This window comes from Sorex fumeus, unplaced genomic scaffold (genome assembly GCF_029834395.1).
Source record: "Sorex fumeus unplaced genomic scaffold, SorFum_2.1 ptg000070l, whole genome shotgun sequence".
NCBI lineage: Eukaryota > Metazoa > Chordata > Mammalia > Eulipotyphla > Soricidae > Sorex > Sorex fumeus.
The window spans coordinates 6,969,180-7,041,268 of NW_026606127.1; the positions used below are offsets into that span (position 1 = coordinate 6,969,180).

The 72,089-nt window shown below is 39.3% G+C and overlaps 3 pseudogenes; 2 read left to right on the plus strand and 1 right to left on the minus strand.

The window, feature by feature from the left end:
- Window positions 1–6,057: 6,057 nt before the first annotated feature.
- LOC130037151 (uncharacterized) lies at window positions 6,058–6,154 on the plus strand (annotated as a pseudogene).
- Window positions 6,155–34,877: 28,723 nt separating this feature from the next.
- LOC130037005 (uncharacterized) lies at window positions 34,878–34,988 on the minus strand (annotated as a pseudogene).
- Window positions 34,989–41,572: 6,584 nt separating this feature from the next.
- On the plus strand, window positions 41,573–41,669 carry LOC130037062 (uncharacterized; annotated as a pseudogene).
- The last annotated feature ends 30,420 nt before the right edge of the window (window positions 41,670–72,089 follow it).

Genomic DNA, 72,089 nt, shown 5'->3' on the forward strand with positions numbered 1-72,089 from the left:
CTGTAGGAGTTGATTGTGTTTACACGTGTTTTCATTCTTTTCTTACAGGAGCCCCTTTAGTTCTTCTTTTAGATTTGGTTTTGAGTGTATGAAGTTGCTGAGTTTGTGTTTATCTAAAAAGTGGTGTATCGTTCCATCGAATTTGAGTGAGAGTTTTGCTGGATAGAGTATTCTCGGTGAGGCGTTCATTTCTTTGAATTTTTTCACTATATACAACCATTGCCTTCGGCTTTGAGGGTTTCCACTGATAGGTCTGCTGTGAATCTAAGGGGTGCTCCTTTTTATGTAATTTCCTTCTTTGACCTTGCTGCTTGTAATATTGTGTCTCTGTCCACAGCATCCATCGTTCTGACTATGATATGCTTGGAGTGTTTTTTCTGGGGTCTCCTTTAGCTGGTACCCTTCTGGCTCCTTGGATCTGGATGTCTGCTTTCCTTAACTCTGGGAGCTTTTCAGCAATGGTTTCTTTTACTCTAGCTTTTTCATTGGGGTTGAGGTCTTTTCCTATTGCTTGTTCTTCCCAGTGGGATTTTGTTGCTCATCTTCAAGCTCGCTGATCCTCTCTTCAGCTGCACTTATCCTATTGCTAAGGGCACTTACTAACTTTTTAATTTCATCCACTGAATCCTTTATTTGTGACTCTTCTTTTTGTAGCTTTTTAAAATTCTGTTCTCTTTTCTTCCTGTATTTTCTTGGCTCTCTTTTCTATTGTTTTTTCATTTCTTCTTTTAGTCTTTGGATATCTATTCCATTGATTCTTTGAGTAGGTCCTTGAACACCCTCTGCATTTTATCCTGGAATTCTTTATCAAAGAGAGTGCCATTGTGGAAAACCTCGGTTGAGGATTCGGGATTCTTTTCTTCATATTCTCCTCGTGGTGGAGATTTGCGCTTTGGAGGAGGTACTTTTTAGTTTTGAGCTTGTACAGCACATTTCATACAGGTCTTTTGTTATAAATGGAGTAGGAGAGTGGGATGTTATTGTATTCTAGTAGAGGTGGTCAGAAATTTTTAGTCGGTATTAAGCGACTAAGTGAGAGATGAAAGTCCTGAGTGCCCAGATTGGGAAATATAACTGCGGCTGGCCACCCAGGAGAAGGCCACTCCCAATTCTGGGAGGAACTGCTCCCTATATGGTGGCCACGCATCTGGCTCATCCCAGGGTCACTCCCACCCAGGATCCTGGAATGTAGGAGGAGCAATGGAAAATCCATGGAGCTGCCTCAGGTGTTCCCTGCTGGAGGGTGTCCAGTTCTGCAGGAAAAGGCGGGGGCTGGGGCTGAGGAGTGGAGGAGTGGTGAACCTGGCTTGTGCTCCCTCTACCCACCTGGAGGGGAGGGGCTGATTAGCTGATGGATAGTCCAAAGGAGCTGCTGCAGTTGTTGCCCGCAGGTGTACCCCTGTGGAGGGTGTTGAGTTCAGCGGGAAAAGGCACGGAGCTCTTGTTTTATTTTTACTTTATGTTCCAATCTTAATGGTATCACCAGCTACTCAGTCAACCTAGCTAAACCCTAAAGTCTCTTCCACTTTCTCCTGCACAAGTCTCTGCTTTCTGACAAAAGGGAGGATGACAGAATGCTGACATAAATCTAATACCCAGGGCCGCAGGAGATAGTGTAGTGCTTATGGAACTTGTCTCACATGCACCCAATTTGACTCCCAGCACCACCTGCTTGCCAGAGTATCAAAGGCTGTTTAGCCTCAGAGAACCCCAAGCACCATGGCCACGTTTTCTGAGAATTGTCTGTGGGGCCCCCACACCTCCTGAGCATTGCTTTAGAGTCTCTCCCAGCAACCAAAAAATATGTAGTGCCCCAGAAACATGTACTTGTCTTAAATAGGGAGCCTCACTTGAGGTGAGGTTCACAAGGAAATATTGCATGAAAACATAAATCAAAGAGCAGGGGAGACAGTGTAAATCATGTGAGTACAGATCATATATTTGGTGAAATGTGTTAAGATTCAGATGCCCTAGTCTTCGCACCAGGGATATTCCTTCAAAAATGCCCCAATATACTGGAAAGGTTCTAGAACATTAGATGACTGAAACTCAATTATGAGCAACTTTGTAACTTTGTATCTCTTGGTAATTCTAATCGTTAAAGTAAATTTTAAATACACCCATCAAAGTTACCTTTTTGCCACTAAATGGGAAAGATACTTTCTAATACTTATTCTCAGCAAAAGCTCAACAGAGTGTGACACTTGCCAGGAAATGTCCTCCCTTGCATTTTTCTCATGATACTTATTAGTACTTCACTCTTCTGTTTCTTCCCTTTACTCATGCCAAATCTTCCCATCTCCCTTGCAAGCTTCTGAAACATTATCCATTCAACATTGATGCACTTTGCCACTGCTCCTCTTGACGTCTTGTCCATGAACTGATTCTAAAACATAACATAGCTGCAATAACAGTATTTATGCAAAAGACAGTCATTGATATATCTTTGGGTTTAGCTTTCTACAAGCTATTGGCACACAGGTGAGTAAAATTTTTTTCCTACAGAGAACACAAAAATAGATATGCTGGGTTTTAAAGTTCCATCAGTATTCTGAGGTACAAATGAAGGATATATATTTTTATTGTTTTATCCAATATCTGTGAGATAAACCATTGCAAATCTATTCATAATTTTCTTCCAGTCATACAACGATCCAACATCCATCACTCCTCTAGTGTACATTTCCTAAAACCAATATTCCTGGTTCCCTAAAACCATCCCCCAACACCCTACCCCCACCCCCAGTGTGTCTCTATGGCAGGCTCTTTAATTCTTTCTCTCTGTCTCCTTTTTATTTTGTGCATTAAGGGTCTCATACAGGTACTAAGAGGTCATCATGTTTGTTCAAGGAATTTAGCATTTTTATCAGGAAGGTAAGCCTGTAGTAGCTTTGAGGTATGGAAATGTCTGCTGAGGCTTCCATAAGTACAGGGCAGTGAGGGTGGGATGCCCATCCTGCCCAGAGAAAGCCTGGAGATTTCAGTCACAAAACCCGCATATCCGAATTTTCAGCTGTAATATTTCAGTGAGAGCCATCCTGAGACGATGGAAACCAGAGGAGAGCATGGTGGCGATTTTGGATTGTGGGAGCAAGTGGCTGCACTGGGTTCTGGTTGGGTGGGCACCAAACTAACCTGCCTCCCTCCGATTTACCCTAGTGTGTTCAGCCTTTTGCAGGTCCAAGGTTAACTGTGGCTATTGATGTGTTCCAGATATGTCTATGGGTCTCTGAAACAAGACCAATGCATTAGCTTGTATAGCTGAGCCAGGGGTGGTTTGTGAACATGGCTCCCACATATCTTTTGGGAGTTTAATTTCTCGGGAAACGTAGTCCTGAGTTGTTGGGAGCCAGCCAGAGGCACAGTGGCGATTTGAGGTTATCAGGAAGCATGAAGACACCATCAGACTGTTGATGTACTCACCTGAGGGTACAGATTGACTTCCTGCAGGCACTGCACCACCAGACTAACAAATATTCATTGAATGAATGAACGAATAATCAACATTTTCAAAATGTGTCTCTTTTTGCATTTCAGAAGGGTATCTTCTAACAGGAAAATAATCTTCATGGTATAATCAAGACCTACGATTTATTCTTAATATATTTAATAAAAGCTACATATTTTGGAAATTTATACAAAGAAATTCTTTTAAATTATCTGTCTTCATAATTTACTTGTAAATTACTAAGATATCACTGTTTATTCCACCGTTCTTAGCATAGAAATTTACAGACAGAATGTGCTAAGTAAAAATTCATTTTGGAACTTCTGTTCAATGTAGTACTGGAAGTACTTGGAAGAGAAAATAGATAAGAAAAAGATATTAAGGGTTTTTCATGTATGAAAATTAGAAATAATCTCTCACTCTTCACAGAAGATATCATACTATATTCAGAGAATACTAAAATCTCTACGAAAAACTCCCAGAGACAATAGACATTTATAGTAAAATTGCAGGCTATAAACTCAATACCCAAAAGTCTATGGCTTCTTTATATGCAAGTAATGAGAGAGAAGAAAGTGACATGAAAAAGCAATCCCATTCACAACCGTGCCTCAGAAAATCAAGAACCTTGGAATCAGCTTAACTAAAGAGGTAAAGGACCTATACATCAGGAAATTAAAAAGGACACGAGGAAATGGAAACATATATACTGCATATGGAATGGGAGATTTAACATTGTCAAAATGGCAATTCTCCACGAAGCATTGTAAAAATTCAACTTGATCCCTATAAAGATACCCATGACATTCTTCAAAGAAATTGATCAAGCACTCCTGAAATTCACATGGAACAACAAACGCACACGAATAGCTAAAGCAATTCTTGGGGAAAAGACAATGGAGGCATCACCTTCCCCAACCTCAAACTCTACTACAAACGATAATAATGAGAACAGCATGGGACTCAAACAAAGGCTCAGCTGTAGACCAATGGAAAAGGATTGAATATACTGACACACACCCTCAAATATATAATCATCTAATCTTTATAAGGGAGAAAGAAATGTGAAGTGGTTCAAGAGAGTCCTCCTTAACAAACGGTGCAGAAAAAACTGGACAGCTACATGCAAAAAAAAAAAAATGGCTCAGACCTCTACCTAACACCATGCACAAAAGTCAGATAAAAATGGGTCAAAGGCCTCAACATCAGACCAGAATCCCTCAGGTTCATTGATGACAAGGTCGGCAAATCCCTCCACGACATTGAAGCTAAAGGTATCTTCAAATATAACACGCCACTTGCCAAGCAACTGGAAACAGAGATAAACAAAGGGGACTATCTTAAATTAAGCAGCTTCTGTACCTCAAAAGAAACAGTGACCAGAAACAAAGACTCCGCCATGCGGGCAAGATACTCGCAGAAGCCTACCAGGTTCTCTGAGAGTGAGAACAGGACAATCAGAGTTGCTGTCTTCTAAATAGGATCCAGTCTCTGGATGTTGGCCATTGATGGCATTACATGGATCCAGGGGCAGTTCGTGGTTGTAGCACTGAATTATTAGAAGATAGGGGATCTGGAAGGAGGGGGCACAGTCTTGATCTGAGCAGCCATAGAGATCTCATCCCCCGGTTCTGCACATCTGGGTTCCTCTTCCAGTTCCTTCATGCATGAGGCTCCTTCAAGCTTGGGAAGGGTGGTCTTAAGCCTACCTATGGCTGGTTGCAGAGGTCTTCAGCTGCCGGGGCTCTAATCAGGTCCGTGAGGGAAATTCACCCCGGCACCTCCAAGGGGCCTCGGTGAGGAAAGCCATGTGCGAGGTCAAGACACTGTCGTTTTAGACATATTTGGAATTAATTTTAGATCGAAAAGTACACATCATTCAAAATACTTATGTGCTTAGTAATAAATTACTACGCACTTGGTCAATCACCTCAGAGACCCCACTCTGCTCAGAGAACTAGATTTTTTAATTACAGGTCTGTTTTTCCCATGTGTCATGACTGACAATCACTATCAGTAGATATGAAACTCACTACACACAAAGATGCACACAGGTTACTTTGAGTCATCTATGTTGTTAATGTGAGTTGGCCATTAAACTTCACTGAGACCCTTTGTTCTGTCCTTTATAGGAGCCTCATGAGTCTCACCTTCCATTCAAGTTGAACTTGTAATAAGGTGGAATGAAATCATCAATATGATCCTCACCTCATCCTTCAGGAGAAAAATCCTACATACATTCAAGGTGGTCAAAGTGCAGACAACACCATCCACCTTTTCCTGGAGATGTACACAGGACTGAGGTGAGAACAGCAAAAGGCTCTATTTTAATGTTCTTAATGAAGGATTCAGGGAACAACATTAAACAAACTCATATACCATCTTCCAAAAGAATTATTTTGTAAAACTAATGCCTAGGGGGTAGGGTAAACGATAATATAGTAAAAACCATATTTTTATTTCTGGGACATTAAAGTTCTAAATCTATTTATTCATGCTGCTTTGAAATACATTCCTTGATTAGCAATCATTGTCTGCCATAGGAGTGAGGAAGGACAACAGTCAAAGTAATAAGAAGAGAAAAATATGGAAAAATTAACTCCTAATAGGTTTGATAACACATATATTAAAATTGAAATGATACAATGATGAGCATGGTCCTTGTACAGAGATAACATGCAAACTTGTAAAGCATTCCATATTTTTGTTGCAAGAAGAATTAACAGGTATACTTTAAGTTAAGGCAATCCCCACAAGTACAAAAATTATACATAAAGAGAGCACAAATCCCCAAAACAACAATCTCTCTCAATGTCAATGGACTAAATGTGCCAATTCAGAGGCACAGAATAGGAAGATGAATTAGAAAACTGAACCCAACATTCTGCTGCCCGCAAGAAACATGTCTGAACAATCAAAGCACCCATGGGCTAAAAGTAAAAGGCTGGGAAACAAGTTTTCAAGAAAATATCACCTCCGCAAACCTGGAGTGGCCATACTAGTATCAGACCACAAGAACTTCAGATTAAAGGTTATCAGAGACAGTGACGGTCATTTCTTAATGATCATGGGATATGTACATCAGAAAGAACTCACCCTCCTCAATGTATATGATCCTAATGACAGACCAGCAAAATACTTTAAAACAACTTCTAATAGACTTATAGAAAAACATTGATAGCAACACAATACTAGTAGGAGATTTCAACACTTCTTTGTCACTTCTCGATAGATCAAACAGACTGAAGCTCAGCAAGGAAATATTTTCTTTAAGGGAAGTAATGAACAACCGATGGCTTAGGGAAGAATCAAAGAGGAAATAAAAAGTTTCCATAAACAAATGAGAATGAGGACACGAGCTACCAGAACTTGTGGGACACAGCAAAAGCAGTGTTAAGAGGAAAGATTATAGTTCTGCCAGAATTCATCAGGAAGAAAGAAAGGGCCTACAAGAATAAATTAGAGCTCAAGATTTTGGAAAATAACCAACAAAAGTAGTCCAAACTAGGATGGAGGAAGGAAATAATAAAACTTGTACCAGACATCAATGAGCTAGAATCCCAAAATACAATCCAGAAGACCAATAAGAACAAAAACTGGTTCTTTGAGAAAATAAATAAGATCATTAAACCATGAGAAGCCTCTCAAAGGAACAAAGAGAAAGAATTCTAATAAATTGAATCAGAAATGCAAAGGGGGTATCCTAATAGAAAGTACAGAAATCCATAGGATCATCAGAGATTATTTTGAGAATCTTTGCAGCAGGAAATGAGAGAATCTTGAAAAAATTTATAAATTATTGGATTCCAATTACCTCCCAAGGCTGAACCAAGAAGATTTGGAATACTTGACCTATCACTAACAAGGAAATTGAAATAATGGTCAAAATTATACCCCCAAACAGAATCCAGGTCCCAGATGGATTCAATAGTGAACTATTTCAAACCTTTAAAGAGGAACTGCTTCCAACATTTTTAAGATTTTCCAGGAAATTGAAGAAACAGAAATACTCCCAAATAGTTTCTGTGAGGCAAAGATCACCCTAATACTCAAATCGACAGAGACACCACAAAAAAAGAAAATTGCAGACCTTTTTCCTTTGTGAATACAGATACAAAAATTTTCAAGAAAATACCAGCAAAGAGAATCTAGAAACTCAACAAAAGATCACACACTATGACCAAGTAGGTTTAGCTTGGGGATGCAAGGATGGCTTAACATTCTCTAGTCAATCAACAGAATACACCATCTCAATAAAATAAAGATAAAAGTCATATGATCATATCAATAGATGTAGATAAAGCATTTGATGAGATCCAGCACCCATTCATGATGAAAAACTCTCAAGAAAATGGGAGTTGAAAGTACTTTCCTCAATATAGTCAAAGCAAATTACCACAAACCCACAGCAAGTATTATTCTCAAGGGGGAAAAACCAAAGGCTTGGAGCAGAAATCAATGAAATAGAATTCCAGAATACAATCAGGCACAAAACAAGTTACCCACTCTCAAAACTCCTATTCTTCATAGTACTTGAAGTACTTGCCATATGATTTTGGTAAAAAAAAAAAGATATCAAGGGCAACCATATGAAAAAGGAAGAACTCAAGCTTTTACTATTTGGAGATAATATGATACTATACATAGAAAATCCCAAAGAATCCCAAAAAAGCTCCTGGGAACAATAGATTTGTTTAGTAAAGTAGCATATTGCAAAATCAATATCTGGTACGCCATGGCTTTCCCATATATTAATAATGAAAGAGAAAAAAGAGATAGAGAAAAACAATCCCATTCACAATAATACCTCAGAAAATCGAGTATATTGGAATCAACTAAAAAGGTTAAGGTAAAGGTAAAGGTAAAGGCCCTCCCGTTGATCGTCGATTTGCTCGAGCGGGCCCAGTAACGTCTCCATTGGAGACTTTGTTGTTACTGTGTCTGGCATATTGAATACTCTCGGTAGCTTGCCGGGCTCTCCGAGAGGGGCGGAGGAATCGAACTCGGGTCGGCCATGTTGACCGCTTGTAAGGCGAACGCCCTACCCGCTGTGCTATCAACTCTTATGTCCTCTCTCCATTTTGAAAGAAATTTCAAATAATTTCAGCAGATCTCTTCAATAGATAAGAATTAAGCATGTATGTGTATGTGCACGCATACATAATACAATACGTCTAAAAATTAAAAACAATTTCTTAATACCATTCAATCAGTATTGACATTTTCTTTCTGTTTTGGAAGGTACATTCAGCAATACTCAGGGTTTACTTAAGGAACTATACCAAAAAAAAAAAAAAACCTATAAAACACTACTTCACAAAATAAGAGAGTATATGAGGAAATGGAATCACATCGCATGCTCATGGATTGAGAGGTTTAACACTGTCAGAATGGCAATACACCCCAAAGCTCTATAAAGATTTAATGCACTTTCTATAAGGATACCCATAACATTTTTCAAATAAATAGATTAAACACTCTTGAAACTCATACAAAACCATAAACTCCCATGAAGAGATAAAGCAATCTTTGGTAAAAAGAAGGGAACACCTTCCCCAACTTCAATCCCTACTACAAAGTTGTAGTCATCCAAATACCATGATATTCAGATAAAGACAGGCCTCAGATCAATGGAATATAGTCAAATATCTTGACGCTGGCCCTCAGATTATTATTACCTAATCTTTCATAAATGCTCAAGAAATATGAAGTTGAGCTAGGAAGTCTCTTCAGCAACTGGTGCTGGGAAAACTGGACAGCAACATGCAAAAAAATGAACTCAGACCTCTTTATAGTGCCAGGCACAAAGTCAGATCAAATGTATTAAAGGCCTCACTATCATACCTGAATTCTTAAGATATATGAAGAAAAATGTGGGAAGATCCCTTCATGACATTAAAGCTAAGGGAAACAAAAAAGCAAGCAAGCAAGAAAGAAAGAAAGAAAAAAATTAAAAATTAAAAAATAATGCTGTTTGCAATGCTAAGGATCAATCCCAGATCATCATTTTCTTGCGTTTTTGGGTCACACGTGGCGATGCACAGTGGTTACTCCTGGCTCTGCACTCAGGAATTACTCCTCACGGTGCTTGGAGGGACCATACAGGATGCTGGGAATCTAACCTGGGTATGCTGTGTGCAAGGCAAATGCCCTACCTGCTGTACTATAGCTCCAGCTCCCCCCTCACTATGATTCATCATCTTGAGGGCCTCAGATTTTTACCTTCCATTTGGAAACTTCATCTTTACATTGACACAGTAAATTGAAACCACAAAACCATTGAATGGCATGTTATAATGGTAGCAGCCATGAGCAAACATTGATAACCCATAAGTTGGCATGAATGAATTCTGTCTCAGAGGCTTCACTTCTGAGGATACCTGTCACTACCTCCTTTCTGTTACGTATCCCAGGATCAGAATCTACATCAGGCCATCAGTAGAAATTGTCCACCCGAAATCTAGCCTTCCACTGGGATTAGAATCCTTGATCCATGTAACTTTTAATTTTTCATTCATGATTTGTTGACCTTGTTTCAGGTGGATGCATCCAGAGCATAAACTCAGCTTTCCCGTTGTTTCCACAGGAAATCCAAATACCTAAGAATGTTATCATTTCTGATGCCACTGTTACAGATTTTTTTGGAATCCCACGGTAAGATACTATCATTAATGTTATAATATTACTGTTCTCCATAGTTCAGATCTCCCCAAAGAACTCTCTACCCACCTCACTCCAAGTGCAGACTCCAGTTTATCATGATCCTGAACATACTTATAATAGTTTCACTCAGGTTCTCCCCTAAAGTGCACAAGTTAAGTTCTTACCACTCCAAGTTCTTATTCCTAAACTACCAGAGTGGGCTTGGTCCTCAAGATTTGATCTCATAAGAAGAAATACCGTGCTTCCTTTCTCTATGTCTCTCTTTGCTTGCTTTGTTAAATGACTGTTCTCGCTTGAACAATTATTCCATTCCACCCTACACCTGTTTCACAAGTTTCTGAGTGTTTTTCAGTAAAATCTATTTAGCTTCACTAAACTAAAAATTTTAAAACACCAGAGCATTGTTAAAACCAATATTTGTATCTTTTAAACCACAAATTTTGAAAATGAAAGGTGGTAAAGCAATGGAATACTACTCAGTTGTATGAAGTGAAATTTTCTTATTATTTGTATATAAAATGGATAACATGAGGAAATTATTTTTAGTGACATAAACCAGGCAGAGAAAGATAGGCATCCTACAAGTTCATGCATATGTAGCATATGGAGAAAACAAATTAAAAGAATAAAATGAGACAGACAAACATCTAAAACATTATTTATATTCTATAATTCATAATTCAATTAACAATGGTTTCTCATACACATAATTCCAACATGACACTCCTCATTCTCTCAAAGAATAAACCCTTCCTCTCCCCCAATCTCCCATAATCCCTCACTCTCAATCCCCTGACTCAATTGTGTGGATCAGTTCTCCCCTTAAATTGCTCTTGAACCTTTGTTTCTACCTTGCTGTGTGTCTTTACATCCCACATATGAGAAAAATCTCTCTGTATCTGTTCATTTATTTAAGGCTAACTTTACATGCATGATATCCTCTAGTTTCATCCAATGTTGAAAATTGCATAATTTTAATCTTTTCAAAGCAATAAAAACAAACTTTAGAACTATGAGACTATTTAGTTACCAGATCGAAAAGTATAATCAAAGTGGAAAAACTGAACAATGGTGAATGACAGAGTAGGCCTTTCAGTAGTGAGTGTAATATGATACATGCACGTTGATTCTGCATAATCCTAAAATTTATGAAATTCTATAATGTAATTCTATAAGGTAATTTTAAATAATCAAAAAAGTATTTAAATAATTTACATTTATCTAAGATTTTGACGTATCTTTTGTGTCAAACTATCAGAAATAAAAAGAATGTGAGATAGAGATATGGTGTATCACTATACTTTTAAACAAGAGAAGCGCTAAAAATTTCTGTGTCTTGATGAACTCTCATATAAATTGACTCCAAAATCAAATTAATATACTCAAGGAAAAATAAAAGTCAACCAATGTAATCTTTTGCCTTCACTCAGGTTCCCATCTGCTGATCTCTCGCAGACAAAAAAAAATTTTTAGTTTATTTTTTTAAAAATTTTTATTAGTGAAACACCATGATGTAAAGTTGTACATTTACAAATTTTTGTGCTTGGGTTTCGATTATACAATGATCAAGTGCCCATTCCTCCGCCAGTGCCCATTTTTCACCACCATGGATTCCAGTATCCCTCCCACACCAATACCCCCCATCCCACCCTGCCTCTGTGGCAGGGCATTCCCTTTTGTTCTCTCTCTCCTTTCGGGTGTGTGGTCTGCAAAAGAGGCATTGAGTGTCAATCATGTTCAGTACATAGTCAGAATTTTTATTTTCAAAGGATTTCTTGGCAGAGGTTTGGCATTCTTTGCTAGAAACCAACTCCTTTTCTTCTGCTTTTTTTTTTCTAGAAATATATACTTATACTAAGACTGATTAGTCATGGCACCAAATTGACAAATGTCCCTGTTTTTACTTCAGTTCTGTTTCCTCATTATCACAAATTATTAGCAGTGGATAGAAAATAACTAGCCCAAAATTCGTGGGGGAAAGGGAAATGTTTATGCTTACCAAAGTTTGGAAAATCCCTGTCACTAGTATTGTGACATTCATCTAAATTTGTAAACACAATGATTAAGAAGAGGTTACCCATGACTGCCACTTCAAGGAAGAACGGGCCTTCAGCAAATATCCATGGTTTCAGAAGGATGGCTCTGGCTTGGATGGGGGGCAAACATGAGAGCTGTGAGCTACCGGCAGTTAACACATGCTCTTAGGCTATGTGGTGATACTGCTGAGAAATGTGGAAAGCCCTGATTAGGTAGGGTCATGGTGGAGAATGGAATGATGACAAGAAAACAGAGCAACAGGGCAAGATGATAGATTCCTTTGTATAAAATTTTCATCTCTAATGTATTAATCTCTGAAAAAGAGAACCAACTTTTTATCATTTTCCTGGCAATATATTATCCTTACATAGTGCTTCAGGAAAAAAACGCTTCCCTTGTTAGTTATTATAGCCTGAATGTCTGTGAGGTCTTTGAACTCTTTCTATATATACAGTGGTGATGACTGAAACCAATCTCACAATTTAAGTATCTAAACTGCAATGTTCTCACCATTTAACTCACTAAACTCTGATGGCTCCAAATCTTCTAAGATTAGCTTTCATCTCTTCCATGATATCCAGGCTTCTCTTCCCAACTGTCAAATCTCCCTTTCTTTCTCCCTCTCTCTACCAACTATGGTCTCCCTGCCAAAATTTGCTAAGACAAGCTTTCTTGAAATATAGACGTAAGTTGACTTCTCTTTTTTTTAAAATTTAGGCAATTTTGATTTTCAAAGTCATTTATAATGGAGATTTGTCATACAATATTCCAATTCTAATCACACCACCAGTGTCTGCATGCTTCCACCAACAGATTACACATTTCTTCCTGCATTCCCACCGATTTCCTTGACAAACACATTTTGAAGTTTTACTATTGTACTTTGGGTTCCATACTTACAGTAGTGTTGGCATTGGTGGTTAAGACATACACCTCAAGTTTTTCATGCTGGCCTTCCTAGATCAATGCCCACTGACACTATGTAGGGGAAATATATGAGAACAAATCAGTAAGCTCCAAATTTTTCAAATAATCTTTAAACAATTCTGATCAAAAAGAAAACAGTGTTTACTGGAGGGGACAACCCCCTGTCAGCCTGCAATGTCTTTTCATTTTTCCACATTACAAAAGAAGAAATCATTGAAGGAGGTCTGTCATTAGGCAAGTTAGGTGACCCTGCTGAGGTGTGGTCAACAGGGTGTTTTGTGCTCTTCTCTCCTTCCACCAGAAGTCCCAACCCTATGATTTTTGTCTCTTCAGTCCGCATAAAATGGAAAAAGTTTTACCACACAGACATCCATGTAATGAGCCCAGCCAAGGTGATAAAAGTAAATTTCAGCAAATTCATAGGTTAGTCATGCTGGTAGAAACTAAATATCATATTTTTGTATTGAATCTGCAGGAGACACAACTTACAAACCTTTTCATGATTCAGTTTCAATCATAGGATATTTTAACACCTAACCTCCACTAGTATACAGTTCCATTGCTAATGTCCCCAGTTTCTCTCCCACCACTCCCTCTCCCAACCCCAAACCCCACCTGACAGCCTGCTTTCTCTACACTATGGCAGGCACCTCTCTCTCTCTCTCTCTCTTTCTCTCTCTCTCATCCTTTGGGCATTATGGATTGTAATACAGAGAGAGAGAGGTTCTCACGTTTATTCATTGGCCTACTTTCAGGACTCAGTTCTCACCCAGAGTAATCACTTCCAACTATCATTGTCATAGCAGTCCCTTCTTTATTCCAAATGCTCGCCTTCAGCACTTGTGGCAAGCATCCAACAATTGACCAATTCTCCTGGCCTGTGTTTCTGCTATCATTGGGTATTAGTCTCATACTCTGGTTTTTTATATCCAAAAAATGGGGTAGTCCAATCGGTATACACCTTTCCTTCTGACTGATTTCATTGAGCATGATATTCTTCCCTGTACATCCATTTATAAGCAAATTTCATGATGTCAGTTTCCTGCAAACTGTGTAGTATTCAATTGTGTAGGTATACCATAGTTTCTTCTGGCTATTGTCCATAGTACTGCAGACGGTATTTCTGTTATAAATATCATGTTTAATGTAACTTACATAGCAAAATACTTCCCAGGTTCCAAACATACATAATCCACTCACAAACACAACTTTATTTACTTCTTTAAAAATATAATTTATTATGATGCTTTCTAAAAAACGGAAGCGATTAACAAAAACTCAGGGAAAGCATATTCTATTAAAGACAAAAAAAAAACCTTAAGAAAGGACAACAGGTACGTGTTCTTTCTCCTCAAAAATCCATGTGTTTCTTGATATATTGTCAATATCTTTCTATAGCCTTAAAATTCTTCAACTTCATATCTAAACACTATTTAAAGTTATATTAATTTAATAGGTAAAATAAGCTTTATAGAATATTTATTTGATTCTTTCATATTTTGCATAAACAACGTTTGAATTAACCATAGCACTGTAGCACTGTCCTCTCATTGTTCACTGATTTGCTTGAGCGGGCACCAGAAACGTCCCTATGGTGAGACTGTTTGTTACTGTTCGTGGCATGTTGAATATATCACAGGTAGCTTGCCAGGCTTTGCCATGAGGGAGGGTTACTCTCAGTAGCTTGCCGGGCTCTCTGAGAGGAGGAGAGCAACCAAACCCAGGTTGGTCGCTTGCAAGGCAAACGTCTTACCCACTGTGCTATGGCTCCAGCCCATATATATATTTATACATATATATGTGTATTTACACACACATACATATCTATATATTCCTCTTACATGGCTCTTAAGCTCCAACTCATATTTCTTTCTCCTCCAATTATTTACTACTTCTCTCCCCATACTTGGGGCGCAACTAATTTTCCGAGTGTCCTCAGATGCATTTCTGAGCTCATGATAAAGGAATGCATAACACATACATGCATGGAAGGCACAAAGCATATGTAGAGAAATTTCATATAGACATATAATTGTGATGACTAGTTTACAAACTGTATTCGCTTCAAGTACAGAGTTCCTGATCTCTGCAACTGTGTATTCATACTCCATGCACTGTCAAATATCCAGCTATTGTCCACAACCTACTAACAACACTCCACTACGCATTTCAGTCATTTACTTCCCCTCCTATTAGGACGATTTTGATGTCAGAGTGTAAAGGTTTGATTTTACTTTTGTTTTATTAGTCCATTTAATTTTTTTCTTTATATTCCCGAAACAAATCAAATATTTTTTTTTTAAAAATTAAGGACAGTAGGTGATATCAGGCAACAAATGAAATAGTTGATGTGGCTGAGAATCAGCAAGAGTCTTCCAGGTCAGTGTGAGGAAAGGAACATCCAGTTGTACTTCCCAGCATATTTTCAAAGGGCTGGCTTGGAGCAATGTACATACTGGAAAGAACCGCAGGACAGTACTAGTGTCTTGAACATATAGGGGCCTATTTTCTTCTTTGAAAATGTAATGGTATTGACCTCCATTGCAAACCGCAACACCCTAAAACAAAGAAAAAGCAAAGGGAATGCCCTGAGTTGGGGCAAAATGGGGGAGATGGGGGGTGGGAGGGTCATTGGGTTTCTTGGTGGTGGAGAATGTTCACTGGTGGAAAGATGTGTACTTGATTCTTGTATATCTGAAAATCAAGTACAAAGGTATGTAAGTCTACAACTGCACCTCATGGTGTTTCATTAATAAAAATAAATAAATAAAAATTAAAAAATTAAAAGTGCTATCAGCTGGTATAAGAAAAAAAGGTAATGGTGTTGACTAGATTACATCAAGATCATTTTTATCTATAGGATGGTATGATTCATCTTTGATTCACTGATTGATACTTTGAAATGTCCCAGTTCATCCTCATTCAGAGAAGTCATTTATTTCTTCGAGTATTGATTTGTACAGGGAATTCCTCACAACATTCTTTATATAATGTCTATTGCGGGACTCAAGGATAATGTTCTTATTACCATTTTCAAAGAATACAAAAATACTCTTTTAATAAGATTTTCTTGGTTCTCTATCTAAAAGCTACATGACAACAATTAAGTTTAACTCAATATTTTCTAAAGCGCATTACATTAGTACTTGAAAAGAAATTTTAAAAAACTCTGGGAGAGGGGAGGAGGAAAAGTCATGGATCTATAAGGATTAGTACAAGTCTTTGGGTGTGTGGGGCATGGGAGTGTGTAGAAAAGTTAAGATCACACTCAGCTATGTGATCTAATTTCTATATATCTATTCTCTAGATACCAGCGATATATTCACACAGGTGTATTCATATGACTATCATGTACACTAACCCTGTATCATGTACATTCACCTAATCCCAAAGGCTTCAGCGACATGGCAGCACTGAGAAGGATGAGAAAGGAGAGGCCGACAAAATCTCAAGGCCGACCTAGGCTGCCACAACGAAGGAAGACAAAAATGATCGTCTGTACTTTCAATGCATGTACGCTAGCATCAGATGCATCCATCGAGGACCTGATGGTACAAGCGCGAATGATCAAGTACGACATCATTGGTCTGACCGAGACAAGAAGACAAGAATCTCACGATGCCGTTTTCGACACTGGAGAATTGTTCCTGGGAACTTGCGATAAAAGAGGTGTTGGAAGTATCAGTGTCCTTGTCAACACAAACTTGGCCAAGAGCATTGATTCATTGGAATGAATAACAACCCGAATCGGAAGTTTACATTTGAATAGATGTGGCTCACTGCCTGCAGTTTCTATCTTCTTTGTCTACGCACCAACATCTCATTATGATGAAAGAGAAATCGAGAAGTTCTACATGGAGCTAGAGAAGTTCTATAAAGAAGACCACACCTTCTACAAGATCATTGTGGGTGATTTTAATGCCAAGATAGGACCGAGAAGATCAGCTGAAGAACTTCACATCGGGACCCATGGCCTAGAATGGAACGAACAGTGTGAGAGACTATCTGAGTTCATCATGTCGACCAAAACCATTCATGGTAACACAGTTCCAGAAGGTAGAATCTAAACGATGGACATGGGAGTCTCCCGGTGGAAGATTCCACAACGAAATAGACCACATCATATTCAATTGACGGTTTTGCCTGACAGCTGTCTCTGTTGTCCCAATATTTCGAACGGGATCGGACCACCGCCTCCTTCGTGCAAAATTCTACTTCACAGAGCGGGGAGAAAGGGCTGCAAAGTTCAAAAAGAGAACTGCCAGAATGACCACAAACTGGGAACTCCTTGGTACTATTGCGGCAACATGGGAAGATGCCATTGTTGACAATATTGACGAGGAATATGATCGACTGGTTCAGCAGCTCTATGAATGTGTGAGGAACTCCAAGAGAGAGATAGCCACAAAAAATCCCCTATCTTCGAAAATTCTTGAGCTAATTCGCCAGTGTGGTTTGGCGCATGCCTCAGGCAACCGCAAGCTAACATCCGAGCTCGCAAAGCAGTGCAGAGATGCGATCAAGGAAGACCTCAAAGAGAGAAGAGCAGAAGTACTGGTAGATGCGGCAAAAGCCAGGAAAAGTATTCGTAACGCCGCCTGTCCTTCGCCAACTACAAGACCAAGATGACTGCCCTCCGACATCCTGATGGATCCATCACATCCTCCAGAACGGCAATGGAGAAAATTACCATGACTTCTACTCAAATCTCTTCGACAGCCATGTCCACTTGCCGACATACCAAATTCCACAGGATGGACATGTCATTCCCAAAGTTCTCCCTTCCGAAATCCGACACGCCATTTCGTTGGTAAAGGAACAAACAGCACCTGGGCCAGACAAGGTCAGACCTGAACACCTGAAGAACCTGCAGTCAGTACTCATCAATACACTGGCTCGGCTCTTCACTCGCTACCTGCCTGAATACAAGGTTCCGTCCCAATGGAAAACCAGCAGGACCGTACTACTGTTCACGAAGGGAGACATCCATGACATTGGCAACTATCGCCCGATCTGCCTATTGTCTGTCATCTACAAGTTGTTCACTCGAGTCATCCTAAATAGGATTGGCAGAACACTAGATGAAGGACAACCATGCGAGCAAGCCATGTTCCGCAAAGGATTCAGCACCATCGACCATATCCACACGATAACCAAACTCATTGATGTTTCTCGGGAGTTCAAGATGCCGCTCGGTTTAACATTCATTGATTTAAAAAGGCCTTTGATACTGTTGAGACGGAAGCGGTCATTGAAGCCCTAGCCAATCAGGGCATTCAAGCCCAATACATCAGGATCCTCTGTGAGCTGTATTGCAGCTTCACTACCAGGATCTCATCATTCTACAAAGAAGTGATCGTTGACGTCAAGAGAGGGGTGCGGCAGGGTGATACCATTTCACCGAAAATCTTCAGTGCCACCCTCGAGAACATCATGCGATGACTGGAATGGGAAGGAATGGGAGTGAAGATAGATGGTCGGCAACTACACCACCTCCGCTTTGCTGATGACATTGTTTTAATAACACCAAACATCAGCCAAGCGGCACATATGCTGGCCGACGTTGACCGTGTGTGTGGAAATGTAGGACTACAGCTGAAACTTACCAAGACAATGTTTATGAGAAACAGCCTCGTTCCTGACGCCCCAGTCACTCTCAATGGAACAACCATCTCCGAATGCAACAGCTATGTGTACCTAGGTCGAGAGGTCAACATGACAAATGACCTGGCATACGAGCTGTGCAGGAGGAAGAGAGTAGCTTGGAATGCCTTCAAGAATGTCGAAGAAATAGCTAAGAGGACGACGAACCTCCGGCTCTAGGCACATCTCTTTGATTCCACTGTACTTCCTGCATTAAAATATGCCTCAGAAACCTGGGCCTTACGCAAACAGGATGAGAACTCTATTCAGGTTTCCAAAGAAGAATAGAAAGAGCTATGCTTGGAATATCACGTTTCACTCAAATGAGAGAAAGAATCTGGAGTTATGACATCTGTCGACGATCATGAATCAAGGACGCTGTCTCTTTTGCCAAGGTGTCGAAAATCAGATGGGCTGGTCACGGAATGAGATTTAAAGACGACCGCTGGATTAGAGCTGTTACCCACTGGACGCCACGGAATGTCAAAAGACCGCATGGCCACCCACCTACTAGATGGTCAGACTTCTTCGTCAAGATCACGTATGATCGATTTGAGGCCCTTCATGTTCCCGGAGCGAACAGATGCCATTGCGCTACACTAGCCCGTGACAGGGACAAATGGAGACATTACTGGCACCCGCTCGAGCAAATTGACGACTAACGAGAAGTTAAGTGATTAAGTGATCATGTACACTAAGGAAATCCAGACAAATAATTCTTAGCACTGACATTCTTGGAAATTTAAGTAGTAATCAGATTTTTATAGTTACGTTGTTAGGATTTCATAGGCAGTGTTTCTTTCCTTAACTAACCTGGAATGTCTTTAAAAGACCAAATATAGGAACATTCTTTCATTTTTAATTTAATATAGAAAATACTGAATATACAGGTTAAATAGAGATGAATATCTTTTTCAATAGTCTCTTTGGGACACTGTGCTTTACTTGTTTTATTAGGAACTAAATGTGGTACCCTATAATCTCTAATTCCATCCCTAGTCCTCCCTTCTCTACTTGTACCAATCAAGACAAACTTCAATTTAGACCGAGTTTTCAGTAATCTCAACTAAACATTAAAGTAAAAAATAAGTCTGATCATATAATTCTGTTATCCAACAGTTGTTTAAGATGCTTACACAAATGAACAGAATATTGAGAAAGAAATGAACACTCCAAATTGTGTTTTAAGAAGGCAAAAATACATGTTGTAATTTTCCATATAAAAAAAGAAAATTAAAGTAAATTCCTTGGTAAATTCTGGTATTCTTGGAACCATGTTGCCCATAGAGTAGTCAGCTAACTAAGTCTTCATTAACTTGGTTTTCCTTGTTCACATCCCTGATATTGCTATTTTCCTCCTCAGATCCCATTCCCAGTAGATCATGTTCCCACTAGATCTTCTTGTTTCAAGCTTTGTTTTCGCCAAATTTCAAGCCCTTCCTTTTACCCTTATTGTCTCTTTTCTCATCATTTCAGACTTTTCTCCCAGCAATTTTTCCTCAGTTAATACAACTTTCTTTCAAGGGAGTTGAAGCTTGTTAGTTTTGAGAGTTGACTGGGATCATTTTCCTCTAGCCATACATTAAAGGTAGCAAAACACTTTTCACGTTTTTTTGTTCCCAGCCAGTCAACTACCCTTTCCTGGGAATATCTATTAACTGGTTCTTCTCAGGTCAGTCAGAAACTGCGTTCATTTCCCCCCATTTTCAACAAAGTGTTTACTGGTACCAAACAGAGTTAGTTAAAAATATGTTCCTGTTAACATATATTTGCACTTGGGATCCATGTGAACACCTTCCACCTGGCTTTTTTTGAAGGTGGTCATCCAGTTTGCTTTTCTGGTGGCATTCTGTTTCTCACTATTCCTCTCCACAGCTAAGTGATGTGAAAGTAACATATTTAGTAAATGGTATGTTTGAAAGCTCCAGAATGAATGTGAGCCCTTTCAGCTCTCTCGGTCTTGTATGTAACCTGTTCTTTGGAACCTATCTTATTTTCGTATTTTTGTTTTGAATATTATTTACAAATAATATTTAACGTATTTGAAAAACATCCACCAACTATCCTATGATCATCACCAGCTGTCCAGTTCTCTACCCGTCCCGGTTTCCTTTCCATTCATGCATCACCCGATTGAGACTCCTAGGGCCATCTCTTTCCACCAACACCTTCCCGGCTGAAGGAGAACCGGTACCTACTGCTTTGGAAGTGGTGACCTAGTGCGCATGTCTTAGTCCAGTACCTCTGGCAACGCAGCCCCAAAGCCATTTATAACGTTGGTTCTTGTGTGAGCTGCAGTTAACAGCGATGTTTAGAGCAGGTTACAGGAACCAGGCACGATGGAAGACCAAGGACCAGTCCCTCAAGCTAATATAATTTGAGCTCCCGCACCAGAAATTTCCTGATAACTGGCTTGGCTACCTTGGGGAGTTTACAAATCCAAAGACTAACAGAGGCAATGGACCGCATTTTGAAAACACGCTAGTGAAGTGTCACCGTAACAGCAACTCTGTATATTGCTGGGAATAAGTGAAATGTTGCAGCTACGGGTGCTGAAGAGAGGCGCCGAGGACATTGGTACTTATCTTTGCATCTCCCAGGAGCTGATCTTCAGGCTTCATGCTTCAATTGTTCTCTTGGTTTTGTCCCTGTTAAGAGTCATCCTTGAATGACTCTGAGGGCATTGATCACTCATCAGGTAGGTTTATTCCCCAGTGTATGAGTTCGAATCCCCCAGCCATCATTTATGGATAGACCACCAAAACCTTTTAGTGATGTGTCTCAAATTTGGTTATTTTCCAAAAGTGGCCAGGAGGCGTAAACACAGCCTCCATGGAAGAATTTTTACTTTTCTTCTGGTCATCTTAGACTCATCTGCCTTCCTCAGCCTATTCCAAAATTATTCTTTTAACCAAACACTGCAGATCGTGCCATTTCTCCCAATTTTTTTGTGGAGGACACCAGGTATGGGGAATACTTGATTGTGCTATGATCTTATCTCTGGATCTGTGCTCAAGTTTCAGATCTGGTGGGTCTCTGGGGACCATAAAAGACTGCAAGAAATGAACTGAGTCCTTCTTGTTTGCAGAGCAAATGCCCTGTAGGCTATAATGTTCCTCTGACCCTACCCCACTCTTCATCATACCCATGCAATTTCTCATCTGATGGGCTTTATAACCCTGGACCAAGTTTGTATTTCGTAGAGTCTTGTCTATTCACCCTTTTTCCTATCTCTAACTTCCCATTCTTTCCCATCCCATCCTTCAACCCCCAGCCACTCCCAAAAACAACCACAGTTGACAGCATCTAAACATTCATAACTTTTATTAACAACCAATTAACTATGATGCATCTCTTTAATTTGAAAAAATATATTAGAATAAATAAAATGAGTATGGCATGTCAGTGTTTGCCTAGGAAAACCATCTGGTACCTCAAGTGGAACCTACCGTTCCAGCTACTCCCATTACGTAGCCATAGTAGAAAGAGATGTCCATCTCTTTTTCCCTCTCAATAAAGTTCTGAACTTTCACCCAAAGATGTGTGTTTGGCAGCGTTCTCACGCTCCTTCTGAGCCTTCCTTTTCATAGCCTCACGCTCTGGTCTCTGCTCTTTGGTGATGGGCTTTGACATGACTGGCTCGGGAACATTGGGCTTTCTCCATGGAATCGGTTGGAAACGGAAGTCTTGGAGGAGAAACTGACTCTGACATTTGGTTGGCAACTGCCGCTTGTCCACAAAGACAGGAGGAGGTTCCAGCTGGAGGGAAATGCCAGCTGCTATTGTAGGGATCAGGTCTAGAAGCTGTGAGGTGACGAATAGGCCGGATAGTAGGGTTCTGCAAACCTGGTCGAAATGGGTGGTTGAAATGGACTGAGCAAGTTTGGGAGAATCGACAAAAATGGAGTGTTTGACCAGGAAGAATTGGCAGTAGTTGGCTGAGCTGCATTGATAGATTCGGGCTTGGCAGGGTAAGCTGCAGCAGGACGACGTGAGGCCACAGATTGTCGTCTCTGAGGAACAGGTCTAGCTTGGGGACTCTTCATGGTAAGAAACGGCAAAGGTACCAATTTGACCTCCCAGGAGGTGGCAGCTCAGACTTGGATGGAGATGAGCGTTTTTCAGCACGGCTACTTGGTTTCTGTGCTTTGACCTGAGTTTTCTCAAGGCCTTTTCCATCCCCTGTAGCACCTAGCTATGACTTGACAGCTGAGGATGGCTTGACATCTTTAGGCTTCTTTGAGCTACTCAGGACCTGGGAGGAAGAGATTCCAGGTTTTGGATCACTCTTCTTCCCCAGAGCATGAAACACTTGGACCGAATCCAGCATGTGTATGCCTAGGTAGCGGCGGGGCTTTTTAACGGCCTCTTGGAAAAACTCAGGTTGACTTTTCTTGCATTTCATCTTGCCAATGGTGGACTTTTCTTCTGCCTTGACCTTGTTCCCTGGCTGCTTACACTAATTAGCTTTCTTAGACTTTTCTCGGGTGTTTTTTGTCTTCTGCTGCTCATGCCTCTTTTTCTTGCTGATCCTGCTGGAGGCAGCTTTTTGAGGTTTGCTGTTAGTTTTGGCCGTGGTCACAGGACACCTATCACTGACTGCAGCATTACGAACAGTCCCCCCTCCCCCTAGCAAGCATTTTAGGACTTTTGGCTGGATTTTGGCCTTGGCTTCTCCCTCAAGAGTTTCAGAAGCCTCCTTTTTGTTCTTCCTTTCTGCATCGGAGGCCCCCTTGGTGCCACTTGAATTTTCTTGCACCTGCTTCAGAGTGATGGTGTCAGTGGTGTTCATTACCTGCAGATCTTTGCATTGTTCTAGGTCTACGGGGATCTGGTAGGTCTCGAGAGGTTTTGAAAGCCCAGTTTTCATCTGATCAAAATTCTTAACTTTTTGTTCCTGAGTTGGAGTTGGGGTCAGCGCCAGGTTACTTTGGCTGGAGATATTATGGGAACTTCCCGAAACTCTGGTGGTGGATTACTCACAGGTCTTTGAATCCTGCTACTGCAACATGGGGGCAATTCGGAAATTTGTGTCAGACCAAATGTCTTACCTGAAAGTTGTGATAACAGGGAAGTCTCTATCCCCAGGAAATTCATCACTAGAAAGGAACCAAGGAAGAAATCAGTGTCTGCGAAATGAGATATTCGGTCCACAAAACTAGTGGTGCAACAACTGTGCACCTACCAGCAATAGGCAATGGATTGTTACTGGGTATTCTACGGATAATGGACAAGTCCTGTGCTTGAAGATTGGAGGTAAATGTTGTAGTTCTTACTGTTTGTCATGTAGTGCTCTTGTTTTTTGGTTTTCTTTGTATTTTAAGAATTTCTGTGTAAACTAACTTGAAAAATAAGAGACTTGGGAAGAGTGATAGTACATTTGTTAAGGCAATGGCCCTGCGCACACCTGACCTCACTTTGATCTTTCGCATCACCTATGATCTCCTAAGCATCTTCAGCAGTGATCCCCAGCACAGATCCAGGAGTAATCCCTGAGCACTTCGGTCTATGACACAGATTCAACGTCCTCCAAACAAAAGTTTTTTTTTTTTTTAAGTAATTATAGATTTTCAAACTAATACAGCTGGAGCGATAGCACAGCGGGTAGGGCATTTGCCTTGCACGCGGCCAACATGGCCAACCCGAGTTTGATTCCTCTGCGCCTCTAGGAGAGCCCAGCAAGCTGCCGAGAGTATTCGATATGCCAGACACAGTAAAAACAAAGTCTCCAATGGAGACGTTACTGGGCCCGCTCGAGCAAATTGATGATCAACGGGAGGGCCTTTACTTTACTTTTACAAACTAATAAGTGCCATATAGAGCTTAGCTTTGTAATGTATTGTACTGTCAATTTATTCACTTTCATGAACAAATAAAAGGCCGTTAATATCATAGAATAAGAGTATGAATGAAGCACTAATTCAGCGTGATATTTGTGCTGAGGTACAGATTCTAGGTTTCATGATTTGAGTCAGAATCTCTGAACCACAAGTGTATTCAGAACCTTGCTGTTCATTTATGGAAGGGAAAGTTAAAGTGGTACCATTACAATTAGAGTTCTGAAACTTCTTAAGAAAATAACAAAACACTAGTTTAAGAAATGTATTTTACTTTTAGTGTGGTAATTCTTGAGGCCTGCTGACATAGAACAGTGAAAAATGTAGCATTTCCTGCCACAGAGGCTGAGTGGGATGGGGGGTATGGGTGGTAGGAGGAATACTGGGACCGTGGTGCTGGAGAATGGGCACTGGTGGAGGGATAGGTACTCCATGATTGTATAAATGAAATCGAATCACAATAATTTGTAAGTCTACAACTGTCCCTCATGACGTTTAACTAATAAAAATTAAAAAAATGAAATAACAAGGGAAAAAATGTGGCATTCTTTTCTCTGCTCCTGACATTTCATTATAAGAAACTTAGATGTCCATTATACTATCATAACTTCCAATCTCCATTAGGAGCTCTTATATTGAGTGTGAAAATAACATGCTGTAAAATGAGTGAGGGGAGTAAACATGAACTGAGATTTTTTTTAATTTAAAAATCTCAGTGTATATGAATACCACCTCTCTACGATCAGTTTTCCTCTTATTTGACCCCAATTTTTGAATTTTCTTTCTCTTCTCTCCGTTTTCCTCACCTTGATAACTCAATTCTGTGATAGGTTGAGCAGACAGAGAGAAGTCATTCCAGAGTAGGAGTCTGGTATTTGGTTATTTGCGGGCTGAACCTCCTTGAGACCCATAACCATCTCTCGCGATGAGTTGCTGTAAGATTGGGGGCAGAGCCATTTAGCCCTGTGTATGAAATGGAGTCATAGAACAGCAGACCGGAAAGGAGAGTTCCCAGATTGCCTGGATGATAGTAATACACCTGGCTTCCTTCCTGGTAGGGAAGTGACAGGCTTTGACTCTGATGTGGAACCAGAAATGGTGTTCTTTCCACAAGACTGGCAGAAAGTGATGGGTACACAGACACCGTGTTGTTGGTATCTAGAATTTTCTCATAGCGAGCTGCCATAGATATGGAAGAGACAGCGGTGTCTTGGTCAAGAATAGTCACAGAAAAGTCTCCCATGGAAGATTTCTCTTCAGCACTTCCTGCAATATCCCATTCCAAAACACTCAGGTAGGAAGCAGCTGAGGTGGATATATGACTCTGGTGAAACACTCCAGACAGCATTGTTGTGCTGAAATGTTGGTAAAGATAGGCACTACCCATCAGTGGTTGGAAAGAGGTGCCAGAGGCTGAGGGCAGGAGCCAAGCAGAACTACCAGCTGGAGCAGATACTCTGGAGTAGTTGCAGACACTTCCTGTTAGGGAAGCTGCATTGTTCACCACGGGAAGGGAAAGCTGCAGAGTATGTGCAGTTCCCAATACAGATGGATTTTGAAAATTTTCTGTAAGGAACAAGAGGGTGATGAAAAAAATCTGTGAGACTAATAATCTCCTTCAACACTGAGAGGAACAATATGAACTTAAAATTTAAGCCATCGAGATGCTTCTAGTACCAACAGTCAACTGAGTTTCCAAAATTCCAACAATTTGGGGTGATTCAAAGCCTGGAACTTTTTGGCACTTTGTGCATTTCGTATCGTGCTCCCAAAGTGAACACAGAACTGTAGAAGAGCCAGGTGATCATGTCTGTACCTGGATTTCTTGCTTACAGACAGTTCTCCTTACCCTAGAAATTCCTGTAGATTGCCTCCTACTGAGTCCTATGCTGTTTCCTAGAATGGAAGCTTTTTCAAATTAAGAAGTCTAAGAGAAAGGAAAACATTCAGTGGACAAGAAGAATCCTGAGGCCCAGAGATGGCAAAGAGATTTCCTATATTCCAATAAATTTTGTTGGGCGGGGCGTAGGGTGGTGTAGAGTTTGGACCAACAACTGACAGTGATCTTGGGTTCTTCCTGGCTCTGCACTCTGGAGTGACCCCTTAGAACATTCGGGAGAGTGTATGCCGTGACAGAGATTCAACTGGATTGGCTGTGTACAAGACAAGTGCCTTATGCCCTCCAGTACTATCTCTCTCAGTGCCTTTTGAATTTCCAGGTTACACATCCTAAAGCATGTGGACTTTTGGCCAGGACCCTGCATGATCACTACAAGTCCAGAAACCAGAAGGAAGATACCTTACATTAATTTAGACATTTGGGGTCTTTACAACTATTACCATTGTAATCATCAGGTTTCCATTTGACTTGTGCCATGAGTACCTGTTACTTACTGTTCACATACGACTTACTCTTGTGGATGCATTGAAGTTTACCCTCATTTTTGATCCACTTCAAAAATGACAACTTGAGTTTTTTCAAAGAAATGTTTTTGAAGCAAAACTTTATTTAAACTCTGTGTCTTAAACTGTTTGTCTAAAATGTAGTTATTAATAATTCTAAGAAAAATAATGCATACATGAATATAATTTTTCTATTTCATGTAATTTACATAGGAGGAAGGGTAAAGAAAACATCATGAAAAATATGTATCACATAACTGAAAAGAATATAGATATTTATGAAATCTGGACTCCGTGGCAAGTAGCATAGTACAGTATGTTATGGAGAGCAGACCAAAGAGTAGGCCTTGAAAAACAGTGGCTGTTATCCCAAACAAAACCAAATAAAACAGTGCAATAAGGTTATTAATAAATTTTTCCACATATACAATATGTAGACAGTATTCTATTATACAAAAAACTTCTAGCCAAAAAATGGAATAGAAGGTGATTTTTGAGTGCACACTTTACCAGTCCATTAAAGAGAAAGGATTTATCAGTAACTACATAACAAAAAGAAAATAGGATTATGCGTGATTGTATTTCATAGACAAGAAATGTTTTAAATGAGTTAAATACAGAAAGAAATTTCGAAAGTACAAAAAATTATTCTCATCAGTACCTTTGAATATTAACCAGCAAACAACACGTGTTTAACACAGCATAGGATTTCACTTGATCACACAAGACACAGAAAAGACCATTTAAAAAGTGATCACAAAATATTGCAAATTTACTTTCAACCCCTAGATTAGAATTAGCTTTATCAACCAGGAAAACGTTCTTCTCAATGTTTAATAAATGAGCACCAAAATCCAATAAAATATCTTTAATGTAGGAAAAATCTTAATTCACAAATATGACAAAAATGTGTAATTGGATCTGTGAGAATTGATTTTTCTTTTTCCTCTTAGGATTTAAAACAGAAGTTCACTATTATCAAAATACTTTCATGTTAGGAAGAAAAAAATCACATGAAATAATATTTGTAAAGATGAGAAGCCGCTTTAACCTGGAACCTACTTACCACACAAATGAATCAAATCTCCTTATTCAAGTTAGAATATACCAATTTTTAATTTTAACAGGCAGCGTGTACATGTACTTAAAACCATAACGTAATAAAAACATTGAAGATTATGTGTCTTCCACCGCCCTAGATCAGCACTATTAGCTATTTATGGGAAGCATCATTTCTGAAGCGTCTTTATACTCAAATTGTCAAGAACCAAGTACTGTGTTCTAAGAGATAATAAGGAAAAATGCCAGCAAGGATGGCTTTCTGATAATCTGCTTTACCTACTGGTACCTTTCTTTTTTGATTTTAAATCTGTGGTTCTCTTCAACATTCTGAACAAACGTTTTCCCCTTCCTTGATAATCGACGTCCCTATGCTTGCTTGCTTGCTTGCTTTCCTTCTTTCTTACTTTCTTTCTTTCGTTCTTTCTTTCGTATTTATTTCTCCCTCATCATGTCTAGCTTTCGATTGGTCAATGTTTGATGAAAGTGTTCCCAAACTTTCTTACCTTTGAGGGCTTGCTTCCCTACCCTCAGCACTCCACACCTTACTCATGCCCCATATTTTCTTATTACCTGGCTAAAATCAAATCTCAAAGATCAATGATTATTACTTTGTAATATCACTATATTTAAAATACTGAAATATGAATACAAGTGGAGAGACCATTACAGAGAACACATACTAGTATATATTAACAGTTTTCCACAGCATTTATATTTTGTTTCTGTAAAAATACGGTATCTGATTTACTTGTTTTCAATGGATATCATGAAAAATTCACTATTAAAAGGAAAAAGAAACACAGACAATCAACACTCATATATATACATATATATATGTATTTATGTATGTGTGTGTATTTGAGCTCCTAAGTATGTCTAAAATATAATGTAATCAATGAGGAAAAACACTTTGTATGTGAGAGAAAGTAAGCCAATGTCTAAAATCACACAGAAAATGTCAAAGTCAAGCTAAAATGAGGCTTATAAAATTCTACTTGAATATATTCTTTCATTACTATGTGCTGTTTTTCCTTGACTGCTAAGTTAAGGGATGATAAATCTAATGAAAAGCTTTGAAAAGTATTATTCCTTACCTGACATGGTCAGAGAAGAGGAAATACCGATGAAAGGTAGACGAGAAGAGGAGACGGTACGAGAGTACGTCTGAACACTGCAGCGGCTTAAGACCACAAGTGTTCAGTACAAACGACTGCTCACTGGTGATTGGTCATTGGTCACTCGTCACTTGCCATGCTGATTCAAATTTGTTTACAAACTACTACATGGGACTGCCAAGATTCTATCAGTTGGTGGTTGGTTTGGTGGGAGAATGATGTCATAAAGTAGGCAGTTGAAAGGTAGAGGCTAGCCAATCAGGAGGTCAGAATCCCAAGAAGAAGACCGGATTGGATAGAGAGCGGGGTAGAATGAAGCAGGCTAGGGAGATGGAATCCTACAAGACAGTTATAACAGTTTCACTTTCCTCAGACTCCTGTGTTAGAAAAATACTCCCATGTTACTCAAGAGCTTAGCTATTTCATTAACAAATCAAGAAAATTACTAAATAATCTTTTATATTGCACTGTTAAAGAAACAACATTTGGTATTACTAGTATATTTTAGATAACGTTCACAGCACAGCGGGTAGGGCATTTGCCTTGCAGGAGGCCAACCCTGATTCCGATTCCTCTGCCCGGCAAATTACCCAAAGTATCTCGTCCACATAGCAAAAGCCTGGCAAGCTCCCCATGACCTATTCGATAGGCCAAAATCAGTGACAACAAGTCTCACAATTTGGTGTAAGATGTTACAGGTACCCGCTACAGCAAATAGATTAACCGCGGGAGGACAGTGCTACAGTGCTATGATTGAAAAAAATGGTGGTTTCTTTCAATATTACAAGACATACTAGGATAAATTGTAGATGAATCTAGATGTGTTAAAGTAAATCAAATGAGAAGAAATAGTAAATGCAAAGGTATTTTAATTGTACAAGACTAACAATTGTTCTCAGTTTAAAACTGTAGAAGATAAAGGAAAACATATGCTCACTTGTCCAAAATTTTACAATCTGAAAGAAAAGGACAAAAAGCAAATTAAGTGATCAAAAAACCAGCAACACCAACAAATACTGGCAATTATTATGATAGGCCAAGGATGAATGGTTTTAAAAAATTAGTGTTGTGAAATAAATCAATATTTCGCTATTAAACTTGATAGAAAAAATAAGCATAAACCATGATCATATAATGTCTATTGAAAGAAGTGTAAATGACTAGTAAACACAAGAGCAATTTTCTTTTTTTTTGAAATTTGTTTTGTTTTGTTTTGTTTTATTATGAAACACCATGAGGTATAGTTTAGACTTACAAGTTGTTGCACTTGGGTTTCAGTTATACAGTGATCGAGTACCCATCCCACCACCAGTGGCCAATCTCCACTCCCACCAATCCAAGTATCCCTCCTACTCCCCATCCCCCATCCCACCCTGCCTCTTTGGTAGGGCACTACCTTTTGTTCTATCTCTCCTTTTGGGTGCTATGATCTACAAAAGGGACATTGGGTGGCAATCCTGTTCGGTCCATAGACTAATTTCAACAGGCATCTCCCATCCTGGGCAGATCTTCCCAGCACCCTTTATTGGGTGCTCCATTCTCTATCTGCACTGCCTTTACCCCTAGAGAGTAAAGCTGGCCTCTAAGTCATGGAGTGAACAACCTGGTATTTATGACAGTTGTACTTGTGTGTTAGTGTCTTATTTTGTTACTTTATATTACCCAGATGAATGCAATCTTTCTATGTCTGTCCCTCTGTTTCTGACTCATTTCCCATAGCATAATATTTTCCATGTAGTACCACACAAGAGCAATTTTCAAGTTCACTGGTAGACAAAGAGCACAAAATAAAATGATAAATTAAAATGTCCCCCAAATTACGAGTATTGAAATATCAGGTGCTATCTTTCCCTAGCAAAGATGCTAGAAAATAGGCCTTTTAAAGTTATTTTATTGAGAAATAAATCTGTATAATAGTTAGGCAATATATAGCTTAAAGCAGTTTAATGTTCATTAAGTCAATGTCACTGTCACTGTCCTCACGTTGTTCATCGATTTTCTTGAGCGGGCCCAGTTAGGTCTCCAGTGTGAGACTTTGTTGTAAGTTAGCTTTCGTGTGTGTATAAGAAAATTCAAGGATCAAACTCATAACCTCAGAAATGTGCGGCAAATATTTTACCACTGAAGCATATTTCCAAACACAGTTAATGATTTTGCTTTTGCTTCTATAGTGCTAAAAATAGAAACCAAAATTTCATACATGCAAGCCAAGTTCTTTTGTCCTGAGCTACATATCCAGTCATAAGTAAGTTAGTTTTTAAGTATTGATATTAAGGAAACAATTAGAAAAGTAGACAAATAGATATAAATGTCCACATCAATGTAATCTTAGCTTGAAAACATTACAATTATAATATCTCAATAAACAATTTATAGTAACAGAAATTGGATAATCTTCTCCATTGCCATTCTGGAGGATGTGATGGATCCATTTAGGACGTCAGAGGGCAGTCATCTTGGTCTTGTAGTTGGCGAAGGACAGGCGGGTGTTACGAATACTTTTCCCGGCTTCTGCCACATCTACCAGTACTTCTGCTCTTCTCTCTTTCAGGTCTTCCTTGATCGCATCTCTGCACTGCTTTGCGAGCTCGGATGTTAGCTTTCGGTTGCCTGAGGCATGCGCCAAACCATGCTGGCGAATTAGCTCAAGAGTTTTTGAAGAAAGGCGATTTTTTGTGCTTATCTCTCTCTTGGAATTCCTCGCCCATACATGGAGGTGCTGAACCAGTCGATCATATTCCTTGTCAATGTTGTCAACAATGGCATCTTCCCATGTTGTCACAATAGTACCAAAGAGTTCACAGTTGGTGGTCATTCTGAGAGTTCTCTTTTTGAACTTTGTAGCCCTTTCTCCCTGCTCTGTGAAGTAGAATTTTGCACGAAGGAGACGGTGGTCCGATCCCGTTCGAAATTTTGGTACAACAGTGACATCTGTCAGGCAAAACCGTCAAGTGAATATGATGTGGTCTATTTCGTTGTGGAATCTTCCACCGGGAGACTCCCATGTCCATCGTTTAGATTCTGCCTTCTGGAACTGTGAGTTACCATGAATGGTCTTGGTCAACATGATGAACTCTGACAGTCTCTCACCCTGTTCGTTCCATTCTAGGCCATGGATCCTGATGTGAAGTTCTTCAGATGATCTTCTCGGTCCTATCTTGGCATTAAAATCACGCACAATGATCTTGTAGAAGGTGTGGTCTTCTTTATAGAACTTCTCTAGCTCCATGTAGAACTTCTCGATTTCTCTTTCATCATAATAAGATGTTGGTGCGTAGACAACGAAGATAGATGCTGGCCAACTTTGACCGTGAGTGTGGGAAGATAAGACTGCAGCTGAATCTTATGAAGTCAATGTTTATGAGAAGCAGCCTTGTTCCTGATGCCCCATTCGCTCTCAACGAAACGACCATCTCCGAAAGCATCAGCTATGTGCACCTAGTTCGAGAGGTCAACATGACAAATGACCTGGCACCCGAGCTGTGCAGGAGGAAGAGAGCGGCTTGGAATGCCTTCAAGAACGTCGAAGAAATAGCTAAGAGGATGAAGAACCTCCGGCTCTGGGCACATCTCTTTGATTCCACTGTTCTTCCTGCATTAACATATGCCTCAGAGACCTGGGCCCTACGCAAACAAGATGAGAATGGTATTCAGGTCTCCCAAGGAAGAATAGAAAGAGTTATGCTTGGAATATCACGTTTCACTCAATTGAGAGAAAGAATCCGGAGTTCTGACATCCATCGCCGATCAAGAATCAGGGACGCTGTCTCATTTACCGAGGTGTCGAAAATCAGATGGGCTGGTCACGTAATGAGATTTAAAGACGACCGCTGGACTAGAGCTGTTACCGACTGGATTCCTCGGGATGTCAAAAGACCGCGTGGCCGCCCAACTTCCAGATGGTCTGACTTCTTCATCAAGATCATTAACGATCGGTTTGAGGCCCTTCATGTTCCCGGAGCGAACAGATGCCATTGGGCTACACTAGCACGCGCCAGGGACAAATGGAGATGTTACTGGCACCCGCTCAAGCAAATCGAAGACTAACGGGAAGTTAAGTGATTAAGTGATTAAGAATACAACATTCCTTCAGGAGAGTTGAAGCTTGTTAGTTTTAAGTGATTTCTGGGATCAATTCCCTCCAGCCATACATTAAAGGTAGCAAAACACTTTTCACGTTTTTCTGTTCCCAGCCAGTCAACTACCCTTTCCTGAGAAAATCTATTAACTGGTTAGTCTCATGTCAGTCAGAAACTGCTTTCATTTCCCCCCATTTTCAACAAAGTTATTACTGGTACCAAGCAGAGTTGGTTAAATATATGTTCCTGTTAACATATATTTGCACTTGGGATCCATGTGAACACCTTCCACCTGGCTTTTAATGAAGGTGGTCATCCAGTTTGCTTTTCTGGTGGCATTCTGTTTCTCACTATTCCTCTCCACAGGTAATTGATGTGAAAATAACATATTTAGTAAACGGTATGATTAAAAGCTCCAGAAGGAATGCCAGCCCTTTCAGCTTTCTGGGTCTTATATGTAAACTGTACTTTGGAACCTATCTTATTTTCGTATGTTTGTCTTGAATTTCATTTTCAAAAATATTTTAACGTATTTGAAAAAAAATCCACCAATTATCCCATGATGATCACCAGATTTCCACTTCGCTACCCTTCCCGGTTTCCTTTCCAACCATCCATCACCACATTAACTCTCCTAGGACCATCTCTTTCTACCACAACCTTCCAGGCTCAAGGTCAATTCGTACTAACTGCTTTGGGAGTGGTGACCTAGGATGCATGTCTTTGTATGGTACCTACCACAATGGAACCACAACGTCATTTATAAAGTTGGTTCTTGTGTGAACGGCAGTTAAAAGCGATGTTTAGAGAAAGCTACAGGCAACAGGGACCATGGAAGACCAAAGACCAGCCCCTCAAGCTAATATAATTTGAGCTCCCGCCACCAGAAATTTCCTGAAAGCTGGCTTGGCTAACTTGGGGAGTTTACAAATTCAAAGACTTACATAGGCAATGGACCGTATTGTTGAAACTCACTAGTAAAGTGTCACCATGATAGCAACTCTGAAAATTGTTGGGAATAATTGAAATTGTGCAGCTAGGGGTGCTGAAAAGAGGGCTCGAGGACATGGTGTCTTATCTTAGCATCTACCAGGAGCTGATCTTCAGGATTCATGCGTCAACTGTTCTCTTGGCTTTTTCCTTGTTAAGAGTCATCCTTGAATGACTCTGAGGGCATTGATCACTCATCTGGTAGGTTTATTCCACAGTGTATGTGTTCGCATTCCCCAACCATCATTTATGGATAGACCACCCAAAACTTTTAGTGATGTGTCTCAAATTTGCTTCCTTTCCAAAGGAGGCCATGAGGTGTAAACACAGCCTCTATGGAAGAATTTTTACGTTTCTTCTCATCATCTTAGACTCATCTGCCTTCCTCAGCCTATTCCAAATTTATTATTTTAACCGAAAACTGCAAACCGTGCCATTTCTCCCATTTTTTTCGAGGACACCAGTGATGGGCATACTTGACTGTGCTCTAGTCTTACTCTTGGCTCTGTGGTCAAGTTTCACATCTGGTGGGTCTCTGGGGACCATAAAAGATTGCAAGAATTGAACTGTGTCCTTCTTGCTTGCAGAGCAAATGCACTGTCAGCTTACTCTTCCTCTGACCCTACCCCACTCTTCATCAGGCCCATGCAATTTCTCCTCTTAAGGGCTTTATGCAGTCGAGTTTCCCACATTTGGGGAAATCGCAGGGGTCAGCACATCCCAAGTGCAATGGATGGGCCTCACCCTGGGAAAACCACCTACATGATCATGGTATCTCCCCTGCCCTGGACCATGTTTGTATTTCTTAGAGTCTTGTCTATTCCCCCTTTTTCCTCTATCTAACTTCCCATTCTTTCCCAGCTCCTCCTTCAACACCGAGCCACTCCCAAAATCAACCACAGTTGACAGCATCTCAAAATTCAGAACATTTATTAACAATCAATTAACTATGATGCATCTCTGGAGTGATAGCACAGCGGTAGGGCATTTGCCTTGCACACAGCCAACATGGCCGACCCGAGTTCGATGCATCTCTTTAATTTGAAAAAAAAAATTAGAATAAATGAATGGTGTATGGCATTTCAGTGTTTGCCTAGGGCAACCATCTGGTACCTAAAGTGGAACCTACCATTCCAGCTCTTACATTACGTAGCCATAGTAGAGAGAGATGTCCAACTCTTTTTCCCTCTCAATAAAGAACTGCACTTTCCCCCAAAGAGGTGTGTTTGGCATCGTTCTCACGCTCCTGCTGAGCCTTCCTTTTCATAGCCTCACGCTCTGGTCTCTGCTCTTTGGTGATGGGCTTTGACATGACTGGCTCGGGAACATTGGGCTTTCTCCATGGTTTAGGTTGGAAACGGAAGTCTTGGAGGAGAAAGTGACTCTGACGTTTGGGTGGAGACTGGCGCTTGTTCACACAGACAGGAGGAGCCTCCCGCTGTAGAGAAGTGCCAGCTGCTGTCTTGTAGGGATCAGGTCTAGAAGCTGCAGGCTGATGAATAGGCCGGCTACTAGGGTTCTGCAAACCTGGTCGAGATAGGTTGGTTGAAATGGACTAAGCAGGATTGGAAGGACCAGTCAAAAATGCAGTGGTTGACGGGGAAAAATTGGCAGCATTTGGCTGAGCTGCATTGGTAGAGCCAGGCTTGGCAGGGTTAGCTGCAGCAGGAAGATGTGTGGCTTCAGATTTTCGTCTCCGAGGAACAGGTTCAGCTTGTGGATTCTCCATGGTAAGAAACGGCAAAGGTACCAATTTGACCTTCCCAGGAGGTGGCAGCTCAGACTGGGATGGAGATGAGCGTTTATCAGCACTGCTACTTGGTTTCTGTGCTTTGACCTGAGTTTTCTCAAGGCCTTTTGCATCCCGTGCAGCACCTAGCCATGGCTTGACAGCTGAGGATGGCTTGACATCTTTGGGGTTCTTTGCGCTACTCAGCACCTGGGAGGAAAAGATTCCAAGTTTTGGATCACTCTTCCCCAGAGCATGAAACATTTGGACAGAATCCAGCATGTGTATGTCTAGGTAGCGGCGGGGTTATTTAACTGCCTCTTGGCAAAACTCAGGTTGAGTTTCCTTGCATTTCATCTTGCCAATGGTGGACTTTTCTTCTGCCTTGACCTTGTTCCCTAGCTGCTTACACTCATTAACTTTCTTAGAGTTTTCTCTGGTGTTTTTTATCTTCTCCTGCCCATGGCTCTTTGTCTTGCTGATCCTGCTGGAGGCAGATTTGTGAGATTTGCTGTTAGTTTTGGCTGTGGTCACAGGACACCTCTCACTGACTGCAGCATTACAAACAATCCCTGCTCCCCTCAGCAAGCATTCTCAGACTTTTGGCTGGATTTTGGCCTTGGGTTATCCCTCAAGAGGTTCAGAAGCCTCCTTTTTGTTCTTCCCTTTTGCATGGGAGGTCCGCTTAGTGCCACTTGAATTTTCTTGCACCTGCTTCAGAGTGATGGTGTCAGTGGTGTTCATTACCTGCAGATCTTTGCATGATCTAGGTCTACTGGGATCTGGTAGGTCTCCAGAGGTTTTGAAAGCCCACTTTTCATCTGATCAAAATTCTTACCTTTTTGATCCTGAGTTGGAGTTGGTGTCAGCGCCAGGTTACTTTGGGCTGGAGATATTATGGGAACTTCCCCAAGATCAGGTGAGTACCTGTTACTTATGGTTCACATACAACTTAATCTTGTTGATGCATTGACGGTTACCCTGATTTTTGATCCATTTCAAAAATCATTACTTGAGTTTTTCCCAAGAAATATTTTTGGAAGGAAAACTTTATTTAAATTCTGTGTCTTAAGTTGTTTATCAACAATGTAGATACTCATAACTCTAAGAATAATAATGCATACACGAATATAATTTTTCTATTCAATGTGATTTACATAGGAGGAAGTGTAAAGAAAACATCATGAAAAATATGTATCACAGAACTGAAAAAGAATTATGTAGATATTAATGAAATCTGGGCTCTGTAGCAAGCAGCATAGTACAGTATGTTATGGAGAACAGACCCAAGAGTAAGCCTTGAATAACAGTGGGTGGCATCCCAAACAAAACCAAATAAAACAGTACAATAAGGTTATTACTAAATTGTTCCACATATACAATATGAAGACTCTATTTTATTTTAGTAAAAACTGCTAGCCAAAAAATGGAATAGAAGGTGATTTTTGAGTGACACTTTACCAGTCCATTAAAGAGAAAGGATTTATCAGTAACTACATAACAAAAAGAAAATAGGAATAAACGTGATTGTATTTCATAGAGATGAAATGTTTTAAATGAGTAAAACACAGAAAGAAACTTCGAAATTACAAAAAATTATACTCATCAGTACCTTTGAATATTAACCAGCAAACAACATGTGTTAAACATAACAGAGGATTTCACTTGATCACACAAGAAACAGAAAAGACCATTTAAAAAGTGATCACAAAATAATGCAAATTTACTTTCAACGCCTATATTAGAATTATCTTTATCAAACAGGAAAACTTTCTTCTCAATGTTTAATAAATGAGCACCAAAATCCCATAAAATATCTTTATGTAGGAAAACTCAGAATTCACAAATATGACAAAAATGTGTAATTAGTCATGTGAGACTTGATTTTTCTATTTCCTTTTAGGATCTAAAAACAAAACTTGACTATTATCAAAGTACTCTCATGTTAGGAAGAAAAAATCACATGAAATAATATTTGTAAAGATGACAAGCAGCTTTAACCTGGAACCTACTGACCACACAAATGAATCAAACCTCCTGATTCAAGTTAGAATATACCATTTTTTAAATTTTAACAGGCAGCGCATACATGAACTTAAAAACCAGAATGTAATAAAAACATTGAAGATTCTGTGTCTTCCACCGCCCTAGATAAGCACTATTAGCTATTTATGGGGAGCATCATTTCTGAAGCGTGTTTATACTCCAAATTGTCAAGTACCAAGTACTGTGTTCTAAGAAATAATAAGGAAAAAAGCCAGGAAGGATGGCTTTCTGATAAAGAGCTTTTCCTACTGGTACCCTATTGAAGGCATAGTATATTTCTAGTCCTGACATTTATTGAAGTAAAATTCTTTGACTTGCTCTCAGTGAATTATTCTCAGCATATTTCATATATATATTCTTTCTTTTTTGATGTTAAGTCTTTGGTTCTCTTCAATTTTATGTCCAAACGTTTTCCTCTTCCTTGATAATCGAAGTCCCTATTCTTTCTTTCTTTCCTTCCTTCTTTCTTTCTTTCTTTCTTTCTTTCTTTCTTTCTATCCTTCTTTCTTTCTTTCCTATTTTTTTCTCCCTCATATTGTCTTGGTGTCGATTGGTCAATGTTTGATGAAAGTGATTCCAAACTTGCTTACCTTAGAGGTCTTGCCTCCCTAATGCTCAGCACTCCGCACCTTCCCCATGCCCCATATTTTCTTATTACCTGGTTTAAATAGAAATCTCAAAGATCAATGATTACTACTTTGTAATATCACTATATTCACAATACTGAAGTATAAATACAAGTGGAGAGACCACTACAGAGAACACATGCTAGTATATATTAACAGTTTTTCACAGCATCTATATTTTCTATTTCTGTAAAAATACTGTCTCTGATTTACTTGTTTTCAGTGAATATCATGTAAAATTCAATATTAAAAGGAAAAAGAAACACAGAGAATCAAACCTCATATATATATATATACATATATATAAATATATATGTTCGTGTGTGTGTGTGTATGTTTGTTTGTGTATTTGAGCTCCTAAGTATGTGTAAAATATAATGTAATCAATGAGGAAAAACACTTTGTATGTGAGAGAAAGTAAGCCAGTGTCTAAAATCACACAGCAAATGTCAAAGTCAAGCTAAAATGAGGCTTATAAAATTCTATTTGAATATTTTCTTTCATTACTACGTGCTGTTTTTACTTGACTGCTAAGTTTAGGGATGATAAATCTAATGAAAAACTTTGAAAAGTATTATTCCTTACCTGACATGGTGAGAGAAGAGGAAATACCGATGAAAGGTAGACGAGAAGAGGAGACAGTAGGAGATTACGTCTGAACACTGAAGCAGCTTAAGACCACAAGTGTTCAGTACAGACGACTGCTCACTGGTGATTGGTCATTGGTCACTCGTCACTTGCCATGAAGATTCAAATTTGTTTACAAACAACTACATGGGACCCCCAAGATTCTACCAGTTGGTGGTTCGTTTGGTGGGAGAATGATGTCATAAAGTAGGCAGGTGAAAGGTAGAGGCTAGCCAATCAGGAGGTCAGAATCCCAGAAGAAGATCGGATTGGATAGAGAGTGGGGTAGAATGAAGCAGGCTAGGGAGATGGAATTCTACAAGACGGTTATAACAGTTTCACCTTCGTCAGACTCTTGTGTTAGAAAAATACTCCCATGATGCTCAAGAGCTTAGCTATTTCATTAACAAATCAAGAAAATTACTAAATAATTGTTTATATTGCACTGTTAAAGAAACAACATTTGTTATTACTAGTATATTTTAGATAACGTATACAGCACATCGGGTTGGGCATTTGCCTTGTGGGAGACCAACCCTGATTCCGATTCCTCTGCCCGGCAAGCTACCCAGAATATCTCGTCCACATAGCAAGAGCCTGGCAAGCTACCCATGCCGTATTCGATAGGCCATAGCTAGTGACAACAAGTCTCACAATTTGTTGTAAGATGTTACTGGTTCCCGCTCGAGCAAATGGATGAACCACGGGAGGACAGTGCTACAGTGCTATGATTGAAAAAATTGGTGGTTTCTTTCAATATGACAACACTTACTAGGTTAAGTTGTAGATGAATCGAGATGTGTGAAAATGTAAATAAAATGAGAAGAAATAGTAAATGCACAGGTATCTTATTTGTACAAAACAAACAGTTGTTCTCAGTTTAAAACTGTAGAAGATAAATAAAAACATATACTCATTTGTGTCAAAATTTTTCAACCTGAAAGAAAAGGACCAAAACCAATTTAAGTAATCAAAAAACAAGCAAAACTAACAAATACTGGCAATTAATATAGGCCAAGGATGAATGTTCTTAATAAATTAGTGCTGTGAAAAAAATCAGTATTTAGCTATTAAACTTCAATATTAAAAATAAGCATAAACCATGATCATATATAAAATGTATTGAAAGAAGTGTAAATGACTGGTAAACACAAGGGCAAGACACTCACAAATGCCTACCAGGTTCTCTCAGAGTGAGAACTGGACAATAATTGTTGTCTTATCAACAAAATCCAGTCTCTGTATCTTGGCCATTGATGGGATTACATGGCTCCAGGGGCAGTTCATGGTTGTAACACTTAGCTACTAGGAGATGGGGGATCTGGTTGGAGGGGGCCCAGTCTTGATCTGAGCAGCCTTGGATATCTCATCCCCCGGTTGCGCACACCTGGGTTCCTCTGTCATATTCGTTCATGCATGAGGCTCCTTCAAGCTTGGGGAGAGTGGTATAAAGCGTACCTATGGCTGGTTGCAGAGGTCTTCAGGTGCCGGGGCTCTGCTCGGCGCGGTGAGGGAAACTCAACACACCGCCTCCAAGGGACCCTGGTGAAGAAAGCCAGGTGTGGGGTCAGGAGACTGTCATTTTAGACATATTTGGAATTAATTTTAGATCAAAAAGTACACATCATTCTAACTACGTATGTGCTTAGTAATAAATTACTACACACTTGTTCAATCACCTAAGAAACCCCACTCTGCTCAGATAACTAGATTTTTAATTATAGGTCTGTTTTGCCTGTGTGTCATGACTGAGAATCACTATCATTAGATATGAAACTCACTATACATAAAGATGCACACAGGCTGCTTTGAGTCATCTGTGTTGTTAATGTGTGTTGGCCATTAAACTTCACTGAGACCCTTTATTCTGTCCTTTACAGGAGCCTCATAAGTGTCAACTTCCATTCAAGTTGAACTTATAATAATGTGGAATGAAATCATCAATATGATCCTCACCTCTTCCTTCAGGAGAAAAATCCTACTTATATTCAAGGTGGTCAAAGTGCAGACAACACCATCCACCTTTTCCTGGAGATGTACACGGAACTGAGGTGAGAACAGCAAAAGGCTCTAGTTTAATGGTCTTAATGAAGGTTTCAGGGAAGTGCATTAAACAGGACTCATATAACATCTTCCAAAAGAATTATTTTGTAAAACTGATGCCTTGATTATGGTAAAAGATAATATGGTAAAAACCATATTTTTCTTTCTGGGACATTAAAGTTCTAAATCTATCAAGCTGCTTTGAAATACTTTCTTTGATTAGGTACCACTGTCTGCCATAGGGTAAGTAAGGACAACACTCAAATTAATTAGAACAGAAAAAATAACTCCTACTAGGTTTGGTTACACATATACTAAAATTGAAATGATACAATGAGGAGCATGGTCCTTGCACAGAGATGATATGCAAACTTGTAAAGAGTTACATATTTTTGTTGCAAGAAGAACTAACATGGCTACTTTAAGCTAAGGCAATTCCCACAAGTACAAAAATTCTACATAAAGATAGCACAAATCCCCATAACAACAATCTCTCTCAATGTCTATGGACTAAATGTGCCAATTCAGAGGCACAGAATAGGAAGATGAATTAGAACACTGAACCCAACATTCTGATACCTGCAAGAAACATATCTGAGCAATCAAAGCAACCATGGGCTAAAAGTAAAAGGCTGGAAAACAAGTATTCAAGAAAAGAACACCTCCACAAAGCTGGAGTAGCCATACTAGTATCAGACCACATGGACTTCAGGCTAAAGGTTATAAGAGACAGTGAATGTCATTTCTGCATGATCATGGGATCTTTACATCAGAAAGAACTCACCCTCCTCAATGTAGATGCTCAATGACAGACCAGCAAAATACTTAAAAACAACTTCTAATAGACTTATAGAAAAACATTGATAGCAAAACAGTACTAGGTGGAGATTTCAACACTACTTTGTCACTTCTCAATAGATCAAACAGAATAAATCTCAGCAAGGAAATATTTTACTTAAGTGAAGGAATGAACAACCGTTGGCTTAGAGAAGAAATCAAAGAGGAAATAAAAAGGTTCCAGAAACAAATGAGAATGAGGACGCGAGCTACCAGAACTTGTGGGACACAGCAAAAGCAGTGTTAAGAGGAAAGATTATACCTCTGCCAGAATTTATCAGGAAGAAAGAAAGGGCCTACATGAATAAATTAGAGCTCAAGATTTTGGAAAATGACCAACAAAAGGAGTGCAAACTAGGCTGGAGCAAGGAAATAATAAAATTTATAGTAGAAATCAATGAGCTAGAAACCCAAAATACAATCCAGAAGACCAATAAAAGCAAAAGCTGTTTCTTTGAGAAAATAAACAAGATCAATAAACCTCTAGAAGCCTCTCAAAGAAACAGAAAGAATTCTAATAAATCGAATCAGAAATGCAAAGGGGGGTATCCTAATAGAAACTACAGAAATCCATAGGATCATCAGAGATTATTTTGAGAATCTTTGCAGCAGGAAATGAGAGAATCTTTAACAAATTGATAAATTAATGGATTCCAATTACCTCCCAAGGCTGAACCAAGAAGATTTGGAATACTTGAACCTATCACTACCAAGGAAATTGAAATGATGGTCAAAATATCCCCCCAAACAGAATCCTTGGCCCAGATGGATTCAATAGTGAAATATTTCAATCCTTTAAAGAGGAACTGCTGACAACATTTTTAAGATTTTCCAGGAAATTGAAGAAACAGAAATGCTCCCAAATAGCTTCTATGAGGCAAAGATCACCCTAATACTCAAAGCAGACAGAGACACCACAATAAATGAAAATTACAGACCTATTTCCTTGATGAATACAGATACACAGATTCTAAAGAAAATACCAGCAAAGGGAATCCAGAAACTCAACAAAATATCACACACTATGACCAAGTAGGTTTATCTTGGGGATGCAAGGATGGCTTAACATTCTCTAGTCAATCAACAGAATACACCATCTCAATAAAATAAAGATAAAAGTCATATCATCATATCGATAGATGTAGATAAAGCATTTGATGAGATCCAGCACCCATTCATGGTGAAAAACTCTCAAGAAAATGGGAGTTGAAAGTACTTTCTTCAATCTAGTCAAAGCAAACTACCACAAACCCACAGCAAGCATTATTCTCAACGGGGAGAAAACTAAAGGTTTGGAGCAGAAATCAATGAGCTAGAATCCCAGAATACAATTAGGCACAAAAGAAGTTACCCATTCTCACCACACCTATTCAACATAGTACTTGAAGTACTTGCCATAGGATTTCGGTAAAAAGAAAAGATATCAAGGGCATCCATATAAAAAAGGAAGAACTCAAGCTTTTACTATTTGGAGATAAAATGATACTATACTTGGAAAATCCCAAAGAACCTACAAAAAAGCTCCTGGGAACAATAGATTTGTTTACTAAAGTAGCATATTACACAATCAATATCCGGTAGTCCATGGCTTTCCCATATATTTCAAATGAAAGAGAAAAAAAGAGATAGAGAAAAACAATCCCATTCACAATAATACCTCAGAAAATCGAGTATATTATATTAGAATCAACTAAAATGTTAAGGAACTACACTTTGGTACTATTGCGGCAACATGGGAAGATGCCATTGTTGACAACATTGACGAGGAATACGATCCACTGGTTCAGCACCTCCATGAATGTGTGAGGAAAGCCAAGAGAGAGATAGCCACAAAAAATGGCCTATCTTCGAAAACTCTTGAGCTAATTTGCCAGCATGGTTTGGCGCATGCCTCAGGCAACCGCAAGCTAACATCCGAGCTCGCAAAGCAGTGCAGAGATGCGATCAAGGAAGACCTCAAAGAGAGAAGAGCAGAAGTACTGGTAGATGCGGCAGAAGCCAGGAAAAGTATTCGTAACGCCCGCCTGTCCTTCGCCAACTATAAGACCAAGATGACTGCCCTCCGACGTCCTGATGGATCCATCACATCCTCCAGAACGGCAATGGAGAAGATTACCATGACTTCTACTCAAATCTCTTCGATAACCATGTCCACTTGCCGACATACCAAATTACACAGGATGGATATGTCCTTCCCAAAGTTCTCCCTTCCGAAATCCGACACGCCATTTCGTTGGTAAAGAAACCAACAGCACCCTGCCCAGTCAAGGTCAGACCTGAACACCTGAAGAACCTGCCGTCAGTACTCATCAATACACTGGCTCGGCTCTTCACTCGCTACCTGTCTGAATGCAAGTTTCCGTCTCAATGGAAAACCAGCAGGACCGTACTACTGTTCAAGAAGGGAGACATCCATGACATTGGCAACTATCGCCCGATCTGCCTATTGTCTGTCATCTACAAGTTGTTCACTCGAGTCATCCTAAATAGGATTGGCAGAACACTAGATGAAGGACAACCATACGAGTAAGCAGGGTTCCGCAAAGGATTTAGCACCATCGACCATATCCACGCGATAACCAAGCTCATTGAGTTTTCTCTGGAGTTCAAGATGCCGCTGTTTAATGTTCATTGATTTAAACAAGGCCTTTGATTCTGTTGAGACGGAAGTGGTCATTGAAACCCTAGCCAATCAGGGCATTCAAGACCAGTACATCAGGATCCTCCGTGAGCTGTATTACAGATTCACTAGCAGGATCTCACCATTCTACAAAGAAGTGATCGTTGATGTCAAGAGAGGGGTGCGGCAGGGTGATACCATTTCACCAAAACTCTTCAGTGCCACCCTCGAGAACATCATGCGACGACTGGAATGGGACGTAATGGGACTGAAGATAGATGCTCGGCAACTACACCACCTCCACTTTGCTGATGACATTATTTTAATAACACCAAACATCAGCCAAGCAGCACAAATGCTGGCCGACTTTGACGGTGAGTGTGGAAAGGTAGGACTACAGCTGAATCTTACGAAGACAATGTTTATGCGAAACAGCCTTGTTCCTGATGCCCCATTCGCTCTCAATGGAATGACTGTCTCCGAATGCAACCGCTATGTGTACCTAAGTCGAGAGGTCAACATGACAAATGACCTGGCACCCGAGCTGTGCAGGAGGAAGAGAGCGGCTTGGAATGCCTTCAAAAACGTCGAAGAAATAGCTAAGAGGAAGAAGAACCTCCGGCTCCGGGCACATCTATTTGATTCCACTGTTCTTCCTGCATTAACATATGCCTCAGAGACCTGGGCCCTAAGCAAACAAGATGAGAATGGTATTCAGGTCTCCCAAAGAAGAATAGAAAGAGCTATGCTTGGAATATCAGGTTTCACTCAAATGAGAGAGATAATCCGGAGTTCTGACATCTTTCGCCGATCAAGAATCAGGGACGCTGTCTCTTATGCCAAGTTGTCGAAAATTGGATGGGCTGGTCACGTAATGAGATTTAAAGACGACCGCTGGACTAGAGCTGTTACTGACTGGATTCCCCGGGATGTCAAAAGACCGCGTGGCCGCCCACCTTCCAGATGGTCAGACTTCTTCGTCAAGATCATGAACGATCGGTTTGAGGCCCTTCATGTTCCCGGTTCGAACAGATGCCATTGGGCTACACTAGCACGCGACAGGGACAAATGGAGATGTTACTGGCGCCCGCTCGAGCAAATCGACGACTAAGGGGAAGTTAAGTGATAAGTGATAAAATTTTAAGGAACTATACAAAAAAAAACCCTAAAAACTCTACTTCACGAAATAAGAGAGTATATGAGGAAATGGAATCACATCCCATGCTCATGGATTGAGAGGATTAACACTGTCAAAATGGCAATACACACCAAAGCTCTATAAAGATTTACTGCACTTCCTATAAGGATAGCCATAACATTTTTCAAAGAAATAGATTAAATACTCTTGAAACTCATACACAACAATAAACTCCCATGAAAAGCTAAAGCAATATTTGTTAAAAAGAAGAAGGGAACAGCTTCCCCAACTTGCAACCCTACTACAAAGTCGTAGTAATCAAAATATCATGATATTCAGATAAAGACAGGCCTCACATCAATGGAATATAGTCAAATATCCTGACGCTGGCCCTCAGATTATTATTACCTAATCTTTCATAAAGGCTCAAGAAATATAAAGTTGAGCAAGGAAGTCTCTTCAACAAGTGGTGCTGGGAAACCTGGACAGCAACAGGCAAAAAAAAAAAAAAAAATTGAACTCAGACCTCTTTATAGTGCCAGGCACAAAGTCAGATCAAATGTATTAAAAACCTCAATATCATACCTAATTTCTTTTTTTTTTATTTAAACTTTATTTCATTGAGTTTTTTCACTATGTCCCACCACTGTTTTCGGGCCATGTGGGTTTCATCAGAAAAATCAGCTGTAAATTTTAAGGATGCTCCTTTGTAAGAGATTTCTTTCTTTGATCTTGTTGCTTTCAGAATTTTGTCTCTGTCTAAGGTTTTGGTCATTTTGATCAGGATGTGTTGTGGGGTATTTTTATTTGGATTTCCTCTAGCTGGTACCCTTGGGGCCTCCTGAATGTGGTCACAAGTTTTCTTCAGCTCTGGAAACGTTATAGAAACAAGAGATGACTTAATAGAATACACATCTTGAGAGAAAAGACTGAAAAGTCATATTGCTTCAGGTGTGCAAACAAGGAGAGATGAACTGCTACTATAAATGATAAAACAGAGAAGTATATACCCTCACCCTCAAGAACATAAGAACTTTGCTGCTATATCATCCTCACATAAACTCTGGTTATTTAATATATCTAATCACTTTTCCCATGACAAGAATTTTTTAACCTCAACATTGATCCTAATCTTTTTAAATTTTTTTTTGTTCTTGTTGTTTTTATTTATATATTTATTTTTTTTATTTTTTTAAATTGAGTCACCAATGAGATACAGATACAAAGCTATTCCTAATCAGGTTTCAGTCATACAATAATCCAACACCCATCCCTCTCCCAGTGCCCATTTTCCACGACCAATGGCCCCAGTTTCCCTCCTGTCAACTTCCCCAACCTACCTCTAGGCTCTGTGGCAGACATTTTCTTTCCATCCCCCCTCTGTCTCTCTCTCTCTCTTTATGTCTCTCTCTCTCTCTCTCTTTCTCTTCCTTTCACACTCTCACGTTTTCGCTTTTTCCAGACAAATACTTCAAAGACTTATTCCCCTCCTACATCTCATGTGAACTATCTTATAAGGAGCATGATGTCAAGTTCCTTCCTTGTCAAGTATACAAGAATGGAACTCTACTGTGGAGGGAATGTTTGCTTCCTACGAATTCCAAAAGCAAAGAAAAAATATATAACAGTGATATATTGAAACTGGCTCCTGTTTAGAGATAGATTCTCAAAGTAGCACCTTTGCAGAATGGATCTTGTACATAAACTTAGATATGTACCATTTTCATCAACTTGGTCTCTAAAGGACTGATACAGGCATTTATTAGGATAGGGTCTGATATAGTATCACGGGGGTGAAGAGTAATAGAAACTTTCTGGTGGTGCTATGAGGTAACTTTATACCAAGACTATAAATGTTAATACCATTTTAAATATATGACCTTACCTATAATAAATTTTTTAAAGAAAAAGAATATCAAACATACCATCACTATCACCTATAATTCCAATGCCAGCACTATCACTTGAATTTCAAGCTATCTCCAAAGATAAAAATTTCAAAACAACTTTATTATAAGCACATACCTGAATTCTTAAGATATATGGAGAAAAATGTGGGACGATCCCTCCATGACATTAAAGCTAAGGGAAACTTCTAGAATGAAACACCACTGACCAAGGAAGAGGAAATGAAGATAAACAAATGAGACTACATTAAACTAAGACGTTGCTGCAACTTAGAAAAAATGGTGACCATCATAAAAAGACAGCCCACATAATGGGGAAAAATTATTTATGCACTACCCATAAAATTAACCTCAAAATTCTGACTGCTGTATCGTTAAGAACACTAAATAGTTCCCGTGAATTTTATTCTTCTTCACATATATTTACTCTAAAATATTTTAGATTTAATTTTAAACCACAGGTAAAAAATAAAAATTATAATTTTTTTAAAATTAAAAATAACCCCTATGCATAGCCAGGTGCGATCCAAAAAAAAAAAAACAAGAAAAACAAGCAAGCAAATAAGCAAGAAAGAAAGAAATTAAAAATTAAAAAATAATGCTGTTTGCAATGCTAAGGATCAATCCCAGATCATCATACAATGGAAGGCAAATGCTCTATCCCTGAGTTATATCCCTGATCTTAAACATTTAAAAAGGTCTTTTTTGATGTCTCATTGCATTTTATTTTTTAAAAAATGCTTTTCTTAGTATACCTGGTCGCCATCGTACCGCCTACTTCTTGACCTTTTCTTCACTTGTATATTTTACCTCTAAGATTCAGTTGTCATCTTATCCTTCCTATAGCCATGCTTTCCTTTGACAAACTTTCTAAGATCATGACTGGCTTGCTTTAACATGGCATAAAATGGAAACGTTATTTTCTCTATGCTCTCACGCCAGAGGTGATGATGTTTTCGACCCAGGAGAACTCTTTTCTGGTGAGCTTCCTGGCTGTTTCTACTTGACTTCAAAATATCTAAAGGTAAGGCATCATCTTTTTGTTTTTGCGTTTTTGGGTCACACCTGACGATGCACAGGGGTTACTCCTGGCTCTGCAGTCAGGAATTACTCCTCACGGTGCTTGGGGGGACCATACAGGATGCTGGGAATCTAACCTGGGTAGGCCGTGTGCAAGGCAAATGCCCTACCTGCTGTACTATAGCTCCAGCTCCACCCGCCTCCCCATAATTCATCATCTTGAGGGCCTCAGATTTTTACCTTCCATTTAGAAACTTCATCTTTACATTGACACAGTAAATTGAAACCACAGAATCATTGAATGGCATGTTATAATGGTAGCAGCCATGAGCAAACATTGATAACCCATAAGTTGGCATGAATGAATTCTGTCTCAGAGGCTTCACTTCTGAGGATACCTGTCACTACCTCCTTTCTGTTACGTATCCCAGGATCAGAATCTAAATCAGGCCAGCAGTAGAAATTGTCCACCCAAAAGCTAGCCTTCCACTGGGATCAGAATCCTTGATGCATGTAACTTGTAATTTTTCATTCATGATTTGTTGACCTTGTTTCAGGCAGAGGCATCCAGAGCATAAACTCAGCTTTCCAGTAGTTTCCACAGGAAATCCAAATACCTAAGAATGTTATCATTTCTGACGCCACTCTTAAAGATTTTTTTTGGAATCCCACGGTAAGATACTATCATTAATGTTATAATATTACTGTTCTCCATAGTCCAGATCTCCCCAAAGAACTCTCTACCCTCCTCACTCAAAGTATAGACTCCAGTTTATCATTCTTCTGAACGTACTTCTATTTGTTTCACTCAGGTTCTCCCCTAAAGTGTACAAGTTAAGTTCATACCACTCGAAGTTCTTATTCCTAAACTACCAGAGTGGGCTTGTTCCTCAATCTTGTGTTCTTCCTTAAAGAAATACCATACTTCCTTTCTGTATGTCACTCCTTGCTTGCTTTGTAAAACAAGTGTTCTCTCTTGAACATATATTCCATTCCACCCTATGCCTGTTTCACAAGTTTCTAAGTGTTGTTCAATAAAATCTATTTTTCTTCACAGCGGTAGGGCGTTCGCCTTACAAGCGGCCAACATGACCGACCCGAGTTCGATTCCTCTGCCACTCTCGGAGAGCCCGTCAAGCTACCGAGAGTATTCGATATGCCAAACACAGTAACAACAAAGTCTCCAATGGAGACGTTACTGGGCCCGCTCGAGTAAATCGACGATCAACGGGAGGGCCTTTACCTTTTCTTCACTGAACTAAAAATTTTAAAACACCAGAGCATTGTTAAAATCAATATTTGTATGTTTTAAACCCCAAATTTTGAAAATGAAAGGGTGTAAAGCAATGGAATCCTACTCAGTTATATGAAGTGAAATCTTCTTATTATTTGTATAAAAAAGCATAACATGAGGATAATATGTTTAGTGACATAAGCCAGGCAGGGAAAGATAGGCATCATACAAGTTCATGCATATGTGGCATATGGAGAAAACAAATTAAAAGAATAAAATGAGACAGACAAACGTCTAAAACAATATTAATATTCTATGATTTATAATTCAATTAACAATGGTTCCTCATACACATTGTTACAACATGACACTCCTCATTGTCTCAAAAAATAAACCCTCCCTCTCCCCCAAACCCCCAGAATCCCTCCCTCCCAAACCCCTGACTCAACTGTGTGGATCAGTTCTCCCCTTACATTGTCCTTGAACCTTTGTTGCTACCTTGCTGTGTGTCTTTACATCCCACATATGAGAAAAATCTCTCTGTATCTGTTCCTTTCCTTAAGGCTAACTTTACATGCATGATATACTCTAGTTTCATCCAATGTTAAAAATTGTATAATTTGGATCTTTTCAAAGCCATAAAAACAAACTTTAGAACTATAAGACTATTTAGTTACCAGATGGAAAGGAGTAATCAAAGTAGAAAAACTGAACAATAGTGAATGACAGAGGAGGCCTTTCAATTGTGAGTGTAATATGATACATGCATGTTGATTATCCATAATCTTAAAATTTATGAAATTCTAGTAATTCTATAATGTAATTTTAAATAATCAAAACAGTATTTAAATAATTTACATTTATCTATGATTTTGACTTATCTTTTGTGTCAAACTATCAGAAATAAAAATAATGTGAGAGAGATATGGTGTAACACTATACTTTTAAACAAGAGAAGTGCTGAAAATTTCTGTGTCTTGATGAACTGTCATATAAATTGACTCCAAAATCAAATTAATATACTCAAGGAAAAATAAAAGTCAACCGATTTAATCTTTTGCCTTCACTCAGGTTCCCATCTGCTGATCTCTGGCAGACGAAACAATTTTTATTTTATTTTATTTTTTTAAATTTTTATTAGTGAAACACCATAATGTAGAGTTGTACATTTACAAATTTTTGTTCTTGGGTTTCGATTATACAATGATCAAATGCCCATTCCTCCGCCAGTGCCCATTTTCCACCACCATGTATTCCAGTATCCCTCTCACACAGATCCCCCCCATCCCACCCTGCCTCTGTGGCAGGGCATTTCCTTTTTTTCTCTCTCTCCTTTTGGGTGTTGTGATCTGCAAAAGAGGCATTGAGTGGCAATCATGTTCAGTCCATAGTCAGAATTATTATTTTCAAAGGATTTCTTGGCAGAGGTTTGGCAATCTTTGCTAGCAACCAACTCCTTTTCTTCTGCTTTTTTTTTTCTAGAAATATATACTTATACTCAGACTGACTAGTCATGGCACCAAATTGACAAATGTACTTGTTTTTACTTCAGATCTATTTCCTTATTATCACATATAATTAGCAGTGGATAGAAAATAACTAGCCCAAAATTCGTGGGGGAAAGGGAAATGTTTATGCTTTTCTTAGTTTGGAAAATACCTGTCACTAGTATAGTGACATTCATCTAAATATGTAAACACAATGATTAAGAAGAGGTAAACCATGACTGCCATTTCAAGGAAGAACTGGCCTTCAGCAAATATCCTTGGTTTCAGAAGGATGGCTCTGGCTTGGATGGGGGGCAAACATGAGAGCTGTGAGCTACCTGCAGTTAACACATGCTCTGAGGCTATGTGGTGACACTGCTGAGAAATGTCGAGAGCCCTGATTAGGTAGGGTCATGGGGGAGAATGGAATGATGACAAGAAAACAGAGCAACAGGACAAGATCATAGATTCCTTTGTATAAAAGTTTTCATCTCTAATGTATTAATCTGTGAAAAAGAGAAACAACTTCTTATCATTCTTCCTGGCAATATATTATCCTTACATAGAGCTTCAGGAAAAAACGCTTCCCTTGTTAATTATTATAGCATGAATATCTGTGAGGTGTTTGAACTCTTTCTATGTATACAGTGCTGATGAATGAAACCAATCTCACTATTTAAGTATCTAAACTGCAATGTTCTCACCATTTAACTCTCTAAACTCTGATGGCTCCAAATCTTCTAAGATCAGTTTTCATCTCTTGCATTATATCCTGCCTTCTCTTCCCGACTGTCAACTCTCCCTTTCTTTCTCCCTCTCTCTACCAACTATGGTCTCCCTGCCAAAATTTACCAAGATAAGCTTTCTTGAATTATAGACATAAGTTGACTTCTCTTTTATTTTAAATATAGGCAATTTTGATTTTCAAAGTCATTTATAATGGAGATTTGTCATACAATATTCCAATTCTAATCACACCACCAGTGTCTGCATCCCTCCACCAACAAATTACCCATTTCTCCCTGCATTCCCACCGATTTCCTTGACAAACACATTTTGAAGTTTTACTATTGTACTCTGGGTTCCATACTTATAGTAGTGTTGGCATTGGTGGTTAAGACATACACCTCAACTTTTTCATGCTGGCCTTCCTGGATCAATGCCCACTGACACCATGTAGGGGAAATATGTGAGAACAAATCATTAAGCTCCAAATTTTTCAAATAATCTTTAAACAATTCTGATCGAAATGAAAACAGTGTGAACTGGAGGGGACAACCCCCTGTCAGCCTGCAAAGTCTTTTCATTTTTCCACATTACAAAAGAAGAAATCAGTGAAGGAGGTCTGTCATCACTCAAGTTAGGTGACCCTGCTGAGGTGTGGTCAACAGGGTGTTTTGTGCTCTTCTCTCCTTCCACCAGAAGTCCCAACCCTATGATTTTTGTCTCTTCAGTCCGCATAAACTGAAAAAAAATTTTACCACACAGACATCCATGTAATGAGCCCAGCCAAGTTGACAAAAATAAATTTCAGCAAATTCATAGGTTAGTCATGTTGGTAGAAACAAAATATCATGTTTTAATATTGAATCTGCAGGAGACACAAATTACAAACCTTTTCATGTCTCAGTTTCAATCATAGGATATTTTAACACCTAACCTCCACTAGTATACAGTTACATTGCTAATGTCCCCAGTTTCTCTCCCATCACTCCCTCTCCCAACCCCAAACCCCACCTGACAGCCTGCTGTCTCTAAATTATGGCAGTCACCTCTCTCTCTCTCTCTCTCTCTCTCTCTCTCTCTCTCTCTCTCTCTAATCCTTTGGGCATTATGGATTGTAATACAGAGAATGAGAGGATCTCACGTTTATTTCTTTACCTACGTTCAGGACTCAGTTCTCACCCAGAGTAATCACTTCCAACTATCATTATCATAGCGGTCCCTTCTTTATTCCAAATGCTCGCCTTCAGCACTTGTGGCAAGCGTCAAACCATTGACCAGTTCTCCTGGCCTGTGTTTCTGCTATCTTTGGGTATTAGTCTCATATTCTGGTTTTTTATATACAAAAAATGGGGTAGTCCAATCAGTATACCCCTTTCCTTCTGACTGATTTCATTGAGCATGATATTCTTCCCTGTACATCCATTTATAAGCAAACTTCATGATGTGATTTTCCTGCCAACTGTGTAGTATTCAATTGTGTAGGCATACCATAGTTTCTTCTGGCTATTGTGAATAGTACTGCAGATGGTATTTCTGTTATAAATATCATGTTTAATGTAACTTACATAGGAAAATACTTCCCAGGTTCCAAACATACAGAATCCACTCACAAACACAAGTTTTTTTACTTTTTTTAAAAAAATAATTTATTATGATGCTTTCTAAAAAACGGAAGCTATTAACAAAACTCAGGGAAAGCATATTCTATTAAAGACAAAAAAATAACCTTAAGAAAGGACAACATACAAGTGGTACAATATGGAAAGTATCATGCTAAGCGAAATGAGTCAGAAAGAGAGGGATAGACATAGAAAGATTGCATTCATCTGGGGGATATAAAGTAACAAAGTATGAGATTAATACCCAAGAATAGCTGAGATCAGCACCAGGAGGATTACTCCATAACTTAGAGGCCAGCCGGGTATCCTAGAGGAAAGGGCTATTCAGATAGAGAAGGGAGCACCAAATAAAGGATGTTTGGAGGATCCTCCCAGGAGGGGAGATGCATGTAGAAAGTAGACTATGGACTGAACATGTTTGCCACTCAATGCCTCTTTTGCAGACCACAACACCCAAAAGGAGAGAGAGAACACAGGGGATTGCCCTGCCACAGAGACGGGGGGATGGGGGGATGGGGGTGGGAGGGATATTATCCATGGTGGTGGAAAATGGGCACTGGTGGAGGGATGGGTATCTGATCATTGTATAATTGAAACCAAAGCACAAAAAATTGTAAATCTACAACTTTAAAAAAAATAAAATAAAATAAAGGGGGAAAAAAAAAACATCATTGAACTATAAAGAGAAATAGAAAAAAAAAAAAAAGAAAGGACAACAGCTACGTGTTCTTGCTCCTCAAAAATCCAAGTGTTTCTTGATATATTGTCAATATCTTTCTATAGCCTTAAAATTCTTCAACTTCATTTCTAAACACTATTTACAGTTATATTAATTTAATAGGTGTAATCAGATTTATAGAATATTTATTTGATTCTTTCAAATTTTGCATAAACGTTTGAATTAACCATAGCACCGTAGCACTGTCCTCCCATTGTTCACTGATTTGCTCGAGTGGGCACCAGAAACGTCCCTATGGTGAGACTTGTTGTTACTGTTCATGGCATGTTGAATAGATCACAGGTAGCCTGCCAGGCTTTGCCATGAGGGAGGGTTACTCTCAGTAGCATGCCGGGCTCTCTGAGAGGAGCAGAGCAATCAAACCCAGGTTGGCCGCATGCAAGGCAAATGTCTTACCCACTGTGCAATGGCTCCAGCCCATATATATATTTATACATATATATGTGTATTTACACACACATATATATCTATATATTCCTCTTACACGGCTCTTAAGCTCCAACTCATATTTCTTCCTCCTCCAATTCTTTACTACCTCTCTCCCCATACTTGGGGCTCAACTAATTTCCGAGTGCCCTCAGATACATTTCTGAGGCCATGATAAAGGAATGCATAACATATACATGCAAGGAAGGCACAAAGCATATGTAGGTAAATTTCATATGGACATATAATTGTGATGACTAGTTTACAAACTGTATTCGCTTCAAGTACAGAGTTCCTCATCTCAGCAACTCTGTATTCATACTCCATGCACTGTCAAATATCCAGCTACTGTCCACAACCAACTAACAACATTCCCCTACCCATTTCAGTCATTTAATTCCCCTCCTATAAGGACTATTTTGATGTCAGAGTGTAAAGGTTTGATTTTGCTTTTGTTTTATTCATCCATTTAATTTTTTTCTTTATGTTCCAGAAACAAATCAAATATTTAAAAAAAAATAAAGGACAGGAGGTGATATCAGGCAACAAATGAAATAGTTGATGTGGCTGAGAATCAACAAGAATCTTGCAGGTCAGTGTGAGGAAAGGAACATCCAGTTGTCCTTCCCAGCATATTTCCAAAGGGCTGGCTTGGAGTAGGGTACATGCTGGGAAGAACCGCAGGACAGTCGTAGTGTCTTGAACATATAGGGGCCTATGTTCTTCTTTGAAAATGTAATAGTATTGACCTCCATTGCAAACCACAACACCGTAAAACAAAGAAAAAGCAAAAGGGAATGCCCTGAGGTGGGGCGAGTGGGGGGTGGGAGGATCACTGGGTTCCTTGGTGGTGGAGAATGGGCACTGGTGGAGATATGGGTACTTGATTATTGTATAAATGAAACCCAGGCACAAAGGTATGTAAGTCTACAACTGCACCTCATGGTGTTTCACTAATAAAAATTAATAAATAAAAATTAAAAAATTAAAAGTACTATCAGCTGGTATAAGAAAAAATGTAATGGTGTTGACTAGATTACATCAAGATTATTTTTTCTATAGAATGCTATGATTCATCTTTGATTCACTGATTGATACTTTGAAATTTCCCAGTTCATTCTCATTCAGAGAAGTCATTTATTTCTTCGAGTACTGATTTGTATAGGGAATTCCTCACAAAATACTTTATATAATGTATATTCAGGGACTCAATGATAATGTACTTCTTACCATTTTCAAAGAATACCAAAATACACTTTTAATAAGTTTTTCTTGGTTCTCTATCTAAAAGCTAAATGACAACAATTAGGTTTAACTCAATATTTTCTAAAGCGAATCACATTAGTACTTGAAAAGAAATTTTAATAGACTCTGAGAGAGGGGAGGAGGAAAAGTAATGGATCTATAAGGATTAGTACAAGTCTTTGGGTGTGTGGGGCATGGGAGTGTGTAGAAACGTTGAGATCACACTCAGCTATGTGATCTAATCTCTATATATCTATTCTCTAAATTAGATACCAGCGATATAGCCACACAGGTCTATTCATATGACTATCATGTACACTTGTGAGATCCAGGGAAATAATTCTTAGCACTGACATTCTTGTAAATTTAAGTAGTAATCAGGTTTTTATGATTAAGTTGTTATGATTTCATAGGCAGTGTTTGTTTCCTTAACCAACCTGGAATGTCTTTAAAAGACCAAATATAGGAACATTCTTTCATTTTTAATTTAATATAGAAAATGCTGAATTTACATGTTAAATAGAGATGAATATCTTTTTCAACAATCTATTTGGGACACTGTCCTTTACTTGTTTTATTAGGAACTGAATGTGGTACCCTATAATCTCTAATTCCATCCCTAGTCCTCCATTCTCTACTTGTACCAATCAGGACAAACTTCACTTTAGGCCCAGTTTTCAGTAATCTCAACTAAACATTAAAGTAAAAAATAAGTCTCATCAAATTATTCTGTTATCAAGCAGTTGTTTAAGATGCTTACACAAATGAACAGAATATTGAGAAAGAAAAATTCTGCTTGAAGAAGGCACAGAATTCATTTTCTAATTGACCATTTAAAAGAAAGAAAATTAAAGTAAATTTCTTGTAATTTCTTGTAGTCTTGGAACCATGTTGACCATGGAGTAGTCAGCTAGCTAAGTCTTCCTAAACTTGGATTTCCCTTGTTCACATCCCTGATATCACTCTTTTCCTGCTCAGATCCCATTCCCAGTATATCATGTTACACCCATATCTTGTTGTTTCAAGCTTTGTTTTCAGAGGAACCCAAATTTCAAGCCCTCCTTTCACACTTATTGTCTCTTTTCCCATCAGTTTAGACTTTTCTCCCAACATTTTTTCCTTAGAGAATACAACATTCCTTCAAGAGAGTTGAAGCTTGTTAGTTTTAAGAGATTACTGGGATCAATTCCCTCCAGCCATACATTAAAGGTAGCAAAACACTTTTCACGTTTTTCTGTTCCCAGCCAGTCAACTACCCTTTCCTGGGAAAATCTATTAACTGGTTAGTCTCAGGTCAATCAGAAACTGCGTTCATTTCCCCCCATTTTCAACAAAGTAGTTACTGGTACCAAGCAGAGTTAGTTAAATATTTGATCCTGTTGACATATATTTGCACTTGGGATCCATGTGAACACCTTCCACCTGGCTTTTATTGAAGGTGGTCTCCCAGTTTGCTTTTCCGGTGGCATTCTTTTTCTCACTATTCCTCTCCACAGCTAAGTGATGTGAGAATACCATCTTTAGTAAATGGTATGATTGAAAGCTCCAGAAGGAATGCCAGACCTTTTTAGCTCTCTCGGTCTTATATGTAACCTATTCTTTGGAACCTATCTTATTTTTGTATTTTTGTCTTGAATCTCCTTTACAAAAAATATTTTAACTTATTTAAAAACATCCACAAACTATCCCATGATGATCAGCAATTTTCCACTTGCCTACCATTCCCGGTTTCCTTTCCATCCATCCATCACCCCATTAACTCTCCTAGGGCCATCTCTTTCCACCACAACCTTCCAGGTTCAAGGTCAACCGGTACCAACTGCTTTGGGATTGGTCACCTAGGATGCATGTCTTAGTATGGTACCTACCGCAATGCAGCCACAACGCCATTTATAAAGTTGATTCTTGTGTGAGCTGCAGTTAAAAGCGATGTTTAGAGAAAGCTACAGGCACCAGGAACCATGGAAGACCAAAGACCAGCCCCTCAAGCTAATATAATTTGAGCTCCCCCCACCAGAAATTTCCTGAAAGCTGGCTTGGCTAAATTGGGGAGTTTACAAATCCAAAGAGTTACAAAGGCAGTGGACTGCATTGTTGAAACTCACTAGTAAAGTGTCACCATGATAGCAACTCTGAATATTGTTGGGAATAAGTGAAATGGTGCAGCTACAGATGCTGAACAGAGGGCCTGAGGACATATGACTTATCTTTGCATTTCCCAGGAGCTGATATTCAGGCTTAAAGCTGCAACTGTTCTCTTGGCTTTGTCCCTGTTAAGAGTCATACTTAAATGAATCTGAGGGCGTTGATCACTCATCTGGTAGGTTTATTCCCCAGTGTTTGTGTTCGCATCCCCCAGCCATCATTTATTGATAGACCACCCAAACCTTTTAGTGATGTGTCTCAAATTTGGTTATTTTCCAAAGGTGGCCATGAGACGTAAACAGAGCATCCATTGAAGAATTTTTACTTTTCTTCTGGTCATCTTAGACTCATCTGACTTTCTCAGCCTATTCCAAATTTATTCTATTAACCAAAAACCGCAGACTGTGCCATTTGTCCCATTTTTTTTCGAGGACACCAGGGATAGGCATACTTGACTCTACTCTGGTTTTACTCCCTGCTCTGTGCTCAAGTTCCACATCTGGTGGGTCTCTGGGGACCATCAAAGTCTGCAAGAAATGAACTGAGTCCTTCTTGGTTGCAGAGCAAATGCCCTGTCAGCTATACTCTTCCTCTGACCCTACCCCACTCTTCATCAGTCCCATGAAATTTCTCCTATGATGGGCTTTATAACCCTGGACTAAGTTTGTATTTCGTAGAGTCTTGTCTATTCATCCTTTTTCCTGTCTCTAACTTCCCATTCTTTCCCATCCCATCCTTCGACCCCCAGCCACTCCCAAAAACAACCACAATAGGCAGGATCTCAAAATTCACAATTTTTATTAACAAACAATTAACTATGATGCATCTCTTTAATTTGAAAAAATATATTAGAATAAATAAATGGTGTATGGCATGTCAGTGTTTGCCTAGGAAAACCATCTGGTACCTCAAATGGAATCTACCATTCCAGCTACTCCCATTACGTAGCCATAGTAGAGAGAGATGTCCATCTCTTTTCCCTCTCAATAAAGTACTACACTTTCCCCCAAAGAGGTGAGTTTGGCAGCGTTCTCACGCTCCTGCTGAGCCTTCCTTTTCATAGCCTCACGCTCTGGTCTCTGCTCTTTGGTGATGGGCTTTGACATGTCTAGCTCGGGAACATTGGGCTTTCTCCATGGAATCGGTTGGAAACGGAAGTCTTGGAGGAGAAACTGACTGACGTTTGGGTGGCGACTGCCGCTGGTTCACAGAGACTGGAGGAGGTTCACGCTGGAGAGAAGTGCCAGGTGCTGTTGTAGGGAGCAGGTCTAGAAGTTGTGGGGAGACGAATAGGTCGGCTACTAGGGTTCTGCAAACAGGGGTCGAGATGGGTTGGTTGAAATGGACTTAGCAGGTTTAGTAGAACCCGACAAAAATGCAGTGGTTGACCGGGAAGAATTGGCAGTGGTTGGCTGAGCTGCATTGGTAGAGCCAGGCTTGGCATGGTAAGCTGCAGCAGGACCATGTGAGGACACAGATTGTCGTCTCCGAGGAACAGGTCGAGCTTGTGGATTCTCCATGGTAAGAAAAGGCAAAGGAACCAATTTGACCTTCCCAGGATGTGGCAGCTCAGACTTTGCTGGCGATGAGCGTTTTTCAGCACTGCTACTTGGTTTGTGTGCTTTGACCTGAGATTTCTCAAGGCCTTTCCCTTCCTGTGTAGCACCTAGACATAGCTTGACAGCTGAGGATGGCTTGACATCTTTAGGCTTCTTTGAGTATTCAGGACCTGGGAGGAAGAGATTCCAAGTTTTGGATCACTTTCCTTCCCCAAAGCATGAAACACTTAGACAGAATCCAGCATGTGTATGCCTAGGTAGCAGCAGGGCATTTTAACTGCCTCTTGGCAAAGCTCAGATTGAGTTTCCTTGCATTTCCTCTTGCCAATGGTGGGCTTTTCTTCTTCCTTGACCTTGTTCCCTGGCTGCTTACACTCGTTAGCTTTCTTAGAGTTTTCTCTGGTGTTTTTTATCTTCTCCTGCCCATGGCTCTTTGTCTTGCTGATACTGCTGGAGGCAGCTTTGTGAGATTTGCTGTTAGTTTTGGCTTTGGTCTTAGGACACCTATCACTGACTGCAGCATTACGAAAAATCCCCGCTCCACTTTAGCATGCATTCTCGGACGTTTGGCTGGATTTTGGCCCTGGGTTCTCCCTCAAGAGTTTCAGAAGCCTCCTTTTTGTTGTTCTGTTTTGCATGGGAGGTCCCCTTAGTTCCACTTGAGTTTTCTTGCACCTGCTTCAGAGTGATTGTGTCAGTGGTGTTCATTACCTGCAGATCTTTGCATTGATCTAAGTCTACTGGGATCTGGTAGGTCTCCAGAGGTTTTGAAAGCCCAGTTTTCATCTGATCAAAATTCTTAACTTTTTGTTCCTGAGTTGGAGTTGGTGTCAGCGCCAGGTTACTTTGGCTGGAGATATTATGGGAACTTCCCGAAGCTCAGGTGCTGGATTACACTCAGGTCTTTGAATCCTGCTACTGCAATGTTGGGGCAATTCGGAAATTTGTTGCAGACCAAATGTCTTCCCTGAAGGTTGCGATGCCTGGGAAGTCTTCCTCCCCAGGAAATTCAATACTTAAAAGAACCATGAAAGAAATTAGTGCCTGCAAAATGAGATATTCACTCCACAAAACTTGTGGTGCAACAACAGTGCACCTAACAGCAATAGGCAAGGCATTGTTACTGGCTATTCTAAGGAAAATGGACAAGTCCCTGTGCTTGAAGATTGGAGGTAAATATTGTATTTCATACTGTTTGTCATGTGGTGCTCTTGTTTTTTGGTTTTCTTTGTTTTTGAAAGAGTTTCTGTGTAAACTAACTTGAAAAATAAGAGACTTGGGACAGAGGGATAGTACAGTTGGTAAGGCAATGGCCCTGCGCACAGCTGACCTCAGTTTGATCTTTCGTATCACGTATGATCTCCTAAGCATCTTCAGCAGTGATCCCTAGCACAGATCCAGGAGTAATCCCTGAGCCCTTCGGTCTCTGACACAACTTCAACGTCCTCCAAACAAAAGGTTTTTTAAAAAAATATATAGATTTTCAAACTAATAAATGCATACAGAGCTTAGCATTGTAATGTATTGTACTCTCAATTTATTCACTTTCATGGAAAAATAAGAGGACGTTAATATCATAGAATAAGAGTATGAATGAAGCACTACTTCAGCATGATATTTGTGCTGGAGTACAGATTCTAGGTTTCATGATTTGAGTCAGAATCTCTGAACCACAAGTGTATTCAGAACCTTGCTGTTCATTAATGGAAGGGAAAGTTAAAGTGTACCATTACAATAAGAGTTCTGAAACTTCTTAAGAAAATAACAAAATACTAGTTTAAGACATGTATTTTACATTTAGTGTGGTAATTCTTGAGGACTACTGAAATAGAATGTGAAAAATGTGGCATTCCCTGCCACAGAGGTTGAGTGGGATGGGGGTTATGGTGGTGGGAGGAATACTGGGAACCGTGGTGCTGGAGAATGGGCACTGGTGGAGGGATAGGCACTACATCATTGTATAAATGAAACCAAGCACAATAATTTTAAGTCTACATCTGTCCCTCCTTATGTTTAACTAATAAAAATTAAAAGTAAATGAAATAACTAGGGAAAAATGTCGCATTCTTTTGTGTGCTCCTGAAGTTTCATTATATGAAACCTAGATGTCTAGTTAACATCATACCTTCCAATTTCCATTAGGAGCTCTTATGTTGAGAGTGAAAATAACATGCTGTAAAAGGAGTTACGGAAGTAAGCATGAACTGAGTTTAGTTAAGTTCTTTTCATAAACTTAAAAATCTCAGTGTATATGAATACCACCTGTCTACGGACAGTTTTCCTCTTTTTTGATCCCAATTTTTGAATTTTCCTTCGCTTCTCTCCGTTTTACTCACCTTGATAACTCGATTCTGTGATGGGTTGAGCTGACAGAGAGAAGTCGATTCCAGAGGAGGAGGCTGGTATTTGGTTATTTGGGGGCTGGACCTCCTTCAGAGCCATAAATATTTCTCTAGATGAGTTGCTGTAAGCTTGGGGTGCAGAGCCATTTTGACCTATGTATGACATGGAGTCATAGGACTGCAGGCCAGAAAGGAGAGTTACCAGGGTGTCTTGATGATTGTAATACACCTGACTTCGTTCCTGGTAGGGAAGTGACAGGCTTTGACTCTGATGTGGAACCAGAGATGGTGTTCTCTCAACAAGACTGGCAGAAAGTGATGGGTACACAGACACCGTGTTGTTGGTATCTAGGATTTTCTCATAGCGAGCTGCCATAGACATGGAAGAGACAGCGGTGTCTTGGGCAAGGACTGTCACAGAAAAGTCTCCCATGGAAGACTTCTCTTCAGCACTTCTTTCAATATCCCATTCCAAAACACTCGGGTAGGAAGCAGCTGAGGTGGATATATGACTCTGGTGAAACACTCCAGATAGCATTGTTGTGCTGAAATGTTGGTAAAGATAGGCACTACCCATCAGTGGTTGGAAAGAGGTGCCAGAGGCTGAGGGCAGGAGCCAAGCAGAAATACCAGCTGAAGCAGATACACTGGAGTATTTGCAGACACTTCCTGTTACCGAAGCTGCATCATTAACCATGGAAAGGAAAAGCTGCAGAGTATGTGCATTTCCCAATAAAGATGGAATTTGAAAATTTTCTGTAAGGAACAAGAGGGTGATAAACAAAATCTGTGAGAATAATAATCTCCTTCAACGCTGAGAGGAACAATATGAACTTAAATTTTAAGCCATCAAGATGCTTCTAGTACCAACAGTCAACTGAATTTCCAAAATTCCAACAATTTGGGGTGATTCAAAGCCGGGAACCTTTTGGCACTTTGTGTATTTGGTATCGTGCTCCCAAAGTGAACACAGACATGTAGAAGAACCAGGTGATTGTGTCTGTACCTGGATTTCTTGCTTACAGATAGTCTCTCCTTACCCTAGAAATGCCTGTAGCTTGCTATCCTATTGACTCCTATGCTATCTGTGAGAATGGAAGCTTTTTCAAACTAGGAAGTCTAAGAGAATGGGAAACATTCTCTGGACAAGAAGAAACCTGAGGCCCAGAGATGGTAAAAAGATTTCATATATTCCAATAATTTTTATTGGGAGGGGCATGGGTTGGTGTAGAGTATGGACCAATAACTGACAGTGATCTTGGTTCTTCCTGGCTCTACACTCTGGAGTAACCCCTTATAACATTCGGGAGAGTGTATGCTGTGACAGAGATTCAACTGGATTGGCTGTGTCCAAGGCAAGTGCGTTATCCCCTCCAGTACTATATCTCTCTCTCCTTTAGGAATTTCCATGTTACACAAACTAAAGCATGTGTTCTTTTGGCCAGGACCCTGCATGATCACTACAAGGCCAGAAACCGGAAGAAAGATACCTTACATTAATATAAGCATTTGTGCTCTTTACAACTATTACCATTGTAATCATCAGGTTTCCATTTGACTTGTGCCATGAGTACCTGTTACTTTCGGTTCACATACGACTTAATCTTGTGGATGCACTGAAGTTTACCCTCATTTTTGATCCACTTCAAAAATGACTACTTGAGTTTCTCCCAAGAAATGTTTTTGGAAGGAAAACTTTATTTAAACTCTGTGCCTTACGTTGTTTATCTACTGTGAAGTTACTAATAATTCTGAGAATAATAATGCATACATGAATATAATTTTTCTATTTCATATGATTTACATAGGAGGAAGTGTATAGAAAATACCATGAAAAATATGTATCACAGAACTGAAAAAGAAGTATATAGACAGTAATGAAATCTGGGCTCTGTAGCAAGCAGCATAGTACAGTAAGTTATGGAGAGCAGACCCAAGAGTAAGCCCTGAATAACAGTGGATGTGATTCCAAACAAAACCAAATAAAACAGTACAATAAGGTTATTAATAAATTGTTCCACATATACAATATGAAGACAGTATTCTATTTTAGAAAAAACTGCTAGCCAAAAAATGGAATAGAAGGTGATTTTTGAGGGCACACTTTACCACTCCATTAAAGAGAAAGGATTTACCAGTAACTACATAACAAAAAGAAAATAGGAGTAATCGTGATTGTATTTCAGAGACAAGAAATGTTTGAAATGAGTAAAATACAGAAAGAAATATCGAAAGTACAAAAAATTATTCTCATCAGTACCTTTGAATATTAACCAGCAAACAACACGTGTTAAACATAGCAGAGGATTTCACTTGATCACACAAGACACAGAAAAGACCATTTAAAAAGTGATCACAAAATATTGCAAATTTATTTTCAACCCCTAGATTAGAATTATATTCATCAACCAGGAAAACGTTCTTCTCAATGTTTAATAAATGAGCACCAAAATCTAATAAATTATCTTTTATGTAGGAAAAATCATAATTCACAAATATGACAAAAATGTGTAATTAGACATGTGAGACTTGATTTTTCTATTTCCTCTTAGGATCTAAAAACAGAAGTTGACTATTATCAAAATACTCTCATGTTAGGAAGAAAAAATCACATGAAATAATATTTGTAAAGGTGACAAGCAGCTTTAACCTGGAACCTACTTACCACACAAATGAATCAAATCTCCTGATTCAAGTTAGAATATACCATTTTTTTATTTTAACAGACAGCGCATACATGTACTTAAAAACCAGAAAGTAATAAAAACATTGAAGATTCTGTATCTTCCACCACCCTAGAGAAGCACTATTAGCTATTCATGGGAAGTATCATTTCTGAAGCATGTTTATACTCAAATTGTCAAGTACCAAGTACTGTGTTCTAAGAGAAAATAAGGGAAAAAACCAGCAAGGATGGCTTTCTGATAAACTGCTTTTCCTAATGGTACCCTATTCAAGGCATAGTATCCTTTCTATTCCTGGCATTTATTGAAGTATATTGCTTGGACTTGCTCTCAGTGTATTTATCTCAGCATATTTAATATATATTCTTTTTTTTTTTTTTAAATTTTATTAGTGAAACACCATGAGGTACAGTTGTAGACTTACAAATTTTTGTGCTTGGGTTTCAGTTATACAATGATCCAGTACCCATCGCTCCACCAGTGCCCATTCTCCATCAGTTACATTTTTAAAAAATTTTTGTTAGTGAAACACCATGAGATACAGTTGTAGATTTACAATGTTTTGTGCTTGGGTTTCAATTATACAATGATCAAACACCCATCCCTCCACCAGTGCCCATTTTCCACCACCACGGGTCCTAGTATCCCTCCCACCCACCACCCCCGAACACCACCCTGCCTCTGTGGCAGGGTATTCCCTTTTGTTCTCTCTCTCTCCTTTTGGGTGTTGTGGTTTGCAAAAGACGTATTGAGTGACAATCATGTTTGGTTTATAGTCTACTTTTAGCATGCTTCTCCCATCCTGGGAGGATCCTCTCAACACCCTTTATTTGGTGCTCCTTTCTCTATCTGAGCTCCCTTTTCCCCTAGAATGTGTGGCTGGCCTCCAAGCCATGGAGCAAAACTCCTGGTACTAATCTCGGCCACTCTTGGGTTTTAGTCTCCTATTTTGTTACTTTATGTTCCCCAGATGAATGCAATCTATCCCTCTCTTTCTGACTCATTTCACTTAGCATGATACTTTCCATGTAGTACCACTTCTATGTAAATTTTATGACTTCATCTTTTTTTTTTCCCCTTTATTTTATTTTATTTTTTTTAAAGTTGTAGATTTACAATTTTTTGTGCTTTGGTTTCAATTATACAACGATCAGATACCCATCCCTCCACCAGTGCCCATTTTCCACCACCATGGATAATATCCCTCCCACCCCCATCCCCCCATCCCCCCGTCTCTGTGGCAGGGCAATCCCCTGTGTTCTCTCTCTCCTTTTGGGTGTTGTGGTCTGCAAAAGAGGCATTGAGTGGCAAACATGTTCAGTCCATAGTCTACTTTCGACATGCATCTCCCCTCCTGGGAGGATCCTCCAAACATCCTTTATTTGGTGCTCCCTTCTCTATCTGAATAGCCCTTTCCTCTAGGATACCCGGCTGGCCTCTAAGTTATGGAGTAATCCTCCTGGTGCTGATCTCAGCTATTCTTGGGTATTAATCTCATACTTTGTTACTTTATATCCCCAAGATGAATGCAATCTTTCTATGTCTATCCCTCTCTTTCTGACTCATTTCGCTTAGCATGATACTTTCCATATTGTACCACTTGTATGTAAATTTCATGACTTCATCTTTTCTAAGAGCTACATAGTACTCCATTGTGTAGATGTACCAAAGTTTCTTTAACCAGTCATCTATTCTTGGGCATTCAGGTTTCTTCCAGTTTCTGGCTATTGTAAAGAGGGCTGCAATGAACAAACAAGTGCAGATGTCACTTCGACTATACATTTTTGCCTCTCTGGGATATATTCCCAGGAGTGGTATTGCTGGGTCAAATGGGAGCTCAATTTCTAATTTTTTGAGAATCGTCCATACTGTTTTCCAGAAGGGCTGAACCAGTGGACATTCCCACCAACAGTGAAGGAGTGTCCCTTTCTCGCCACATCCACGCCAGCATCGGTTGCTTTTGTTCTTTTGAATGTGGGCCAGTCTCTGAGGTGTGAGACGGTATCTCATTGTGGTTTTGATCTGCATCTCCCTGATGATTAATGATGTAGAGCATTTTCTCATGTGCTTTTTTGCCATTCGGATTTCTTCTTTGAGAAAGTTTCTGTTCATTTCATTGCCCCATTTTTGGATGGGGTTGGATGTTTTCTTCTTGTGGAGTTTAACCAGTATTTTGTATATCCTGGATATCAACCCCTTGTCAGATGTGTATTCGGTGAATATCCTTTCCCATTCTGTAGACTGTCTTTGTATTTTGGTCACTGTTTCTTTGGAGGTGCAGAAGCTTCTTAGTTTAAGATAGTCCCATTTATCTATCTCTGTTTTCACTTGCTCGGCCAGTGGCGTGGCATCTTTGAAGATACCATTAGCTTCAATGTCATGGAGGGTTTTGCCAACTTTATCTTCAATGTACCTTATGGTTTCTGGTCTGATGTTGAGGTCTTTAATCCATTTTGATCTTACTTTTGTACATGGTGTTAGGCAGAGTTCTGAGCCTATTTTTTTGCATGTAGCCGTCCAGTGATGCCAACACAATTTATTAAAGAGGCTTTCCTTACTCCACTTCACATTACTTGCACCTTTATCAAAGATTAGATGAGCATATGATTGAGGATAGATGTCAGTGTATTCAACCCTGTTCCATTGGTCTGCAGTTCTGCCTTTGTTCCAGTACCATGCTGTTTTAATTATTACTGCTTTGTAGTACACTTTGAAGTTCGGGAGGTTGATTCCTCCCATTTTCTTTTTCCCAAGAATTGCTTTAGCTATTCGAGGGGGCTTATTGTTCCATATAAATTTCAAGAGTGTTTGCTCCATTTCTTTGAAGAATGTCATGGGTATCCTTATAGGGATTGCATTGAATTTATACAATGCTTTCGGTAGTATTGCCATTTTGACAATGTTAAGTCTCCCGACCCATGAGCAGGGGATATCTTTCCATTTCCTCATGTCCTCTTTTATTTCCTGAAGTAGCGTTTTGTAGTTTTCTTTGTACAGGTCCTTTACTTCCTTAGTTAAGCTGATTCCTAGGTACTTGATTTTCTGGGGCACAATTGTGAATGGGATTGTTTTTTTCATGTTGCTTTCTTCTCTCTCACTGTTTGCGTATAGGAAAGCCATGGACTTTTGGGTATTGATTTTATAACCTGCAACTTTACTATACGAGTCTATTGTTTCTAAGAGTTTTTTGGTGGAAGTTATTGGGTTCTCTAAGTAGAGTATCATATCATCTGCGAATAGTGAGAGCTTGATTTCTTCCTTTCCTACCTGAATGCCCTTAATATCTTTTTCCTGCCTAATCGCTATTGCAAGTACTTCCAGTACTATATTGAACAGCAGTGGAGAGAGTGGGCATCCCTGTCTCGTCCCTGTTCTTAGAGGGAAGGCTCTCAGTTTTTCCCCATTGAGGATGATGCTTGCTGTAGGCTTGTGGTAGATGGCTTTAATTATGTTGAGGAAGGTCCCCTCTATACCCATTTTGGCTAGGGTTTTCATCATAAAGGGGTGCTGGATCTTATCAAATGCTTTCTCTGCATCTATTGATATGATCATATGTTTTTTATCTTTTCTTTTGTTGATATGGTGGATTATGTTGATTGATTTCCGAATGTTGAACCATCCTTGCATCCCTGGGATGAATCCTACTTGGTCATGGTGTATGATCTTTTTGATGAGTAGTTGGATTCTATTTGCTAGTAGTTTGTTGAGGATCTTTGCATCTGTGTTCATCAGGGATATCGGCCTGTAATTCTCTTTCTTTGTGGTATCTCTGTCTGCTTTTGGTATCAGTGTGATATTTGCTTCGTAGAAACTCTTTGGAAGTGTTTTTGATATTTCAATTTCGTGGAAAAGCTTAAAGAGTATTGGGAGTAAGTCCTCTTTAAAGATTTGGAAGAATTCACTAGTGAATCCATCCGGGCCAGGACTTTTGATTTTAAATCTTTGGTTCTCTTCAACATTCTTTCCAAACGTTTTCCCTTTCATTCATACTTGACGTTCCTATTCTTTCTTTCTTTCTTTCTTTCTTTCTTTCTTTCTTTCTTTCTTCCTTTCTTTCTTTCCAGTTTTATTGTCCCTCATATCATCTTGGATACTATTGGTCAATTCTTGATGAAAGTGATCCCAAACTTTGTTACCTTTGAGGGCTTGCCTCCCTACCGCTCAGCACTCCACACCTTTCCAATGCCCCATATTTTTTATTACCTGGTTTAAATAGAAAAATTAAAGGTCAATGATTATTACTATGTAATATCACTATATTTAAACTATTGAAGTATAAATACAAGTGGAGAGACCATTACAGAGAACTCATGCTAGTATATATTGACAGTTTTCCATAGCATCTATATTTTCTGTTTCTGTAAAAATACTGTCTCTGATTTACTTGTTTTCAATGGATATCATGTAAAATTTACTATTAATAGTAAAAAGATACATAGAGAATCAACACTCATATATATGTGTGTGTGTGTTTGTGAATGTGTGTATTTGGGCTCCTAAGTATGTCTAAAATATAATGTAATCAATGAGGAAAAACACTTTGTATGTGAGAGAAAGTAAGCCAATGTCTAAAATCACACAGCAAATGTCAAAGTCTAGCTCAAATGAGGCTTATAAAATTCTACTTGAATACTTTCTTTCATTACTCCGTGCTGTTTTTACTTGACTGCTAAGTTTAGGGATAATAAATCCTTACCTGACATGGTCAGAGAAGAGGAAATACCAATAAAAGGTAGACAAGAAGAGGAGACGGTACAAGAGTGCGTCTGAACACTGAAGCAGCTTAAGACCACAAGTGTTCAGTACAGACGACTGCTCACTGGTGATTGGTCATTGGTCACTCGTCACTTGCCATGATGATTCACATTTGTTTACAAACAACTGCATGGGACCCCCCAAGATTCTACCAGTTGGTGGTTGGTTTGGTGAAAGAATGATGTCATAAAGTAGGCAGTTGAAAGGCAGAGGCTAGCCAATCAGGAGGTCAGAATCCCAAGAAGAAGACCGGATTGGATAGAGAACGAGTTAGAATGAAGCATGCTAGGGAGATGGAATCCTACAAGACAGTTATAACAGTTTCACCTTCCTCAGACTCTTGTGTTAGAAAAATACTCCCATTATATTCAAGAGTTTACATATCTCATTAACAAATCAAGAAAATTACAAAATAATTGTTTATATTTCACTGTTAAAGAAACACCATTTGGTATTACTAGTATATTTTAGTTAACATTCACAGCACAGAGGGCAGGGCATTTGCCTTGCAAGAGCCCAACCCTGATTCCGATTCCTCTGTCGGTCAAGCTACCCAGAGTATCTTGTCCACATAGCAAAAGCCTGGCAAGCTCCCCATGACCTATTCGATAGGCCAAAACCAGTGACAACAAGTCTCACAATTTGTTGTAAGATATTACTGGTTCCGCTCCAGCAAATGGAAGAACCGCTGGAGGACTGTGCTACAGTGCTATGATTGAAAAAATTGGTGGTTTCTTTCAATATGACAACACTTACTAGGATAAATTGTAGATGAATCGAGATGTGTTAAAATGTAAATAAAATGAGAAGAAATAGTAAATTCACAGGTAACTTATTTGTACAAAACAAACAGTTGTTCTCAGTTTAAAACTGTAGAAGATAAAGAAAAACATACGCTCATTTGTCTCAAAATTTTACAATCTGAAAGAAAAGGACAAAAACCAAATTAAGTGATCAAAAAACAAGCAAAACCAACAAATACTGGCAATTAATATGATATATGATGGGCCAAGTATGAATGGTTTTAATAAATTTATGCTTTAAAAAAATCAGTATTTAGCTATTAAACTTGAATCAAAAAATATGCATAAACCATGATCATATAATCTCTATTGAAAGAAGTGTAAATGACTAGTAAACACAAGCGCAATTTTCTTTTTTTTTAATTTTTTTTTTGGTTTTGTTTTATTAGTGAAAAACCATGAGGTACAGTTATAGACTTCCAAGTTGTTGCGCTTGTGTTTCAGTTATACAGTGATCGAGTACGCATCCCACCACCAGTGCCCAATCTCCATTCCCACCAATCCCAGTATCCCTCCCACCCCCCAACCCCCATCCCAGCCTGCCTCTTTGGTAGGGCACTCCCTTTTGTTCTATCTCTCCTTTTGGTTGCTGTGGTCTGCAGAAGAGACATTGGGTGGCAATCCTGTTCGGTCCTTAGACTACTTTCAGCAGGCATCTCCCATCCTGGGCAGATCTTCCCAGCACCCTTTATTGTGTACTCCATTCTCTATCTGCGCTGCCTTTACCCCTAGACAGTGCAGCTGGCCTCTAAGGCATGGAGTGAACAACCTAGTATTTATCACAGCTGTTCTTGGGTGTTAGACTCTTATTTTGTTCCTTTATGTTACCCAGAAAAATGCAATCTTTCTATGTCTGTCCCTCTCTTTCTGACTCATTTCCCATAGCATAATATTTTCCATGTAGTACCACACAAGAGCAATTTTCAAGCTCACTAGTCGACAAAGAGCACAAATTAAAATGAGAAATTAAAATGTCCCCCAAATTACAAATATTGAAAAATCAGGTGCTATCTTTCCCTAGCAAAGATGCTAGAAAATAGACCTTTTAAATTTATTTTATTGAGAATTAAATCTGTATAATAGTTAGGCAATATATAGTTTAAAGCAGTTTAATGTTCTTTAAGTCACTGTCACTGGCACTGTCCTCCCGTTGTTCATCGATTTTCTCGAGCGGGCCCAGTTAGGTCTCCAGTGTGAGACTTTGTTGTAAGTTAGCTTTTGTGTGTGTCTATGGAAATTCAGGGATCAAACCCATAACCTCAGAAATGTGAGCCAAATACTTTATCACCGAGGCATATTTCCAACCGAAGTTCATGATTTTGCCTTTGTTTCTATAGTGCGAAGAATAGAAACCAAAGTTTCATACATGCAAGCCAAGTTCTTTTGTCCTGAGCTACATATCACGTCACAAGTAAGTTATATTTTAATAATTGATCTTAACTAAACAATTACAAAAGTAGACATATAGATATAGATATAGAGTTCACATCAATGTTATCTTCTCAGTAAAACATTACAATTATAAAAG